General features: G+C 34.3%; 3 protein-coding genes and 2 long non-coding RNA genes across 30 annotated transcripts in view; 2 read left to right on the plus strand and 3 right to left on the minus strand.

Moving 5' to 3' along the window:
- The window catches only part of LOC132039278 (pyrophosphate--fructose 6-phosphate 1-phosphotransferase subunit beta), a 9091-nt gene extending 4402 nt beyond the window's left edge, over positions 1-4689 (minus strand). Inside the window, exons 1-6 of the mRNA XM_059429798.1 lie at positions 4408-4689; positions 1407-1568; positions 1187-1308; positions 1024-1077; positions 806-912; positions 584-689 (exon numbers count right to left, since the gene is read on the minus strand). Coding sequence (XP_059285781.1) covers positions 584-689; positions 806-912; positions 1024-1077; positions 1187-1308; positions 1407-1568; positions 4408-4606 — 750 coding nt within the window. The 5' untranslated portion in view covers positions 4607-4689. The remainder of the gene's footprint in view (positions 1-583; positions 690-805; positions 913-1023; positions 1078-1186; positions 1309-1406; positions 1569-4407) is intronic.
- A 6531-nt stretch (positions 4690-11220) lies between these two features.
- On the minus strand, positions 11221-14062 carry LOC132039291 (light-induced protein, chloroplastic). Its single transcript, XM_059429805.1, has 3 exons — positions 13490-14062; positions 11814-12009; positions 11221-11715 (listed from the first exon to the last, which is right to left on the minus strand). The coding sequence occupies exons 1-3, from the start codon at positions 13942-13944 to the stop codon at positions 11401-11403; spliced, it is 966 nt and encodes a 321-aa protein (XP_059285788.1). The 5' UTR covers positions 13945-14062; the 3' UTR covers positions 11221-11400.
- Positions 14063-16037: 1975 nt separating this feature from the next.
- Positions 16038-19118, plus strand: LOC132039381 (uncharacterized). Its single transcript, XR_009410376.1, has 3 exons — positions 16038-17669; positions 17790-18553; positions 18594-19118. It is a non-coding gene; the product is annotated as an uncharacterized LOC132039381 (long non-coding RNA).
- Positions 19119-19956: 838 nt separating this feature from the next.
- On the plus strand, positions 19957-46078 carry LOC132039308 (uncharacterized). Of its 26 annotated transcripts, XR_009410357.1 has the most exons (8): positions 19957-20716; positions 20907-20986; positions 21084-22031; positions 23098-23206; positions 23342-25019; positions 25086-25211; positions 44383-44487; positions 44782-44826. XR_009410357.1 is itself a non-coding variant. In XM_059429817.1 (4 exons), the coding sequence occupies exons 3-4, from the start codon at positions 44818-44820 to the stop codon at positions 45859-45861; spliced, it is 666 nt and encodes a 221-aa protein (XP_059285800.1). In that variant the 5' UTR covers positions 42490-44299; positions 44383-44487; positions 44782-44817; the 3' UTR covers positions 45862-46078. The 26 variants fall into 26 exon arrangements, 1 of the variants encoding a protein (XP_059285800.1); XR_009410351.1 differs by having other exon boundaries at positions 19958-20716; positions 23342-25211; XR_009410364.1 differs by lacking the exon at positions 25086-25211 and having other exon boundaries at positions 19988-20716; positions 23342-23436.
- Positions 29067-30531, minus strand: LOC132039301 (uncharacterized). Its single transcript, XR_009410350.1, has 2 exons — positions 29671-30531; positions 29067-29621 (listed from the first exon to the last, which is right to left on the minus strand). It is a non-coding gene; the product is annotated as an uncharacterized LOC132039301 (long non-coding RNA).
- Positions 46079-72089: the final 26011 nt, after the last annotated feature.

The raw sequence follows: 72089 nt of genomic DNA on the forward strand, positions 1-72089 counted from the left end.
TAAAATGGAAATTAGCATACATGAACTTTCACAGGATAATATGTGACTAACAAGATTACGCACTTCAAATTTAAAACTTCGATCAGAAAAATGAGGAAATCAAACTGTATGGAAATATTATCCTCAAACGAACCCAAGGAAGGCGGCATTTGGAAACAAAGGGCTGAAGTTTTTCAAAATTTCTAGCATTGAGCATGTTATGCAGTGAGAAAATTGTTCTTCGCGGACAAACTGATCTTCTGTTGGCCAAGCAAAATTAAACACATAACAAGTATGAGGAAAACATCACGCCAACCACCAGAAGAAAGTTAAGCATCAGGTACATGCCCAACAGCAAGGTTTCAGTTAGCAAGCATCTTCTGTGCAAGATTCTAACACTCATTCTTTTTAAGAGTCTCGTAAGTTAGTCTACGAGACAGGGTAGCTAAGACTAGCTGATGTAAAGCCTGAAATATTAACATCGTCCAGATCACTTTCATGCAGCTTCACTTTCTCTACTTTGTTAGACCTCTCTTTTGTACATCCACAGATCTCCAATCTTTATAGAGAAAGAAAAAAGTGCTACTCAGAAAGAGTTAGTTACCTTGCATGCCGTATCAAAGCCAAAACTTACGGGGACCTCTTTGGATTTCAAGTCACCATCTATGGTTTTCGGGCATCCAATAACCCGAGTTTTCATATTTTTACTTCTGAAAAACACAGCAACTTATTTAGCCCCAGCAATAGCACTGATTAAAACATCAAAAAAAATCAGTTCAACAGCTAATTTTTATTTCTCATTTTATTTTTTGGCACAGTATGTCACCTGAAGTTCTCAGCGAGAAGACAAGCATTTGTATTGGAGTCATCTCCACCAATTACAACAAGCCCATCTAAGTCAAGCTTCTTTACTGTTTCTTCAGCTTGCTTAAACTGAAATAATGAAATGATGGAATTGGTCATGACTAATCACTTTTTCATGTGTAATATGCATAGCTAGATAGATCATAGAAGGTTCAGAAAATTATAGAATCTGGTGAGTACCTGCTCTGGAGTCTCAATCTTGTCCCTGCCACTGCAGATCATATCAAATCCACCCTAGAAGAAAGAATATGAACTCGTAAGTAATGTTACGGGCATTGAATTGCAGGAAATATTGAAGTTCTAAAATATCTTGTTAGCAGAAATAAGTTGCTAGGCAACATACCTGATTTCTGTATGGGTAAATAAACTCCGGGGTCAACACCACATACTTGCCCTTCATGATCCCAGCTGGTCCTCCCCTGAATCCATACACTGTGCTTCCCTTGCAATGAGTCTGCAAGTAATCTACCATCCAAATATACAAAACTTGATTTAAAAACAAAAAGAGAAGAGAAAAATCCGCAATAATTGAACTGACATAAATTTCTCAACGATGATCTAACCAAAAATTCCGGAAATAACATTATGCCCTCCGGGAGCTTGGCCTCCAGATAACACCACTCCAATTTTCAAGCTCTGATTCATTGCGACATCCCCAGAATCATCGGGCACCAATGATGCAGACGGTTGTCCGTATAAGCAAGGAAAAAGCTTTGCAATCTCCTCTGCAATCACCAAATCATCCTCAAGTTTATCATACACATCACGTTCCAGTTTGACAAGAAAAAAAGCGTGCAGAGTCTTCAGATAGTTGCCAGTTATAGGAGCAACCACCGGAAGAAGGAAAAGTTAAGCCAAACAGGAGGCGAACTCAAAGCGAAAAACATTTACAAAAATATCAAATAGTTTGACTTCAAAAATCATTGTACGCCACGTAAATTGACCACAAAAAGTCATAACAACAGCATGCTCCCAAAAGGAATTTCACTCTTTATTCCACATTTCTTTACTTACAGATTGGATTCTAGAAAGAGGAATTTTCGAACAAAACCCTTAGTCCGATAGGGGGATAGTATACATTGAATCCGGACAAGACACCGAGATGAAAGACGAATCAAGCAAGAAAGGGGAAGGCTCTATAGAGTGTATTTAGTGGAGGTTGCAGAGAAAGACTTGCAACAGTAAACTCCAAGCATTGAAATTTATAAACTTCTTTTTTTATCAAGAAAATGTGAGAGTTTACTTGTGATCTCTTCATAGCTTCTTAATTCGTCGATATCAAATGGAAGGGTCTAATATATATATCTATATATAATAATACGTTCGGTTTTATTCTTCTTCTGCAATAAAGCTTTGATGATTGATAAACTTCTTAAATCCAACTTTTTCAAGATTTGCTCCTCCTTAGTTTGCGTTTGTAAAGTATTTGGTTGAAGTTGAAAAGGGAGTATTTGGAAGTTGAAGTAATGTTTGGACATGCAGTTGAAAATTCGTGAATGAATATCATTACAATTCACTTGGAATACTCCTCAAACCAATATTTCAGTAGTTCTGAAATTCAGTATGTGCATCACTGTTGGTCAAACTATTATTTGCCTTTTACTCAAGTTCAGAATTTGAAATACTGAAATGACACTCAGATGCCCACATGGGTCCTTAATAACCTTGAAACTATGTACTCAGCTCCCAAAAGCACAGCGCAGTGGTGGACCATGATGCTAAGTTCTTGATCTCTCAATAACAATGACCGAAAATTCGGCCTCAATCCCAATCTAGTTAGGGTCTTTGGGTCCATTCATCCTAATAATCCTAAATTATGCATTTTTCATCCCTAAAAAAACAAACAATCAAGTATATACTTTATACAGATGAAGGTGCAAACATTTAAGTTTAATAACTGATGAATAGAACATATAGTCAAGAGAACATGCAGAACAGTATAGTAACTTGATCTATGACACAAAAAACATTTTAACTCTAGAATTTACAGGGCCAAATGTGTAGATACTGTTCATTTAAGAAAACAACACAAACTTGCAGTTTGCTCACAGGATAAGTAAAGATGAAGACACAAACTTTCAGTACAATAACTGATGAACTGAACAAAAAGACTAAAGATCATGTAAAACACCATAGTAACTTCATCTATTATGGAAAAAGCATAGTTACCCTGGAATATGCAATTAAAAAGAATACAGAACAGTAGAGTAGCATGATCTATCGCAGTAAAAAACACCGTTATCCAATAATATACAGAAAATTTTAATGCAAATTGTATATAACTTGATCTATTGCTTTAAAAAATCAATACAACCCCAGAATACCAAGTTATAAAGATTGCAGAAGAATGACCACGGTGAAGATAAAGACACAAACTTTCAGTTGAATAACTGATGAATCGAACATAAAGTCGAGATCACGCAAAATATGATAGTGACTTAGTCCATTACGGAATAAACATTGTAACACATGAAATATACATACAGGAACTTGATCTATTTCAATTAAAGCATTGTTCTACAAGAAAAAATAACAGTTTAAAGAATGCAAACAGTACTACAGTAACTTGATCTGCTTCAGTAAAAACAACGCTATGCAAGATTATATAGTTGCAACTAACTTGATCTATTACAGTAAAAAATTGTAACCTTAAAACATACAGTTAAACAGGAATGCAGAACAATACAGTACTTGATTTATTAAGGTTAAAACAAGAAAATAACTTGATCTATTACGGAAAAACAATGAAAAAATAAAGTTTAAAGATTGCGAACAGTACGGTAACTTGATCTGCTTCAGTAAAATCAACTTTATGTAAGATTATATAATACAGAACTAACTTGATTTATTACCAGAAAAAGTTGTAACCTTAAAACATAAAGTTAAACAGGAATGCAGAACGGTGCAGTATTTAGATTTATTAAGGTTAAAAAGAAGAAATTGATCTATTACGAGAGAAAAAAATTGTAACCTTAGAAACTAGAGTTAAAAAGAATGCAGAACAGCATAGTAATTTGATCTAATACAGAAAACCCACTGTTACCCAAGTAACATACAGTTAAAATAACAAACCACAACACTGATTTATTAAGGTAAAAAAGAGGAACGTGATCTATTACGGAAAAAAAAAAATGAAAACAAAGAAAAACCAAGTATGGTAACAGTACAGTAACTTGATCTGCTTCAGAGATTATATAGTTGCAACTAACTTGATCTATTACAGTAAAAAACTGTAACCTTACAACAAACAGTTAAACAGGAATGCAGAACAATACAGTACTTTGATATATTACAATTAAAGCATTGTTGTAATAGAAAAAAAACAGTTTTAGGTATGCGAACAATACAGTAACTTGATCTGCTTCAGTAAAATCAACGTTATATCATTGCAATGAACGCAGAACTAACTTGATCTATTAGCGAAAAAAATAACTGTAACCTTAGAACATAGAGTTAAACAGGAATGCAGAATGGTACAATAATTGATTTATTAAGGTTAAAAAAAAAATAATAACGTGATCTATAACGGTGAAAACAATGAAAAATCAAGTTATTAAAGAAGACCTGGATGACCGGCAGCAGAAGAAGCAGGGCCATCAACGACTTTAAAAGGGTTACCGAGAACACAAGGAAGAGGAAGAGGGTGATCTAAACGGCTGTTTTGTACTTCACTGTATACTGAAGCATAACGCCCCGTGCCGTGAGACTTAACGGATGAAGTTAAATCTCCGTTAGACAGCATGGAAATACTGGCGGCGGCCATTCAAATCAGAGTTGTTGTTGGGGGTTAGTGAGGGAGTAGCAGTGAAGTTGAGAGGCAAATAGTTGTATCAGATCTTTCGGAGCTACCCATTTTATTGTTGCTCTGTCCCTTTTGAATTGCAAAGGGGCAAAGTTGTCCTTGGAGACTCCGCCCCGATGAGTAGGACAGGGGTATTTTAGTACTTCCACCCTTCTATTGTACGAATGATATAGATTGATTTTGGGCAGAGTTTACGATATGAAAGGAAGATTTTTGATTCATTAAGGGCAAAAAAGATATTAAGTTAAATTATTACTAAATGTATTTTTATTTTTTTTGAAATATACGAAAAATGAAAGCGTATCTTATAAATTAGGCGACGGAGTATATTTAGAGCCCATTTGGATTGGCTTATAAGTTCTTTGAAAATGGGCTTATAAGTTGTTTTTATTTTTTTTGTGTTTGTTTGTGTTCACTTAAAGTATTTGTCTTAAAATAAATTTCAAAAAAAATAATTGTCTTCAAAATTTTTTTAAATTTCTTTTTTAAAAATTTATCCAAATAGACTCTTACTAGTAAAAGGGTATTTTTGTATTTTCGGCATACAATACTCACGTGCCATTGCCAAGTATGCCATTTTGTTAGGGATTTCTTTAGTTATCAGTTTTCTTTTACAATCCTTTTTTAGGTGAGAGGTGGTTGGTGGAAAAGTGAAAAAGCATATTCCACTATTTTGTGATTTTATTCCATTTTTGGCTATTCCTTTTTAATTTACCTTTTTTTTTTTGTCGAATGGGGGTGAGGGGTTTGTTACCAGGGTGGGCATTTCATCTATTTGGGGAATTTTAATTTTCAACATAAGTGGAAAACGAAATTGAACTGAATTAAGTACAATTCGATTTATTTCGATGTGATTTTGCATTTTATATTTTGTCATTTTGAGTTTTTTCATTGTGTCATAATTTGATTTGTGTTGTTTATGACCTTATAATTATTCCGTGCATTGATTTCTTACTGTATAGCATCTCTCCAATAAGAATGATTGAAGGCTTCAAGCTACGACATTTGTGTTGTTTTTGACCTTATAATTATTCTGTGCATTGATTTCTTACTGTATAGCATCTCTCCAATAAGAATGATTGAAGGCTTCAAGCTACGACATTTGTGTTGTTTGTGACCTTATAATTATTCTGTGCATAAATTTCTTACTGTATAGCATCTCTCCAATAAGAATGATTGAAGGCTTCAAGCTACGACAAATGATTCATGTTCATGAAAAAATTTAATTGAGATTATAAATTTGATCTTGAACTTAGTTGTTAATTTACTGGATTGGACTTATAGTCTATTTGGCCAAACTTCTAAAATCTGTTTATTTTTAAAAGTGTTTTTTTTTTCGAAATTGCTTTTCAAAAAAGTACTTTTGATAAGAAGCAGTTTGTGTTAGAACAATCAATTTAAAAAAAAAAAATTGCAGCAATTAGTGTTTGGCCAAGCTTTTCGAAAAGTGCTTTTAAATATCAAATTACGAATAAGGACATGGATAAATTTACTTAATAATTAGTAGTAGTATTAAGCTGTAAAGACCCGTTTGGTCGTTATAGTCTTTCCGGCTCTTTTTCTCCTTTCCGAGCTTGGTTAGCTCACTTTTGACCCTAGGGGACCCGTTGACACGCTTTCCGAGGTATCTAGATTTGATTCGGGCGGCTTTTTGTGAAATTTGGGCTTAAAGCGAAAAAGAGTTGACTCAAAGTTGACTTTTGGGTAAATGGACCTTTTCGAAAATCCGTCGATTCCAAGAGGTCCGGATGGTCGTTTAGAACTTGTATGTATATCTGGTTTGGTTCCCAATGCACTCGGATGCATTTTGGGACTTGGGTTGGAAAGTTGGATTTGAGGTATCGGGGGTTGACTCAGTCAATGCGACCTCCGTTGGGAATTCCGAGGCCACGAGTGCGTTGGTAGCGTGTTTTTATGTGGGTCTTTGTATGTGGTTTGTGAGCAGATGGCCTCGGGAGTTAGTCGGGATTTCGGTTGAGACTTGAAAAATTTTGGGAAAATTTGGTACTGGTGCCCGCCATGGCTGCACCAGTGTCGCACCAGCGGCATCGGCGTAGCGGTTGCCATGCCGCTAGGGCGGCGATGTGTTTTTGGTGATGACCGTCGTGGCGGTATGATTGGCCGCCGAGGCGGGACAACCGCAGCGGTCTCGTAGCCGCGGTAACGGTATCATGCCTGGTTATTTCATTAAGTGAGTATTAAAAACCCTTAGTCTATCATTTATTACCATTCCGAAAATTGAGCTCTTGGGAGCTATTCTAGAGGATTCTTGGAAAAGATTCTTAGTGGTAAGTCCTCTAATCCCCTTGCTAATTCATTATTCCTAATCATCTTAGAATCCCTCTTTTCTTGTTAGTTCCTTAGTAATGGAAGATAAAAAGTGAATTTAATCGATATTCTACCTAGGATTTTTAATGATGAAATTGATTGGGTTTATGCTAGATTATGATGTATCTAAGGTTGTTAATCATATATTTCCATTATTGTGTTGGATTCTTGAATCTAAGAGTTAGGGTTTATACCCAAAATTGGGGATTTTGCTTGGATTTCAAAATTGGATGAATCCTTGAGTTATTTTAGCAATTAGTTGATGGGTTTTGATCACTTAGTGTTTAATTAGATATTTTACCCCCGAATTTCCCGTTTTGACCTTGTGTGCCACGTTTCTCCAAATTCTAGGGTTGGTTTTGACCTAATTTGGATGATAGCAATGTATGTATCGATCTTCATGATTTCTAATCTAGATTTCGAATATGCCTAGACTTTCTTGTTCTTGAGGAAAACGGAAGGGCAAGGCTAAGGAGTGATTGTTGGTGTATTGTTTTTCGACCATCTAGGTAGGTTATGGCTTACCCTTGATGAGACTTTGTGTAACGAAGCATATATTTAGATGATATTGTCGGAGAAAGCATGTAAACCTTCGGGTATGAAGTTGGGTTGGATATTGTCTTAGGTTGGGCCTTGTTGCGTGATTGGGGCTAGCTACCCTGTTGTGTTGTGACTTGATTGCTCTATTGTTATTGGCTTGATGCCGCGTGGTAATAATAGATATTAGACACTAATGATATATCTTGTTCATGATATTATGGTACCTCACTTGTTGATGTTGGTACGAGGATAGTATTCCATATGACTTGTGTAGTCTTTCATGATATGGTTGGCGTACCCATGTTTGGTACTTGTGCTATTAACCTGATTATTGATGTTGATTCATACATTGCACACACTCACATCTCTCATGATATACTATTGATACATTGTTGATACTTGATGGCTCTTTGTGATGAGTGTTGCTCGGTTGCGTGAGAGTGATATGAGAAGTCCGATATCTGATGGTTATCCCGGAATCGTGAATTGTGTGGAGTGATGCGAGAAGTCCGATATCCGATGGTTATCCAGGAATCGTGGATTGTGTGGAGTGATGTGAGAGTCCGATGTCCGATGGTTGTCCCGAAATTGTGGATTGAGTGAGTACATAGACTTCTTGGGTCCCCCAGGGGTTGTGCTACCGGGACGTTGATACTTCCGTCCAGAGTACATGTGTACACAACATTGCATTGCATTTGCATTCTTACATCATTGCATTGCACCGCATTATGGCTTATATTGTGATGATCTGGTGTTTTTACTTGTGATGTTGGTTTCGGATTTGATATATTGAGACTTGGCACACTTGGGTTTAGATGCTTCCACCTAGGTGATGAAGTGTACTTGGTTCTGATTATGGTTGACTTATACTTGTTGATTTATCTGCCTATCTTGCTTTATTGTCTGAATTATGTTAGTTATGCTTAGTCGGCCTATGATACCTACCAGTACTGTGGTTTGTATTGACCTGCACTTGCTACATTCTTTTATGAATGCGAGTTCGGAGTTGGATGCTTCCTCTCGTGGGCGATAGTCACTATCGATGCGACTTAGGTTTCCAGGGTAAGCACGAGACGTTCGCTGCCTTGAAGACTCCTTTTATTTATGTCTTACTTTCCATTCCAAGACATATACAGATATTGATGTATTATTATATTTCCAGAGTTGTATATTTCTAGTTAGATGCTCTTGTATGGCTTAGACCAGACTCTGGGTGTATTTCCTTATTTCCGCACTTTTTCTATATTATTACCGTACGACTTACGTGATTTATTCTTTTCCGCTTAATTGATCTATTTATTTATGCCTTTATTATCGTTGGGTTGAGGGTTCGCTTATCGAGATGGAAAAGGTAAATGCCCGCACGACTTAGCCAAATTGGGTCGTGACATAAGTAGATAAATACATAGTCTTTAAATATTTATTATGAAAGACTATGATTAAACTTTCATTTTATTTAAGTAAAATATTGAAATAAAATTGAAAATTACTCGATTCTTTTAGCTTAATTAAACTATATCAAACGTCAATCCACAAATATAAAAAAAATCACATATTGGAAATCTACTCTAAAATAAGAAGAAATACTTATACATGATGAGAAGAGCTCCTATGATATCATCTCTAATTTTATTACGTAACAACTCCATCGCATTGGTAGACATGCCTTGCATTTCTGAACGAATGGCCGAATGTCCATCTTCTTCTTCAAGCTCTGGCATAATGTCTTCATTTGCATAATGATCGAATTCAATATCAGTGGAAGAATTTCTTCGTATGAAATTATGTATAGCCATTGTAGTTGTAACAAGATGAACCTCAGTGTGAAACTTGAATGGTGGCATTGAACGTAAAATAGAAAGCATATGAAATCATACCTTGTGAAAAATGAGTTGTTGATCACGTTTAAGGCTTGGTTGAAGGGGATATTGCTGTTGAACTGTTGTGTAACGAATAAGCTGTAGAATATCGCATTTATTACTAAGTTTAATTAAGTAGGTTATGATAATATATAACTTCTTTTACTAAGGGTATTATTGCCAAGACAAGAATTTAAAAACTGCTTCTTCTTCTTCTTACTTTCATTGTTTTTTGGGGAAAATCTATTTTTTAGCTTTTGAAAAATTAGCTTAGCTATTTCTTTCTCAAGTATTTTTTTTTTTCTTTCAAAAACTTGGTCAAACAACTCATGTTTTTTCAAATAAGCACTTATTGGAAAAAAATAAGTACTTTTGGAAAAAATAAGCTTGGCTAAACAGGTTATTACTCAATACAAATTCTTATGTTTATTAATTTATTTTAACTTTCCCTTCTTCTTTTTTGTGGTTAATTTACTCTATTTTTTCCTTATCTTTTTTATGGGCTGTCCGCGATGGGACAATTTTTTCCTTCAACAATTTCTAAATTTGAACATTACGATTTGTTTCTCATAGTATTAATTTTTCTAAGCATAATATGATAAATTTTCAATTTTACTTTTTAGGTTAATAGGAAAAACGTTTACCGTGTCTTAAGTAGAAGTGTTCATGCCTTCATGGTACAGCTTGTTTCTCCCAATTAATTTTTCTAAGCATACATAATAATCTTAATTCTACTTTTAACGTTAAAAAGCTAATCGTGTATGAAAAATAGAGGTGTTCATGGTACGGTACAATAATATTGAGAATTTTGGTTCGTTAATTTCAGTTTTCAAATTTAAAAGTGTTCTGCCATTATCAATCAGCTCGGTATGATTCGATATTTTTAAGTTTCGACTCGATTTGTGTGGTACGGTAAGTCAGTAACGATTTGAATTTATATACAATGGAAATTTATGACTTCAACAAGGGTAAACTCTTTCATGCTTGAAATGAACAAAAATTATCAAAGTGCTAGTTGGAACGACACACATTTGAATAATTATTGCATATGACTATATTTAATGAAATATTTAGGCTATTTTTAGCAGTAAACGCAAGAAGATCGCAGTCTTTAGGAGCCGTTTGGACATAGTTTGAAACCATGGTTTGAAACCACGATTGGACATGTAATTTGGATATCTTAAGTTGTATTTCCTCTTATAGACATAAAAACCCACAAGTTGTGAAAATTATCAAAACATTCTCAATTCTTATACAATCTTACCAAATGAGCAAGTCATAGTTCATAACAAAATTAATATGCTACTAGAAGACCTTTCTAAAAAATACAACATCAATTAATTAAACTTTTGTTCAATAAAAACGAAAATTTAACATGAATAGTAATGTAACTACTCTTTATATGATCCTCTCACATGATAGACATAAATAAAGGTTAGTGGGAGTTAATGAGATTGATAAATGGCTCATGGGAGTAATTGTTAAAAATATTTATCAACTTATGAGTCTTTTTTCATAAAATATAAACTTAGGGGTCAAGTTTTATATTTAAAATTTTTGAAACCATGATTTGAAACCCCAAACCATGGTTTGAAACCACGAGATGAAATATATTTCCAAACACTGATTTCAAACCGCAGATCCAAACGCCTACTTACTAAAGCATGCACCCCATAATTGAAAAGACTGGAAATATCCTCTCCCGAACAAATTCTACTCACTGCAACTTCAACATTCATTCACACTCAGCCCACCGCATCTATTTCTTGGTTCACTATTTCTAAAGATCCAAACTTATCAATGTTAATCTGCACTTTTAGGCTTCTAAAATTGAGGACTCCTGCAAAGTGATTCATATGCTTCAAGCTATAATTTTTTCAATATTTGATATACCACAGGTACAAATCATGAGGAGACCAAACCATCTATAGAGTTTGATTTAAATTATTTTTAGTTTACATCATCTTTTGTTTTTTACCGTTCTATTGTTTGCTCTTCTATATTGGGATCATACAAGGGCATGTCTCTTTAAGACTTCAAGAGGGGACTGCCTTCCTTGATCAACACAAAAACACTGCCTGCATCTCCTCTGGAAATCCTAAGCTCATCATCCAAGTATGTTGTAAGCAGCCATGATTGTGCGCTGTCGGTGGAAATAGGAAACTTAATTGGTGGTTGATTTGAAATGGACTTTGCCACTGAGGAAGCTGTGTCCTGGACTGAAGTAATCAAGCCTTTGAAGGGGCTTAGATCAATCTTTTGCCCCAAGAATTCGACGTTCTCGGGCAACTCGATTGAATCTGTCAACTGGGGTGTTCTAATTATGCCTTCATCAAATTTAATCTGAACCAAAAAACACAGTAAAATATGAGACTAAAATGATGGTCAAGTACAAGGAATGATAATTAGACTAGAGAAATGTGGCAGAAGAAGATATCGACCTGGACACGTTTAGGACTTCTGACTTCGAATTTGGCGTTGGTACTAATTTCAGTTGTAGTCAAAGGTCCAGCAAAGACAACAGAGTTCTGAACAGCAAAATTCTCGGAATCGATGGTCTGTGAAATCTCCTCGACGCGAAGCAGAGGTAGATTGCCCCTGGACAACCAGGGGAACAGACCAGAAAAAGATGTGTACCTGCAGTGTTCCAGTACAGTATTCCAAGTGTTCATGCCAATAAGCGCGAGTATATTACATTTACACTGAAGCAAGAAGGCTTAACGTTCTTTGTGCACTAAACAATGTCCTTATTTTCATCAAAAGATCATGATTAGCTAAAACGCAACAAGGCAGCAGTGATGGTAATGAAAAGATGACACTTGAATTTTTTGATGTATGTTCATGGCAACAGATGTGGACGCAGTCATTGATTAAAATTCTTTAATATGTATATTTAGCCATAGGATGCAACAGTATTTAGCACCCATAAATTTAAGAATTTTAATCAACCTTTTATCAAACGCGTGTGAGAAGTATATCACTATCCTGCTATGACTTGGGATACTTCTAGTTTCCAAAGTACCAAAGCTTTTTTATCTATCGTTTTGTACTCCAGCTAGGCGAGAATATTATTATCTCAGAGTTAATTGTTGAATCAGTATACTTAGTTTTTATCTAATAAAAGAATCCGATTACTTAGAGCACAACAAATACAATTAGGTAAGATGTAGACATATTAAGTAACTCTTCCAAAAAAATCATCAGCCTTAAACTATCCCTTCAATTAAGAATTTTTAACCAAATCAACAGAGTCTTAAAAAAACAACATTTACTGTTTTCCAAAAGAAGAAACAAAGTCCAGCCTACCAAAGAACAAAAAGGACTAATCTTTGGTATATTTTTGGACACTATCCCTTTTTCTACTGAAATAAAATATTTTGATATCTTTCCTATTGGACAGTTAAAACCGGTTATTGTTGTGAAAAAAAAAAAAAGTTAAAACCGGTGCTAACAGTGGTGACAGCTTGTTTTACGTACGTTGGTTTATGAGTCAAATTAGCCGCCATTTCTAATTTATTTGTTTATCTACACGAAAACATCTCTTCTAAGATGTCATCTCCCCGTGTTTTTTTCTTTCTCTTCGACGAGATTGCTAAAAGGAGATTTCTAAGAGATCCTTTAAGCAAATTTTGGAGTTCACTGAACCATTAATTTGCTAATTCCATAGTCATCATAAATCATTTCAATCTTTTCTAACACTATGATCGCCTGTAAATTGAATTGGACGGCTACAATGAAGAGTCAGACTAAATAAAAGAATAGCTTATTCACATCAATTATATATATATATATATATATATATATATATATATATATATATATATATATATATATATATATATACCGTTTAACAAACATTTCTGTTACCCTCCCTAGACCCCACATTGGGGATTTCACTGGGAATGTTGTTATTGTTGTTATGTCCATTTCTAAGTAAGGAGGTTTCTGTACGTAACAGAAATGTTTGTTAAAGGGTATACATATATATATATATATACACACACCCAATCTAAAAAAGAAAATATGCAAATATTGCAGTTTGAGACACAAAAAAAAAAAAAAACAGGTTAATTTCCCACATAGCAATATGAACGTGCAGGTAAAAACAAGAACTTACGCAAGTATCCATCTGCCATTGAGAAGAGTCAACGCTTCAGTAGGCGCTGGAGTTGGGTTCTTGGACTCAAGTTGAGTAATAAGTTCAACTATCTCTGCTCTAGTCTCACTGCCAGCACTCAAACCCCTATTTGTTCCATAAAAAGCATCTGTCAATTCTTTCTTCAGCAAATCGATTTCACTAGGTTCCTTTGGCTTGGGTGGTTCTTCTTCTGCAACTGCTACTCCACTTGGCTTTATTTGTTCTAATTCTGGACCCCACTCGTCATCTTGGTCGTAGTTTGTTGCTTGTACTGTGAATCTTGGTTTTGGGTTTGTGGACTGTTTGATTGAAATTGGTTTGTGTAGTTCTGTTTTTGATGGGAAAGTTGAGATTTTTGAGGTTGGTTTTGAATATTGGGATGTGATTTGGAGGGTTTTGCAAGGGAGTTGATTGAGAGAAGAGATGGAAGCCATATTTTTAAGATCTTGTACAGAGAGAGTGAATAGAGAAGGAAAAAAATGCTATTTGTGAAAGTGAGTGACAAGAAATGAGTGAAGAAAACAGGGGAAGCTTGATAGATTGAGTAGTTGTTATGGTACCGTTGTGTGATGCATTTAATACAGGCAGGGGCCTTGTTGTGCTGTATTGAAAAGACATATCTACCCTCCTTAAATAAATCTCAATTTATTTCCACCATCCTTTTTATTTTGGAAAATTTTAATTTCCTAATTTTTTTTTCTCTGTTTACTGGAAATTATATACATAATTAGGGCTGGTAAAAAATAACCGAAACCCGAATTACCTTACCGAATCGAGAATTTCGATAATTGGGGATTTGGTTATTCGGGAGTAAAATTTCAAAATTACGTGATTTGGGTTCGGGCTTGGTACTAGATATTCTTACTGTTTGGAATTCGATACTTCCCGAATATCGAGTTATTTAGATCCCACACCTAATTCTAATTATAATCCATATATCTAACACTAACATGCCCATCAAATATCAATAAACAATACTTAATAGTCAGCGTAAACAGACTTAGTCTAGTTACTCCTTGATCTCTCCGCTAGAAATGGTTTAGACTTGAGAAGGTATATTGAAGAGTAGTCTGAGTTTTTGATGTGTACTGTTGGTCTGTTAGCAGGGGCGAACCCACGTATTGATTTCCGGTGCTCTAGCACCCATTGACCCGGACAGAAACTATATTTATTTATATAGAAACTTTTTGAAAAATGGATATATAAATTTGAGTAGCACCCATAAACCAAAAGTTGCAGTGGGTGCTTTGGTTGCGAGCTTGAATTGGAAAGGCATGACGGGTTTAAGAGTTTTTCATCTTTTCTTTTTTACTTGACTTTTCCAACTTTTTCTCCCATCCTGCTTGTCCTTTCTTTATTGATTTTTAGTTTGCTGAGTTTTTCTTTTACTCTGTTTTTTAACTTAGAAATCCTTAAGTTTCTTAGTTGTACCCCTGACTTCTCCTTTTTCTCCATAGATCCTTCTTCTTTTACCCTTTTTTTTCAACTTTCTTTGTTCACTTTTTCATCCATCCTTTTTTTTTTTGACGTTTTTCATTATTGTGTTCAAATAATTCTATGTTTGTACTTTACCATCGATAGCAATTTACACTTTACTTTAAAGGGAGAATTGACCCACGAATTTAAAATTCTGGATCCGCCACTGTCCGTTAGAAAACCAAAATGATCGTCTAGTAGTTGAAGTTTATGTTTTGGCAATCAAGGAGTTATAAATGAAGTTGAATTTGATCATAAAATCTGATGGCATATTTGTACTATTTCAAATTACAGAAAGCTGACTGCATACATTGACTGAAAGGTTGCTTTTTTTTCCTTTCTCTAATTTGTAGCAAGTTTAAATAATTTTCTTTGTCATAAATAGGATTAAAAAAACTCAGTCCAATCACAATTTTCTGGAGTGAACTTTCTTTAAATTGTTAAAAATCATTTTAATGAATAACATAGACAATTAAAGACAATACTTCCTTATATGTTATGATTTTGACATCCTGTTTTACATGTTATGATTTGACATTGATTTATTTTTCCACGTATCTTTTACTGATCATAAACTTTTAGTATGAATTTTAATATAGTTTATTCTAGAATTTTATATTTCCATTATATTTTTGTTTTACTCAACCATGATTAAGTTATAAAAATGTCTACATGTTATGTATCTACTGCCTTACTAGTCAAGTGCATAAATTGGTCATCGCTAAATTATTTCTTATTTTAATTTCACTACTAAAAAAAGCTTTCCTTATTTAACACTCCATCCGTTACATAATAAGTGGTATTTTAGGCTTTATAATTTATTTTAAAATAAGTGGTGTTTTAGGATTTCAAGAAGAAATTAATCTTATTCTTCCAAATTTACTCTTATTTACGATCAAGAATCATTAAGTAACTTTTTTTTTCTAGGCATTAATTAGGGGTATGTTAGTAAAAACACTCATAATTTTCTAGGATTGAATAATTTCTTAAGAGGTGTGCATAAGTTAAAAACACACTTATTTTGGAATAGAGGGAGTAATGTGAAGTTATCAGGCAGGGGTACTTTGGAGTTTTCGGATATTTGTCCTAGGAATGATAGGTAGACACGTAACTCTATGCTTCTAGACCAGATTTAAAGATCCTTTATGTGTGTCTGGTGTAGATGGGAATATGAACAAATGAGGAAAGTGAGGTGAAGCACAGAAAAAATGTTAGTAATTTTGTCAATTTGCACCAAACCAAGCATTCATGTCCAACAATATAAAAGCCCTAGAATTTTCTATTTTTTTTTAGTCCTTTCGTATTTCTTCAAAATTCGGCTATTCTTTTTCCCTTTTTGTTTTTTATACATTTTAAGTGGTGGAGAAGATGAATTTTGTTTGTACAGGATATTTTAGCTAGAATGATGTCCAAAATTCTAATTGGATGATAATGAGATTAGGATTTAAAGCTAGTTAATATTAGATTATATAACTGCAATCAAAGTCTTTTTCTTTGTGATAATGGATCAACATGATCTACAAATATATCTCTTAAATTGTCAATCTATCTATATATAATATAAAGCTAGGCATAGATAAGGTGATGTGACAACTCTCTATTGCTAGCATTGATATTTATCTTTTGTCTCAATTTTTTGCCTTTTAAACTTTATTTTTCATCTAAAAAAAAGAAGCAATTTAATGTTATAATAAGGTGTTATATGTCGATCCCACATCCTCTTATTATTAAACCCCATCAAATCGCATTATTTCATCAAATGTAACGCTGCTTGTATTCTCTGTTTATGCATCCACGTTCATTCCCCATTAATACTCATTACTTCACTCAAAGTTTGAGGTGAATCTTTATAAGTGATGTCAAAAGAATTCTAGAAGAGGATGTGGTCTGTTTGAGTCAAAAAATGTATTTTGCCCAAATAGTTAAATTTGTATTGAAAGTTAAATAAGGTTAACCACAGCTGGTAGTAATTTGATAAAAATGGTTGAATTAACACAAGCAAGTTATTCAAAAATTGATAAAGAATAAGTAAATAAAAAGAAAGAGTGAACTTATGCCAATTGTGATGAATAGTAGTAACGAATTTCTCCTTTGCCCAGAATGAATAAGAACTTGATGATAAAAGAATTGCTTGCAGTAATAATAAGTAGAAAGTAATCAAGAATAATCTATTTTTCAGTCAGTATTCGATGGCTAGATATACAAGCGAAAGTACTTTTTACAGGTATTTGGTCCTCTCTGGTGCCTTTCCCATTGTGTGTATGTAACGGCGATCATTAATTGCTTAATTAATGATTGTCATTTAATTCCTTGATTCTGGCTGTTAGAAACCGTTTCGCCGTTACTGCATTAACTCTATTTAATGTGTAATCAAGAGGGTCTCATATGTTGTTCCCGTTGATGTTCTCTTCGTTGACCATGTCATCAGTATCAGCTGCCTTTCCGTAAATGCTATGCTCGGCATTACCATTAGATCTTTCTACGCCATTATTTTTTATTGACACGTGTCAGTCACATATTGGTCCACGTGCTAGACGCGATTTTTACCCATACATGCTCACCAAGAGCAATGCTGCTTAGCCATTTCATTTGCTAATCCTAATTTGCTTGAAGTGAAAGATTCTTAGCTTTCAACCAAACTTGGATTCGTGGAAGCTTCTCAAATGAGGCAAGTTTTCTGGAGGTTAGTTTCTAATTTATTTATTATAAAAAATTGTTTGAACATGTAGGTTTAATTTATTATATATGTATAGACGTAACAAAATTTTTGTGAAGTGGGGATTTTTTGTTTTCTGTATTGCAGATAAGAAGGTATGCATATAATGATTATAACGAGTGATGATGCTGAGAAATTAATGGATTTCTTTTGTTCAAGTGAGTGCTACACATAATTACTCTTCTTCTATACGAATTAGTCTTTTGAATTACCCTATATATAAGGTTTAATCTCATATTCCTGAACCCTTAACTAAAAATTTCGGGTTAGAGCTCTGGGAATGAAGTCGTTTTTAATAAGAAATACATTATCTAAAGTGATATTACCATGCATGAATTCGATTAACCCATCCAAATTAGTACTGGATGGATAAAAAAGATAGTATAATCTCTAAACAATTTTAATTTGGTTGTAGTGTTACACCGCAACAATGCAAAAGTGATTTCTAAATCAGAGGCCGCAAACAAAGTTTTGCAGAGGCTCCAATAACACCCATATCTTTTTAGTTACCCCTACTGTAAGGTTAATTCTCCATCTCTTACTATATAAAAATATCCTCATTATGGGACTTCGATCTCACTTGTAAATAACGGTGGATTGAAGAGTTCAGATGAAGGTGCAACATTTTTTATGTGTCTGATTCTTTTTACATGGCCGCATTGTGTACTTAAATACTAGGAGAGGAGCCAAAGATTCAAAGAAAGGCGGTGAAGGGTAAATTATGAGAAGGCGACGAGTGATTTGGAGGAGAGATGAACGGAAAATATTAAAAAGGGGGAAACACATGGAATAAAGAAAATTTTGAAAAGAAGATAAGATAAGTTTTACAAAAAATCTTCTTTAATGAAGTGGTGCAACATTTCTAATATTGTCGAGAGGAAAAAAAAATAGTTTTCTTTTCATAAAAATTCTGAAGTAAAAGAAAATAGTTATGTGGTGATTGTAATGTCATGGCTACTTCTTTTTATTTTTCCTTAAGATTATGTTGGGTTTTATTTTTTAATTTCGGTTTTAAATATAAGTTTGTGAAATGTTTTTGAGTTGAAATTATATGCTTCACTTTTAGATGGTGTGATACCTTTCTATGGACAATATTGGTATTTTTTTTATTATAAAAATTATGATGTTTATATTATTTAGTAGCATATTTGTGTGATTTTTAATTTTTGCAGCTGCGCGAAGCGCGGATAACTACACTAGTTATATAAGTTACACTATTTATATAAGTAAGGAGCGCTTTAGAGGGATTTACTGTGAGTCATTTCACTCAGGAAAAATAAAGAAAGGATAATCAATTGTTTAAGTTGTCAATAATTTTTAAAATAAATAATTTGATTACAGAAAGGCCTAGTAAGATCCGCTCGAGGTTATCTTTCTCTTAATTCAATCAATAGCAGCTGTAAAATTGCTAATCAATAACCTTTCTCTTAATTCAATCAATAGCAGCTGTAAAATTGCTAATCAATAAACATTTTACGGTACAATTATGTTAAATTTTTCTCACCTCACCCTAAAAAGATAAAGGATAAAATAATTCAACAAAATTGTCTTGTTTAGTAGTTCGTCCATCTCAATTTACACTAGTATTATTCTATTTTTCTTTTATATTTTTCATGCATTGTCTATTAGCAAAGAAAATTATTAGTAGTAGTAGTATTTTTGAAGTCTACACTTGGGATTAATTTTCTAGCATCGTCTGTAAACATATACCTGGATGATTAATTCCGGTTAATTTATCAATAGATATCCAAGTTTCCGAGAAACTCATTTTGTCTTTTGGGAGATATATTTATCTTTTAATTCGTAGAGACTTGTTAAGTTGTTATAAAATTGTGTAAGGCATTAAGTTATATGCAATAAGACTTTATTAGAGTAAAATTTATTGTATGACTTGACCATAAGCGTAATTCCACATTTAATAAAAAATTAAAAAAAAATCATGCCAAAAACATAAGAAAACCAGTTGTCTCATTTATGTTTACGTAAATGTTGAAAGCGATATATGCGTATTAGCAGGCGTAATTATAGCTAGCCAATTTCATCTCTTGGGATTATTTTATACCATCTAAAAGATGGTATAAAATAATCTCGGGATAAGTGGGATAAGAAGGGATATCCTATCTTTTAAGTTGGGATGCATTTTACACCTTATTTAATATAAGATATAAATTTATCCAAATAAATTTATACCTTCTACCAAATATAATACAAAAAATTAGTGCTGGATATCTCAGTTTATACCCTGCACCAAACGACCCCTAAAAAGAGTACAATAAATAGGAGGGAGTAAGGTGCAAAAAAAAGATTAACCAAAAAATGTAGGGGCCCACGTCTAATGGAAATGAAGAAAAGGAATTGACTGTTAAAGTGGATAGTCAGGCAAAGAAATGGCAGTGGCAGGCTAGCAGCCACGTGTGTATCCTCAACCAATAAAAAATCTTGTATTGCAATGTGAGGACGACAAAATTTGGTGATGTTCCTTATATCTTTTTCTACTATTTTATTATAGAAGCACGGGTTGAAGCAGGATCATCGTCATTCCGAGGGCATTTCGGTCATTTCACGCATGCCTTTCAATCTGAACTCTGAGCCGCCACGTAATTCATATTCTCGACCCTTCTTCCTGGACAAGGCCAAGGTAGTCTGCTAAAGTACTTTTTACACATTCTCTCTTTTCATTGTTTCCAATACCCAATTGACCATCTTCTCTAGAGGCCCCAAACAATAAACACATGTATGTATATAATAAACATAGTCATTGCTTTGATGAATTGAAGGGGCTAAAAAAAGGTTTGAGCTGTGTTTGAATAGCGTACCAAGGTGGTTCTGGAAGCCATACTTTTGTGGGTGCTCTCAGTTTACTGTGTATTTTTCACTGCTAAGTAAGGAATACTTGGAGCTTTCACCTTTTTTTTTACAGTTTGGTGGAAATCTGATTTCAAGAATCGCAGTAGACTCAATTCCCATTTCGCTATAGTGCTTTTTCGGGTGTTTTATGTCACAGTTTTTACAAGGTATTGTTTTAGTTCTGTTTTTCCCACCTTCCATTCCTACGTTTAGCTGTTTCTAGTTCTAATATTGATGGGTTGTTACTTTAATTTACTTATAGCTTCATGTGTTTAGTTTTTCTTTCAACCCCTCCATAACTCCTAATTCCAGGAGAAGTAAAAATTAATTTTATTTTCCATTTAATTTGATATTCAGGAACAGATTACTCTTGCTTATGGCATCCGCAGCAAGCTCCAATTTGCGGGTGAAGAAATACTCATCTACGTTTGGGCAAGGTAACAATTGTTGATTCTTCTAAAGCATTCTTATTCTCATTTTTTTCGCGTAAATCTTTTGTTATTTTAGTTTTCTTGGTTTTGAAGTGGTACTTAGTTCATAGTTGTAGGTTGTCAGACAGTATTGGTGACTGCATCACTTACTTTTATGACTTCCGAGCCAAGTGAACTCTCAGACTAATTTGTTAGAAGCGTAAGCAGTCTTTGCATTTTCATACCGCTGATCAGAATTTTTTGATATGGTTATCCGCAAGGGCTAATATTGAGATGTAGTTTGGAATCAGCTTTGTCCTCTTAAATTTTCTGAATTTATGTAGTTAATGGATATGTGAAAAAGCCTATAAGTATGTTAATGCCGCCAAAACGGAGGTATGAGATGCATTTTACTTTGAATTATGTGAAGATAATATAGTGAGAAGATTGTGGTTGAATAAATTACCCATATTTGATTTAGCGAAGTAATACCTATCCTCCATTACAAACAAAGGGAACAGATAGAAGTGGTGAATACACAACTAAATATTAGTAGTAACCAATTTAAGCCGATGTGTGTTCTTACTCGCCAACTCTAACCCTTTTCTTTTCCTCTGCTGAATTAGTGGCCATGTTAGGCAACACCTTTCATAATAGCTTTATACCACTCTTTTGAAAAACAAAGTAGTAGTAAACCGTAAATGTCACTAATCTAATAGTGGTATTTCTACTGCTTCATTTCCAGAGTGCTTAAGAGATTTTAGCCAAACAAAACTAGGGAAAGAAAGAGAAGAAGAGAATCAATGGCGCTTCTACTGCTTCCCTACTAGAGTGCATAAGAGCTTTAGTCAAACATAACTAGGGAAACAATGAGAAGAAGAGAATGTTGTTCTGTGTTAGTATCTATTTTTGGCCTCTAAAATTTTAGAAGATCTAAAAGAGAAGTTTCTTATTTAGCATTTTGGAAATAACAGGGTAAAAGCAAATAGTGAAAGAATCTGAGTACTATGATGTTCGTGGTGTTCCTTCTGTAGCATCTCCAGAAGAGATATGCAGAGCCTATTATCTCAAGGTTTTTGAATTTCCTTCTTTATGTTTTACATTCTAAATTTAATTTTTTTCATTTTTCTTAGTGATTGTTTTTATTGTAGTTTGTTACACTCTAAGTTTCATTTGTTTGTACTTTTAAAATTTGCTAAATGGATGCAATTAAACATTTTTGGGATGTTTGAATTACGAAATTAAGGTGTATTTTTTTTCCATTTGATTATTTGTTAAACTAACATTCATTTGATATGAAGTATAAATGGTGTAGAAACGACCTTTTTGGTATGTTGAAGGAAATATTTGACAACAAACACATTCACTAAATTGAAATTTTACCGGATTATACATGGAGTGAAAATTATCTGAAGGGGTGTGTGTTTCTATTCTTAAATAATGCACAAGATTTTAACATCATAATTGTTGTTTGTAGAAATGACATTGACTGACATCTCTATTAGAGTTGATATGTGTTTCTTTGATTGTTAACAACTCTTTTAGTTAGCTACTAAATTTCTTCCTATTGAAACAAGATGTTAAAAGCTTCTGCATAGAGACAGATAATTGATTTTCCTGGTAGTAGGAGTGTCGCTAAGAGTAGTGAATCATATTGTGGAGAGAACTGCTAATAGAAGTTCTCATTCCTTATTGTGTCAGTGGCTTAGTGCGTACAAGTAGATTTGTTTGGAGGATGAGCTATAAGATAACCTTTGTATTCTGTTGTAGCTTATTCTGAATTTCTACTCACTTTACTGCATAATTATTTACTGATTGGTAGCTAAATGAGTATATTTGAAATGTATATTAACTATTGTCACAGTTACCTGGTATGTTACCCCAATGACCATATTTAATATTTGTCAGGTCTCTGTATTTAAATTCAGAAACAATGATTAAAGATTTTTGTTTGCATACTGATCTTTGGCTTCTATGTTTGTCTTATATACAAGCATAATTTGTGATTCTTGAACATGTCGAGAGGATTGGACTGTTGGAGTATACATGTAATATTTGAAGTCGAAGATGCATATATTGTTTACAATTATTCTTTCTAGTTAGCTTCTTTAGAGTGTAAAGCTTCGACTCATTTGCAGGTGAGAGGTGACATTCTGCAAGTACTTCCATTACGTGATTAGATGTTTGTAGTTGTGACATAGTTTTCATACCTGAGAAGAGTTTTCCTACTTTGGCAGCGACTAGATCGTAAGTTTTTTACTTTTAAGTTCGTCACACGCTTTATCAGTTAATAAAAAGAAGCTTTAGCGAAAATGAAATTTTACTCCTTCAATACCACAACTAAATGCTAAGATGCTCATAGCGTTCCTCCTGGAATTGTAGTCGTCCCACTTTTGCATTCATGGCCAAAACCAACCATTGGGACTCCGGCTTACATTGCTCCAGAGGTCTTGTCCGAAAGAGAATATGATGACAAGGTATCTGTGTAATTACTTATGTGATTTTGTACATTTGGAGCAGAGGCAATGAAATATTGAAGAAGATTAAGCTCCCTTAAATTAAAAAGATGGCACATTAAAAAGATGGCATTTAGAGTAAAGCCTATAAATATGGGTCAGACCAGAGATGTATTTATTTTGTTTAAATGTTCATAATTAAATAAAAAGGATGAATTCTTGTAAGTTGCTCAACGTGTTATGATAGTAGTAGTCTATTGAAACAAGCTGTCGGAGAAAGTATCTAGCCTGAGATTAGCTTGGCTAGGTATCTTTAATAGATGTCATCTTCAACATGTTAACTTTTTTCTATTACAATGTCTTCTGAAACGAAATCTGCATTAGTACTATTTAAAGCTTATAGGAGTTTATATTAAGATATATGTGAGATTATAAATGAATCTTTATGATATTGGTTATGGCCTAAAGTCCTAAAAAAGATTCCGCTGACCGAGGAATGATAAAGACCAAATGAACATGTCAAGGGAGCGATGGGCCATTTATGTATGTTGTGTTAGTATAGGCGATGCTCTTTTGGCTTTGCTGTGAGCATAAAAATTCAAACCAAACGTCAACAAAGCAGAAGACTTTGGTTTTAAGATGCATTTTAGAGGTTCCTTATGAGCAAAAAGAGGGAGGAAGAATGAATGAAACTTGAAAATATACCCAAAGAATAGATTCAAAAAGAGGAACGAAGAAAGAAACACGTAAAAACATACCAAAAATTGGGAGTACAGATACCTTAAATTGGAAGCACAGGTGGTTATGGGAAAGTTGAAAAAAATCACCAAAAAAAAAAATAAGAGAGAGAACTCAGGAGTTCTGAGACCCAATTTTGCTCTTGGGAGTTCTTAGTGTTAGTGATCTCCTCGCAATCTATTTAAAAAGAGACTGAGCTCATTTGAGAAAGGTAAAATGAGACGTCGAAATTAAAGGAATGATAAACTAGGTATAAGGTTGTGTATTGAGTTACAAATAGGTGGTCTGACAAATTAAGACACAGTTGCTACAATTAAAGGTTGTTCTAGCTTTGGGTGCTTCATTTTGGCAATTGATCAAAATGAGAACCTAGGACCAACACTTGACGTATAATTTATGGTAGTTAGTAACTGTAATTCTTTATAGATTCACAATATACACACATATACCATCGCACAAAACTGATAAGATTTTGTTTAATTGTTGTGCTTTTTAGTGCTAACTTTGCTATTCATAGCAAGTTAGAACTTTTTGTGTTTGTTGTAGCATCCTTGAGTTCCTTTCAACAGCTTTTGTAAATGTAGATATTAGAATTTTTTTTATACAACACAAGAGTATACTGATTCTGCTAGAAGTTGAGATCATTTAATCAATTGTACGAGTTCATTCTTCATTTATCACTGTCAATAACATTTCCATTTTCCGTTTTACTGATAATTTCAAATGTTGTTTAGTATCTACAGATCATTGCTAATAGACTTTTAATATTCCCTAGCTTTTCTGATTCCTTGAGATAGCTGCTTGCGTGGTATAGATATTTTGGAAACTGAAGAGTGGAGATGTGTGATTTTTCAGCCTCTATACAAGTGAGAGTTGTCTTTAGGTGGAATTCTTCCACCAACTACCAATGGCACTAATAAGCTCATATGTAGGGGTTGGACAAGATTACCAGTCTATGAAGCTTATTTTTGTTGGGGAACACCCTTTTATGTTAGCTCTGTTGGCAGGCAAATATGGTCATTCAATTGAAGCATGGGACTATTTGAATGAGAACACAAGTATGAACACAATATAGATATTTGCATCTTTCCTTTTTTGTGTTAAACCATATCAACATTATTAATTTGAAGGAGTGAAAATATAGAGCCTGCATTCAGTGTGTGATTTTAGTGTTGGGCCTGTGCGCAGCGCGAGCATAGCCATCTAGTACTATATAGAACCATGGGTTTATACCCATGCTTCGTCGTTAGTCCAACCTTTAAAAAAAAAAAAAAAAAAAAGGTGAGCCCCATATAAAAAACACCAAACAATAAAAAATAAAAAATAAAAATAAAAGTGGACCTCCTATTAAAAAAAAGCAATGTAAAAAAAAAAATCGTGCACCCCATAATAAAAAATTAAACAATATTCATGTAATTTTCAAAGTATCCCTATTAAATCAATAATGGTGGATTCATTACCATATGTATTGCTTCATTGTCAGTCCAACCTTAAAAAAAAAAAATTAAAAAAATAAGGTGGGACCCATATTAAAAACACCAAAAATATTTTTTTTAAAAAAAGAAAAAAAGTGGACCCCAGCTTCTCTAAATTCATGTAATAAAAAAAAAGTGGATCCCATATAAAAAAAAATCAAGCAATATAAAAAAAAAAAGTGGATCCCCTATTAAAAAAAAAGCAATGTTAAAAAAAAACATGCATCCCATATTAAAAAATCAAACCATATTCATATAATTCCCAAAGTATCCTCATTAAGTTAATAATGGTGGATTCATTGTCACATGCGTATCAACCCATTAGTGAGAGTAAATGAAATTATTGTACAGGAAAAAATATGGACTCTAATATTATTACTTTTCTTCAAAAGGTTAAGTAGCCAAATCATACAATTTAAGTATGGGTTTATACCCATGCTTCGTAGTCAGTCAACCTTAAAAAAAAAATAAGGTGGGCCCCATACTAAAAACATCAAGCAATATATGGGTCTTTGACATATATATACATCTTAAGGAGAAATATTTACGAAACGTGACGATAGTTTTATATTTACAAAACATAACATTACAAATCCTATACAAAACATGCTTTATATTTAAAAAAAAATTAAATTAAATTATTTTTTATTTTTTAAAAATCATTTTTTAAAAAAATATTTTTTTAAAAAATATATATTTTTTTAAAATTTATTTTTATTTTTTTAAAAATTAATATTTTTTTTTTTTTTGCTCAAAAACTTATGTATGAAATGTGTATATCTCGCTCAAGACTTAAAAAGTTTGCTCAAAATTTAGTGTATGAAAAATGTATGAAATGTGTATATCTCGTTCAAGGCTTAAAAAATCCGCTCAAAATTGTGTGTATGAAAACAATATGAAATTTGTATCTTGCTCATGTCTTAAAATTTCGCTCACATTTTCATGTATAAAGTTCATGTTAGATTTACGTAAAATTAATACAACTACAACAACATTGTATATAACTTTGATACAACATTCAAGACTTAAAATAATCGCTCAAATTTTTGTGTATGAAATGTGTATATCTTGCTCAAGGCTTAAAAAGTTCGCTCAAATTTTATGTATGAAGAACGTATGAAATGTGTATATCTTGATCAAGGCTTAAACATTATGCTTAAAATTTTATGCATGAGAATGGTATGAAATGTGTATATCTTCCTCAAGACTTAGAATTTCATTCACATTGTTTGTATATAAATTTCATATTAGGTTTAAGGAAAATTAATACAACTACAACAACATTGTAACAATTTTCATACAATATTCAAGGCTTAAAGTTTTCGCTCAAAATTTTGTATATGAAAATTATATTAAAAATTTTGCTCACACATACACATTTCATACAACTTTCATACATAGAAATATGAGGTAATTTTTTAAGCCATTGAGCAAAAAAAAAAAATTAATATTTAAAAAATATATATATAAATTATTTTTTTTATAAAAAATATATATATTTTCTGGAAAAAAAATAAAAAAACGAAAAATATAAGAAAATCCGTCATGTTTTGTAATATATCGTTATGTTTTGTAAATAAGGAAAACTATCGTTACGTTTCGTAAATATTTCTCCTTAACATGTATATATACGTAGTTTACCCTATTAAAAAAAGGAAAAAAAGTGGGCCCCAACCTTTAAAAAAATAAGGTGGGCCCATACTAAAAACACCAAGCAATGTTAAAAAAAATAAGGTGAGCCCCATACTAAAAACACCAAGCAATATTAAAAAAAAAAAAAAAAAAAAAAAAAAAAAAAGTAGACTCCATATTAAAAAAATCAAGCAATATATATAAAAAAAAAAAAAAAAAAGTGGACCCATATTAAAATAAAGCAATGTCAAAAAAAATCGTGCACCCCATTTTAAAAAATTAAATAATATTCATGTAATTCCTAAAGTAGCCCCATTAAGTCAATAATGGTGGATTCATTGCCACATGCGTATCAACCCATTAGTGGGACCAAATGAAATTATTGTACAGTAAAAAACACGAACTCCATATTGTCATGCCCTATTTTTAATGGGTTAAAACTAGTTCACAACTTATGACTATGTTTCCTCTGGTTTTGTAAAATTTTCAGAGTCGCCACCTAATTTTAGGAAAATATTAGGAAACCATTCGTAAAAAGGTAAACTCCATTTTTAGTCTTTGAAACCTGTGAGATTCTAGGTAAGGGTTTTATTTACCCCGAGGGGAAGGTGTTAAGCATCCCCCAGAGCCTATCCAAGGACAGTCTTTAAACTTAGTTTAATTAATACTAGAGGGGGATTATTTATTATTTATTATCACCTGTTTAAGGAATTGCGGAAAAAGAAAAACTACTCTTTCAAAACTATTTGTATAAAAAAAAAAGGATTTTTTAATGTAATCGTAATTATGTGAATAAATGCATATACATAAAGGAAGTAGTTAATGCTAATGTGTGCATGAGAAAAATACGTAAGACATTTTATTTTTATATAAGAATAACATGTATAATATAGAATAAGGAGATGTATATTTTTATACGAAAATAATCTACATATGTGATAGTATATCCTAGGTGAATGCTTAAAAAAATAGTTATGACGACACGGTAATACTATATGTGTACATATAATGAAAATGCGACTAAGGGAATTAATAAAAAATAAGATAGTATAGGTATGGTATGCGCGTATGAAAATAATATGTTGGTACACCCATAATAAAGGAAAGCAATTAAGACAAGATGTAAAATTATATGTATTATATATATATATAATATTATATATATATATATATATATATATATATATATATAATTTTCGAAAGAGTACGTACGTATATTTTAGAAGATAAGGTATAATATGATTATTGTATGTAATGTATACTAAAGATAAACATTTATAATATAACGTGCATACGTATGCATGTGATGAGAAAATGATTAAAGGTATTTAAAGTAAGAATAGTATACATTCCTGTAAAATAGGATCCTTGTATATAAAGTAGAGCATATACCTTGTAGTTCTTGAAAATACTTGGACCACTATACTTGGATCCTAATATGATTTCTTGTTTTCAACTTGAAAAATAAAACCTGCTCGACGTTAGTGCAAAAAGAACAAATTCTAAAAATATGTTTTGGGTCACTAAAGTTCTCATTTTTTTTTTTTTTACTCTCCAAAAACTGGTGTTTTTATCACTTCTAAAAAATCCATGTGTGGGCCTTTGCATAGAATATGCCTAGCTCTTGCTTGAAACACTTGAAAAAACGTTGTTAGCAAATTCGAAAGAAGTCTCCAGTTTCACATTTTAGAAAAATCCAATTTCTTACATCCTGAAAAAAAAAGTTGACATCATTTATGTGACTACTCTAATACTCCTAATCCGAATAAATGCACTGAGTTCAATATCTTAAAAAGAGCGTAGGGATAATGACCAAACTTACTAATATACTTAAGTCAAGTTACGCGTTCAAAACAAAACTACAAAAATCACAAATTCACAAGAGTGTTAGTCAAATAATATAAATAGCATGTATCAAATAATATGGAGGCTTGAAGTTTGGAATAAGGAAGAAGGACGGGGACTCGAGACGTGGAAGTAGGGGGACGGCTAGACACGAGCAAATAAATCTGCTGCTGACTGCTCCTATGACCTGGGCAGAATTAGAGTTGAGCCACAACTCCAACAAACTCCCATGTTGTTCATGTAAAAAAAAAAAAAAAAAAAAGGATTAGTAACCATTCTCAATCAAGAAGAAATAAAGTGAACAAGAAAATGGACCTATTAAATTATTTAAATGGTCTTCCCAGGAATCTATCTCTAGATTAGCTCAAACTCCAAATACATACATAGCTTATAGGAGGCATACTTTATATTCACAAGGCTCTATACATGAAAATATACAGTCAAACAAATATTACTCTATTATCATCTACCATCACTGCCTCTATTATTATCATGAATCAAGAAAGAGAAAAACAACTATTATTCTCATGAATCAAGATAGAGAAAAAAAAAACCACCAGCAAACACAAAGAAACAGAGACGGTAAAAAAAAAAAAAAACAGCATATGGAGTAGTTGTTGAGGAATATAGTAGTACGTTTTCCATGGTCATATGATTCATTAATTTGTAAGAAAATCAATGCGAATCCAAGGGTTTTTGATTTATGATCCCCCTTTTTTTTTTTTTTTGAACAAACATAGGGTAAACAGAGAGGAGCAACCACCCTTACAAAGAAAATCCCATAACTCTCTGTTTTGCCTCAATTGTTTTCTGGACTAACCTTACTTTGCTTGGGAAATGTTTTTCCCTCCTTTTTTTTTTAGTGCTTTCGAGTACACAAACAAATGAGACCTCCCTTTGAGTAAGCACAGCTCGTTCGGAATAACAAGATTACAAAATCGCAAATGAATTACGTCAAAGTTCAAAACGAACCCTACAATACCGACAGACAGACTATGCAAAAATCATGTTGAAACAAACTATCACTCTCTTTAATTCCTTTCAGATTTTTAGCGTCATTAGAACGCCTAGGAAACCTTGTTATCCGGGCATAAAGAGAAAACAAACTCAGGTAGTACATAATAATTTATCCGTCTTACACTTTGTTAATAATTTTTTTTATTTTTTATTTTTAGAAAGGTCACAGAAGAGAAATAAGAAACCATCAATAGATTCGCACATATTTTAACTTCATGAATGGATGAAGAGGACAAGCAGACACTCTCATAGAACTCGTTTACTAGTCAATCATTAGAACCACAAGCTAGAGAAAATATACTTAGCACACAACGGACTTCAAAACGATGAAACAACCCGCTGTTCTTTATTCAGTTTTCAACACCCTTAAATTTTGGAAGCCAAGCCAATTACGTCAAAGAAGGTAGCAGGTTCAAAAAAGCAGAATGCTACTGGCACGCCCAGTGGGAAATCAGACACAGTAAAAAACAGCAGCCCTTTTTTTTTTTTTTATCAAAACAGTAGCTTTTCTCAAGCAAAACCACAATTCATACTAGCTATTTATATACTAACTTCTGAATATAGTTAACTCATAAATCCCCCTTTTTTATCTTGAACCATTGCTAAGGTACACATATTCAAATAAGGTGGCAAACATAGAATCCTCCTACCACACTTGGCCCATTTTAGGTTTCATAACACATAAGGGAAAGAGAACACTTAAACAGATTTCATGAAAGCAGGGGCAACATCATATATGAAAACCGTGGCAAAAGTTTTTATTCAAGGAAGGGGAGTGCCAAATCACATTAAGGAGGAGCAATCTCAACAAGTTGGAACTTCGTTCTTAGATAAAAGGCACTAACAGTTTCAGCATGGCTAGCTCAAGTTTAACCTGTGGACACATTTATGTAACTAGGTGACTTGAACTACAAAAGGGGAAGTTATTATGACTTCCTACTCACATGAAGTTTTAAACCAAGTAGTTAGCTTATCTTTTTAAAGAAAAAGGATTCAATACAAAGGACAGGGACCAGTACATAAATACATTGATATTTAAACAATCATATATTTTCAGTAATCCTACAACACAACAAAACAAGGAACACCACAAGGCTTAATAGATACTGAAACAAAACAGTAATAACCTCTTATTATCTTTGAACAGAGATTTAGTTACAGATCAAGATTAAAAGATTTATTTATTACTTGATTTAACGCAATGTGAACTTAACAGGGCCTTAATAGACTAATCCAAAAAAAACCAACTCCAACTACAAACAAGATCAACCCGGAACAAGTGTGTCAAGTGTTCCCAGGAATAGTCCCGGCCAAACAGAAATATCAACATAGCAGTTTAGACTTAAACAACCAACAAAATGAAACTGAAACCAACAAAGTGAAAACTGAAACAGATGGGTTAACAACAGGCACTAACTCAGCTAATTTTGGAGACAACATTACTCAAAGAAATAATAATTCAAGATAAGAGTGCAGCCCCCATAAACATGATTTCTAGCGCAACAAATCTCACTCTTCAAATAAACCTATTGGAAAACAGCTTATTCCCACTTCATATTACCTTCATAGTATAACTTTTACCCGCTAGTAGAAAATACAAAAATCCTACAAATAAGATCATAATATCCTACACTTTGAACCATGGTTAAACATGCGCTTATAAAAATAATTACAGAGTCTAACGGACTTTAGCATTCTTTAGCCATCATCTTTAATGCCTTTCTAGTAAAACAAAAAAAAAATACCCCTTTTTTTTTTTTTTTTTTTTTTCCCAGACAAAAATCAGTAAGATGATAAATCCTGCTAACATTTAGATAAACAAAAGCACTTTCGTTCTGAAGGAAACAAATCATATTTCAAATCATGCTAAAGTATAAGCCACTAATCAAAATGAAAATACACTTCTCTATATATGCATAAACCTTCAGTTTGAATTCCAAATTATCCCGTAGTGAATCAGTACTTCTTGAACACATATTAGACTAGTAGATTTTATTAAAAGCACCAAAGAAGCACATATTTTAACTTGCACAAACTCATGATCTGAACTATTTCTAGATGAAGTGGACCACTTTCTAGGCATGATAACGATTATGCAGAGAGTATGAACAAGCAACCATTTTCTATTAATCTCTTAAAAAAGGAGTGCAACTGGAGATGTGCTTTTAGACTAAAGGAATCTGGGAATGGGATTCTAAATTAGCAAGACCATTTCTGAGGTTTCGACACACAGTGTGAGAGCATTAAACAAGACTGAGCATGAAATGCATCCATCAGGGAACTAAATTACTCATGTGGACATCTTAAGCCTACATAAACCTTGTTTTAGCTATAGGGTTCAACAGCTCATTCACTTAGCAAAACAGGAAGGCAAAATTGATCTAGAATGCTTCAACTCTAACCTCAGGCCAACTGTTAATTTTAAAACATCTTTATCACTCAGACTTTAAAGATAGACCGAGAAAGAAAAAACAAAAACTTTTGTTTAGAAATGTAATCAGGGAGGACAGAGGAGCTGCCTAGAACAGCCAAACAAAGTTCACATAACCAATCTCACCTCTTTATAGTAATGTAAAATAACCAAGTGTTGGCAAACAGGAATTCTAGGCAAACCATTATCACAATATCCCAAACAAACAATGCTATCACCCCGAACTTAAAGACAGTGATCTGAAACAAGGTCTATGCCGCTTGAACTTAATTACCTGGCCACAACAACTATACCTTGCTGCTCTCAAACATTTTTTAGAAAAAGAAAAAAAAAAGAAAGAAGGGAAGGCAAACACATACATGCCAAGTGTTATTTTTTGACTCACCTATCCCCACCATTTACCATATGCAAACTACTGCCAATCAAACTATCATGTGCAACAAATTCAAACCATCCCTTAAACAGTTTTAAGCATAGTCTTGAGCTTTCGAAAGAAAAGAAAGGAGTTGACTAATTCCAAAGTGCACGGGCACAAACAAAGTCAGGACAATCATGAAAGACAAGGTAGACTTCTCATCCAAAGAATGTGTTATCACAGCACATGGGAAGACCAATCTTAGTCTAAGAAAATATTTTTTTTTTTTTTTTTTTTTTTGTGCAAGACAAAACACATAGGCAAATCAAATCTGAGCTAGTGTACATGCAAACAGTGATTGAAGTACCCTATGGGTTTTGGAAGCATGTTCACGGCACTTAAGTCAAGTGTAGTCAAGCATCTGGTTATGCTAATGAGCCAACAAGCAGCCAACTCAAAAAGGAAGGAAAAAAAAAATCAAACCATGTTCAGATTTCAAATAAGCATGGATGCATACTGATAATATAAGGACCCTGATTCGGCACAAACTTAAACTGTTTTATCAATAATAAGACATGAACAGTATCTAAGCATTAACAGAAAATTTAGAATTCATTATGACTAATCTGCAGCGATACTTAATTAAAACAATTATCTATAGTAAACTATCATTAGCTAATAATGAGCATACTAGGTAAACACATATCCAACGATAAACAGATAATCAAACTAAGAACTACTATAAACTAGATGAACACATATACATAGATAATCCAAACTTCAAACTAAATATATACATAGACGCGGGAAAAAGCAATAAGTAAAGTAGTAAATAAAGCGGGGAAAGGGAAAAGGATTTATGTTGATATTGACAGAAATTGGAACTAAACTAATCCACACAAACTCGCAAACAAACTGAACTAAGAAAAAAGGGCTGAACTAAGGCAAAGAAGCAAATAACCTTTTTGTCGAGCAACGACGGCGTTAGACACATATTCGACGAAATTAGTCGTTCTACACTAATCTACAACAAAACAAGGAGAGAACACATTCTAGCCAACTAAACCAAATAAACGACGAGAAATCCTTGAATGACTACATTTCTACTTTTACAAAATTGAAGACGAGGAGAAGACGAGTACGATTACCTTCTTCGAGACAGCGAACTGAGGCTAATAGTGAAGTGAAGTGTGAGAAAAGAGAAAGCAGCGGATTTCGTAGGATGTTGCTGTGGTGGTAGTGAAGTGACGGGGAGTGGGGCGGTGGTGACGTGACGGTGGCAGCTGGTTGAAGGGAGAGAGAGGGGTGGTGGTGACGTTGGTTGGGTTAGAGATGAAGTGGGAGTTTAGGGATTAGTTTGGTGGAAGCTGATTTAGGGGATTTTAGTTTAGGGGGTTTTGGGCCGGGTCGGTGGGAATTGGGCTGGGGCGTTTTGGGCCACAGATTTTGTTTTAGGGGCTAGAAGAGAATTGGCCCAATATTATGGGTAGATGAATTAATTTCTAATCCCCTCTATTTCAATCAATCAATTAAAATATGCTTATTCGTCTTGATTAATTCCCACAAAATGTATACCTATATAAAGTATGACACAAGTAATTTAATATGCGCATTTAGTTTAAAAATAGAGTAAAAGATGATTAATACGGTAATAAGTAAGATTAAAGGAAAAACGCCAATGCCAATATTAATATACGAATATCAACATTATTATTATTATTATTATTATTATTTTTTTCGAATGATTTTAATTATAAAAAAAATGTTTAGTCCTTTTCAATTATAAAATAAGACGTTTGGTCATTTTTAAGAGACAATGAAAAATGTTCTTAATTTTAGCGAAATATATCTCGAAAAAATAGTGTAATAATTAACGAAAATATTCCAAACTCATTTTCGGGGAATTTTCACGACTGAGAAGCATAGTGAAGTTAATTAAATAAAAAGGAGGGCCAAAATTGGGTGTCAACACATATTATTGCTTTTCTTCAAAAGGTTAAGTAGTCAAACCATACAATTTCCTTTCTTTTCTTATATTAGCCTGTGATCTAATCTAGATATTTAATCATTGTATTTGTATTCCGCCATGTCATTTATTTTTTATGCTTACTAAATAAATATACTTAAAATATTTATATTTTAAAATAAGATAGAATTTAATTACTTTTTCATTTTTATTCTTACTCTAATAAATGTGAAAATATATTAATGTCATAAAAGAAAAAATAATATTAAATGGAGATCAAATAATTAATAAGATAAATTAGTCTAATTCTAATTCTAATTGACGTTTCCTTAAAAAACCCATGCAAAAGACAACATGACAAGTAAAATGAGCTAAACCAATAATACTTACCAAAAATAAAAAAAATAGTAGTTCTTCGTTTAAATAGAAAATTAAATTTCTAATTTGTTTCGTTTTAAACATGTAAAATTAATTTAATAATTTGAATTAGAATTATCCAAATCAAAATTTGATAAAAAATAATAAGTATCATTTAGGTCCAATCTACATACATTAACAATAGAATCTTTTACACCTTTAAATTAATCGAATTAAAAATCAAAGTATCAACTGATGCTTAAATATTGCTATTGTTTTATCTCAAAAAGAGGAAAATAGTTTCCTTTTAAACAAGTCTTCTCTTTTAAAAAGTATTAATAAATTTTTGTCAACTTTGTATTCGTAGCAAACACCAATATAATAAAATTTTGGATACGGAGCACAAACTACAATGTTATATTAATCGTGTTTTGAACATATATATGCATAAAAACAAAGGCAAACTTAGTATGTTTATTAGTAATATAAAATATATATATTATCACTACCCAAACACAACTACATACACATAAATACACTATAATCCAAAGTGTTGGGCCTGTGCGCAGCACGGGCATACGCCGTCTAGTATAGTAATAAAATATACTGTATATAACGTTGTTTGGTGCAAAATTTAAGAATTTCTTTTTTAATTTTAAAACTTGTGATTTAAAATAAATTAAGACATTTGTGTGGGCTATAGACTCCACTATGGTGTACACTTTGTACAACCTACATATAAGAAAAATTGACATAAATAGCCGCCTATCAAAATAATATTTAGCAAATGTATATTTTTTTCTATTAATATATAATAAACATAAAACATTTTTGATATATAATAATGTATATTTTTCATGTATTTGACTAAAAAATATATAATTATTTTTTACTGACTGACTAAATAGGTAACTTGCCCTACAGGCAATTGGAATGGGCTGAGAGCTGATGGACAGTTGTGGCAATGAGGCACTTAAAGGGCCATTGATGGGCCGATTTTTATCATCCCCTTTTTAATTGGGGCAATTCGCGAATCGCCTTCTTTTAGGGAGTTTTTAAATTTTTGCTCATATTTGAAATCTTTAAATTTTGCCGCCTTCGCATAAACCCCATGGGTTCCGGGTTCGAACCCCCACACATCGAAAATTTTAAAAAAAATTCGCAAGGCGTAGTTTAAATTTCGCTATGCCCCCATCGCAAGATACACTTATGAAGGAATTACCAAAGTTATGCGGACACGGCATACTTATGCCTCGTAAATGGCGATTTGGCATAAGTATGCCGGTTAAGATAACTTTGTAATTCCTTCACAAATTTAACGCCGGAACCAAGATACAAGTTTGCCCATTAAAGTATGCCCCCGCATAAATTTGTTAACGAATTATCAAACTTATGCCGATGGGGCATACTTATGCCTTATGGGCGGACTTTGCCTCAAGCATACATATGTATTTGTCATTCCAAACTAATTATGGGTTGCATTGTATAGCAGTATGTTAATTGTTAAACACCACAGAGGCACGAACCCATTGTCATTAACGTGAGATACTAACTCTATTCCTTAATTCGAACAATTTATTGTTATGTTTTGAAGTATATATACGAGGATCCACACGAATCGCGAATATTGATTTGTTAATTTCTTTGGGATATAACTTAATTACCATAAACTCATCGTCATGGACGCAAAGTTTTATGGTTACTTTAAATTTAATAGCTCGGATTCGAAAAAATCTAGTACTTATATTCCGTTAAGTTGGACATATCGCTTGGGTTGCTTGTCTCAAGTCGAATTCATACTTATGTTAATTGTTGTTAATTTGTAAACCGAGATTAAGCATGTGAGTTGGAACAATATCTGCATAAGAAGATTAAAATGCAAGCTCGATCCGAGGCATACTTTCTTAGAAATGCAAGTGAATATCTTTGGAGAAGCGTACTTTTAGTTATGTTTAGTTATGCGGATCCGGCAGACTTTTAGTTGTGTTTAACTAAAAGTCGCCGAGGGGGCGACTTTTAGTTATGTTTAGTTATGCCGATCCGCATAACTTTAACTTTTCCTTAAAGATTGTATGTTTGGATTCGGCATACACTCCCCCACCGCCTTGCGAAATTTTTTTTTTATTTTATGCCTGAGCGGGGATTCGAACCCAGAACTTCATATATTCTTCCACCTTTCCAAGCAAAGGGCAAAACTTAAAGACCACAAATATGAAGGGCAAAATTTAAAGACCACAAATTTGAGGGGTAAAATTTAAAGACCACCCCAAACGAAGGGCAATCCGCGCAAAAACTGTCCGGCCTATCAGGATCATTTGCGTCATATGGCCTTCTCTAAGAAGTTCCCATTATTTCAGGTAAAAATGTAAAACTTACACAAATAGTTATCTTTTAATAGCTTCTAACTAGTTATAGCTACAAGTTAAAGATTTACAATTCATAGTCGTTTTAATCGTATTTCAAAATTGTATCTCGCATTTTTAAAATACAGTGAAATATAGTGAAATACAGAGAAATACAAAACACGTTAGAGGAAATTTAGGCTCTATTTTTGGAACATATCTTTTTTTTTTTTTTTTTTTAAATCTGAGAGAAAAAATAGGTTATATTTTTGGAACATAATATTCTTTTCCTTTTTAAATAGTAAGTCAAATTAAATCAACCATATTTCACACAAATAAAATTAAATTTAGGCTCTATTTTTTGTGTAAATTTAGGCTCTATTTTTGGAACAGATTTTTTTTAAAATTCTGGGAAATCAAATTAAATTTTCCCATAAATCACGCATAACTTCCATAATAGGACACTAGTTATGAAATACAGAGAAATACAAAGAACACGTGTATTTCAATATTATGAAATACAGAGAAATACAAAGAACGCGAGACATGGTAGAGTAAATTTAGGCTCTATATTTGGAACATTCACTATATTTACAAAAAAAAAAAAAAGATGAATACATTGAAATACAACGAAATAAAAAATGAAACCCAACAAAGTAGAGTAAAAATGAGGCTCTATATTTGGAACATTCACTATATTTACACACAAAAAAAATAAAATGAATACATTAAAATACAACGAAATACAAAATGAAAATCATCTTCCTCACTTATGACCAATGTGAAGAACTCGCAAAAACGACAAACACCGTGATAGTCTCAAACCTAATTAAGGAAAATTGAGGCAATTCGATCCATGACCAGTGTTTTTCCGTGAGCAACAATCACTGGCCGCTCCTTCAGATGTTGAGCAACACTTTCTGCGACTTTCTTAAATTCAGCCAAAAATGTCTCTTGTGTAACAACTTGCTCATTAGATGCTTGAATGTAGGATTCAACTACTGGCTCCACCACATTACTTATTACCTACAGAACAAGATAATAACCAAGTAATATGCTCTACTAATTAGCAAAGCACTCATCACGAATATAAATGTGTAACAAAGAAGTTATCATGGGCTAGTAAGTAGCAAATTTATGAATCAGTGAGAAATCACTTATGGAGTTCAGATCTGAAAAACTAGAACATTAAGCTTTTTGAGTTCGGAGATGGAGATGGTAGTAGTGGTGCTGACGGCGGCGTTGGTGGTGGAGATGGAGAAGGGAGGCAGGGGTAAGTGAGGGGAAGGAGAGGAGAGGCCGGAGATAGAGAAAGGGAGAGAGAGAGAGAGGCGGCAGTGTGGGGAAGGAAAGATAATTTTTTTTTTTTAGGGTTTGGAGAAGATGATAAATCTTAAATGTGTAGTGAGGGAGAATATAGAGAGGTACATGTATTTTAAAACTAGTTATGAAATGTAATTTTGGAAAAATAAAGCTACAAAAATTAAAGAAAAATAAGATAGTTATTATTCATAAATAAGTCTTAGAGGTAGCTATGACAAGTAAATTTTTCAGTGAGCTAAATTTCGGCCTTAAAACTATTAAATAATATTACTAATTGGAGTCAAAATTTAAATAGTAAATGTAGCGGGATAAATTATCTCCTATTGATAAATTAAAGTGTACTCTATGTTTTGATAATTGTTAAACTGATGGAGAAATAAAGAGACACCTGATCTGCGACCTGCTCTCTCTGTACATTGTATAGTCAGCAACAACAACTGTAAAGCTGTGCCATACGCTGCACATCAGCACAGCAGTGCTGCTGCCCATGCTTTAGGTCAAACATTGGAAGAGTGGTCTCTATCAGTACGTCTCACTTGCTCCTCACTATATACACAACATGTTGCAACATATTTTTTTTTTATGACATGGGAACCTGCAGCCACTACCCTTTGGGTGCGCACAGGGTAAACCCAGCTCCTGTGCCATAGCTCGCAAACCACACAGGAGAGGTAACCCGCACTAGGCAAGCCCTGTGCGACGAGCTCGACCCAGAAGGCAAATCCCCTGCTGTCGTTAGCAGGGGGTTTTGAACCTGAGACCTCCATTATGAAAGCCCCATACTCAACCAACTGAGCCACCCATGTTGCAACATATTGAGTAGAGTTGAAAACCCAAATTCATCTTGTGCACATCCTGCCGACACAAGTTCTCAAGTTCTCTCAAGAACAAAGCCACTTACAACCTGAAGAATATGATCCAGACACCAGATTGAGTCTATGTTCTTTAGGATATTGTGAGTCTTTGTTTATTTGCTCTTAAACTATAAACCTACCCTTCTATTTAAAGAAGTTGTTTGTAGGTATCTCAAAGTCTCAAAGGTCCGCTTGTTAAAAGTGTGTTTTCACAAGCTTTTGAGCGGTACACTAAGCTAGAGTTAGTCTAGGAGTATTAGAGTCATGGGTGGCTAGATTTAGTCACGTTGTGAAGATTACAATAGATCTGTTGTACGGGTGAGAGATTATGGGAGTTAATTCCTAGTTTACAGTAAGTTGTAATATGAGTTTGCTCGGTTTAGTGGAGTGAAAAACCTACTGGGGTAGGTCATGATTTTTAATCTCTCGAGCAAGGAGTTTTCCACAGTAAAATCTTGTCTTCTTTACTTCTGCACTACATAAGGAAACTGGTAGATAACTAGGTCGCTTCTTACATTGTTTGGTGGACGTTAGCACAATAACAGCTATGGATCGAAAAGTCAAGCCCACAATGATGAAAGTAAATTAAAGAATAACGGTAAAAAGAAGAAACGGTGAGTAAAGACATAACAAGAGTATTAATATTATTCGAGAGATGAAACCTTGTGATACAAAGCTTCCTGGTGAAGTACAAGTTTTGGCAAGGCCAATTACAATATCAAAGTAAAAGGGTCTAGTCTATGAGCTTAGAAGGAAACTAAATGGAAGTTACAGTGTGTAAGTGGACGTATAGAAACGTCCTTGGTGAAATTTGAGGTCTGCACTTAAAGATGTAAATTGAAATTATAACACTTCTCTGTTTAGGACAATTACCACTTGATATAGTTTTTCAATTTTATTTTTATTAAATTTCCTTTGATTTCCAACAGTGTTATCTTAAGTACATTTTAGGGTTCACTAAGCACTAGGCCAGAGAAGCTACCACTTTCTCCTGTTGGTCAACAATAACAACACTAATTCCAGCTATACTACCAAAGCTAGACCTAAAACATAAAACTATTTTGATTACGAGGTAATCCCGTAGACTATTGAAGGATTGTCATATAATTGTTATAAGTTCATTCTTGATTATATTGGCATGCCTCTAATTATGCAGGCTTCTTATTACTTTCCTCTTCAAAAACAGATTAAGTCATAAGGAGTATGATTTTTATCAAGTGGGGTTGAATCTTATTGCTCTGGAAAAAGAAATTACGACTTGGATATTATTATGTTGGGTTTTTAAGTGTTGGTGAATGGGAAATGGAGGGAAAATGAAAATTTTGAATTGTTCCTTTATTGTTTTTTGGAAGAAGCATTTCTACCACATTGGTAGTGGAAAGGAAAGTTCTTGTGCTTATATAGAGAAACACATTTTCTAGCTCATAAAGAGTTGAGAAGAGGACATCCCCTCGCGCTATCGTTCCTTTTAATTTTCGCGAAATTATTTAAATATTTAATTTTTCGCGGAATTAATTAATCCTCCATTTCTGAAAGGTTGCAACTTTTGGGATGCACCTTTTCACTAAACCTAATCAATGGCTAGCTATATAAATCTGGCCAGTCCTCAGTTTTTTCCTTACGAAAATTCTGATCTTCTCTCTTCTTTCTTGCACTAAAATTTCTCATGTGACATACTGCCTTCGAGTGGTTCGCTATTCACCGGCGTTTTAGGTACCGATACTCCGGTGAGTAAAATCGTTCTATCATGAGAAGATATATTCCACAACCTCTGGTACTTGAGGGGAATAATTATCTTAAGGACAGACTATACATTTAGTGGGCTCGATTTCATTCCTATAGTGTTTTCTGATTTTTTCAGTTTTCAGTTTAGTTTCTGTTTTCTTTTTTTTCCTGGTTTGCGTTTCAGGAAATTTTTCCAACTTACTGTTTCAAAGTAATTTTGCAATACAGATTGATAACATATTATTTATTAACCGTCACAAAGAAAAAGATGTAGGAAAACAAAGAGAAATGGAAAAACTTTTCTTTGTATTTGCTTTGTGCAAGATACGAGTATAAATACAATTCAATGGAAGAAAAGAATGCTCTACTCAACTATAATCCGCAGCTCTCCTATACATCATTGGCTGGGATAGTAACAAACTTATTCTCTGTACAAGAGAAGGACAATACTAGAACGTATGTACGTGTACAAATTGTTACCAAAATGGTATATTCTCTTTAGGAAATTTGTATTCCTTTAAGTGGGCTGTCTAAGTCGATATAGACGAGGAACCTGTTGAACTTGTTTATTTCTTCTTCTTCACATACGAACAATATCCATGTCCAACAAAAAATTATGATACCATTATAATTTATTATTGTCACGCCAAATAAAATTGATACAATAGTGCAAATATCACAACTAGGTGAAATTAACTATAGATTGATCGAACCAAAAAAAAAAAAAAAAACTATAGATTGACCGCCAAAGAGCAATTAACTAATAGTATCAATGTGATTTTGCCATAGAATATTTGTTTGATAAGTGTTACGGTCTTACTTTTATAAATACAATAACTATGATTTGAAAGTACCTGTTAGCACAAAAGTGACAGAGAACATGTATACTTACATGATCATGATTAGAGTGTTAATGATTTTTTAAAAATCGACTTAACTGATCGAATCGAATTGTACCAAATGGATCATTATTTTTTCTTAAATAATATTGTAGGTTTTATATAAATTTATAACTATATTGAATAATTAGGTAGGTTTTTAATTTTATAAAAATAAACCGAAAAAATAACGAATCGTGCCGAATAAATTTATGTGTAAAATATAGTTTATATATTAAGTTTAAAAATCAAGCCAACGTGTAATTAACACCCAAAGTCCTAACTCTGAAATCTATACTCCTATTGAAACTAGATTAATTCAGTAGTAAACTCAAGTTATTCTAACGATCTTGAGTAGCAAGCTGCGTACAAGGTATTAGATATCTTTCCTATCATGTGATATTTAAATTTATAAATTTAATCTTAGTAGACTTAGTTCTTGAGTCACATCTTGATTAATTTCTTTCCCCTCGTGTGATCTAGATATTTGTCTTTGCTTAACTTTATTTTACACTACTGTAAAATAATGGGATGAATCTCTATTTTTGCCGTCTTTCATGTTTCCTTGATTAATCACCTTTTAAACAGTAAAACTATCTAGAGAATTTTTACCAAAGTCTTACGGAGATATGCATTGTAACATGTTGTAACTTCTACTTGTGACTCTTACATGATATTTTTTTAAAAAATATAAAAAATTAACCGAATCGTATCAAAGAAAAATTGAAATGTTGAGACGGTTTCAAAAAGTCTAATTTTTGGTCATACAAAATAAAATAATCAAAAAATTAATATGGTATAAATTTATGAAAGTAACCAGCCGAGCAGATCAGTTAACATTCCTAAATCCTAATCATGTTGCAAAGGAAAAAACGAGGTCTTTGTAACATGTCTGACATAACGTAGGAAAAACTAGTACTTAATTAGCTTTAACTTATTTATTAGGAATTCCTCTAATTCCAGTTCGGGTTAGGTTTATAGTGTCTGGTCGTATCGACGACTAAGAACTTCAATTATTCTCACAGATAGTTTAATTAATGCTCTAAAGTTGTTACCTAATCCGTATTAGGTATGTCAGATTGACCAATAAAATGTTACGTAACAATTCAAACTACTAGTACTCGTTACAAATTAAGCAGAGAGCTGACATTAAGTATAGGATTTTATGGATAAATTTACTATGAACTATTACAACAACATTCTAGGATTCTCCTATATCCACTTCGTTGGTGCAACTTCTGCTATCTGTCATTCGTGTGTTAAACAACCCTAAAACTAGAGATTATATCATTGCACAAAACACTACAGAATAGGCCAACAAATTAAAAATATTTTTTTATATAATATAAATTTTAAACAGTATACCGGTCTATCATCACATTGATTATACAGAAATTATAATTATACACTTTATATGCATAATTACAAACTATTATGGTTACACTTTGAAAGTTCTTTATCAGGTGACTGAAGATGTTAAAATCTAACAAAGATATAAACCAAAGGCAAATGCCACGTGGAATTTTGTACTAAGAAAAATGCCACGTGGAAGACCTATTCAATAGCTCTAGACTTAGTTCTGGCCGGCGACCACACCAAAACTATACAAAAACACGCAAATGTTTAATATAATAAGATAATTTAATTTAATCTAAACCACCAAGAAAGTACATCTACATTAAGCCCCACCACTCCCAATGATTCCCTTTTTCTTCGTCTTCTTCTCCTTCCAAATTGTCCATTCGATCATTTGTTTGTTTCTGCAAAGCTTCATTGCAGAAGAAGAATAAAACCAAATATATTAATTTATACTAGCTATATACAATATATTAGTCGCTTCCAATTTCTCCACGAATATTAAGAAGCTGTGAATGAGATCACACATTTCATTGACTTACTTAATTCCCACAAGGGGACTGCTTTCTTCTTTAATAGGAGCCAAGCTAGTCAGTACTGTGTTTATTGATTCTTGTTAAGTCATTTTCATCCCTTGTGAAGTACTGAATCACAAAGGTGCATGGTGCTGCAGGTTCATGTGGTGGTGCCCTGATTGCTTTCAGAATACTTGATGCTACTCACGTGATTTCATTTTGTTTCTCACCTCTCATTTATTCTACCACCTTTGATCTAATTGGTACGTTACGCTGTTCTTTTCAACCCTTTACTTTTATTATAAACTTATATTAACGGTATTCCAAAAACAATAAATTTGGTTGGACTCATAAAACCTCCCCCAAAGAACACCTCTGCTTATATATACATGCATTATATATAAATATATATTTATGTTCATGCACACTTCTTTTTCATCATCCCTAGCTAGCTAGTGAAAGTTTTGCACAAGTTTACGTATTTTATTTCACTTCAGGGTGTTTTTACTTTCTAAAAAATGAGTGAAATAGGTGAAATCTTGGGTTTTGGGATGCAGGAAAGTAGGAGAAAGAGAGGGATAGAAGCAAGAACAATGGCGGAATTGCTTAGGGAGAGAATGGACGGCAGTGATCGTGTTGTGAGGCGACGAAAGAGTCTAACTGAACGGCTAGGATTCACTGGATCCATTGCATGTTGTGGGACCACCTTGTGTCTCAGACCAGCTTCATTAAGTGTGGTGGATGACGACAATGACGACGGCGAAGAATCGCTACAAGCACCACCGGAGACGGCGGAAGTGGGCCGTGAAACACCGCCGGAAATAGAGTCCGCTTTGTTATGTTTGGCTAATATTCCGACAGGTAGGTAAGGTATCAAATGGGCGGGATGGGCAGGACTAAGTTAATAAATTAGCGGATTATTGATCCGTCCAGAAGTTAGTGAGTCATAACACAACCCGTCAAAGTTTTAATTTCTTTTTTTCTTTTATAATTTTTTTGTATGTAATAAAACTATTTTCTTTCTTTATTATGACTATATATAATCTAATCAAATAAAAAAATTGTCTTTTTAAAAATATTTTGACAAGATTTCTATTGATTCAATTTGGACAGCATATCAGATTTTTATCGGCTGGAATGGGCTGAGCTAATAATTGGTCGGGTCATTGATCAGCCCAAACTTGAACAGATTGGGCAGGTCATGCTTTCATGTGCTGATTTTGCCACCCCTATCGACAGGTTCAGGGATGAATTTGGCGGCAGCCTTAGCGGCGGAGCGTAACTTCAGATCGGCCCAAGATTCGGATGGTGCAACGAATTCAAGCCCAACTCAAGGCCCAAATACAAGCCCGTTGAGACCCAATGACAATGGGCCGGGTAGTGGACAAGGAACACCGTTTAGGGTGTCATTGATGAGATTGTTAGAGGAAACGAACGGTTGGGATGAAAAGGAAGAGATAAAAGATGGGGTGGGCAATGATACGATATGCTGCGTGTGCATGGGAAGGAAAAAAGGAGCAGCATTCATACCATGTGGACACACATATTGTAGGGTGTGTTCAAGAGAGCTTTGGTTAAATCGAGGTTATTGTCCCCTCTGCAATAGATCCATTCTTGAAATTCTCGACATTTACTGAGTAAACTCCAAGGATTGGTCATGAATTTCTGTGTGTTAATAAGATTTCTCATCAAAGAGAGCAAATGGATTTTATTTTTATTTTTCAAAGAATGAAGAAGAGTAAGCAATACACATAAAATTGTTGTACCTAGAAGAGTTAAGATTTTGTGGTTTGTTTTGTGAATTTCTATGGTCAAGGACGAGCAGTATACAAAATAAACCTTCCATTCCAGCTTCGTTGTCTACACATATATTCTGCTTAATACTGAGTCCGGAACTAAAATGACCCAATAAAAATTCAAGTGAACCAAAATATCCCCAAAAAATTTTTGGTACAAAAGTACCTTTACCACAGTAAAATACTGCGCTGAAGCATTTAACTGTGATGGAGCCGTTAAGTGCTAAATACTGCGCTAAACAATATTTCTCTGTCCCCTATAGCGCAGTAAAATGCTGCGCTATATCACCCAACATACAACCCGACCAGGTTCCATCACTGGTCCCTCCAAAGGGCAGAAAAAAATAATTCAAAAACGCCATTGAAGTCGATTTCAAGGTGGTTCCCACATCAAAATACGTCATTTTCTATTAATTTTCGTCGGGAAAGTTTAGATTATCGTATATTCGAAAGTCGAGGAGAAGCGATTAAAATTACAAGCTCAAATTTTGAAAAAAAAGAGGTGTACAACTTGATTAACATAACCCTACAAAAATCTTCGATTAAGGTTTTCTACTATGAATTTTTGTTATTATTTTGTTATATACATTATATTCTAAGCATAGTTAACATTTAATCATCGTTAATTTCCAAAAAAAAAAAAAATCAAATTTCATTTTTTTTGTTGATCGGTCAGGGCAGTGGTCTTTGCCACTGTTCCGATTTTTTTTTTGGCTAATTCATTATTTGTTAAATGTTTATGAATTTTTAATTTGTTAAATATTTATGAATTGTTAATTTGTCATATGTTTATGAGTTGTTAATTTGTTAATTGTTTAATATAGTAATGTACTATTATTTGAAAAATATGCAATTATTAATTAATTAGTTGTTAAATATTGATTATGAATTGATATTTTGTTAATTGTTAATGAATTATTATTTTGTTAATTGATTATGAATTGTTAAATCTATATTATTTTAAAAGCATGAATATATATGTTAAGTAAAAAAAGATTATCTAAAAAAGAATAATTAACGTTCTTCTTTTAATGTTTATGTTCACGGAAATAAAAATTATTATGAATTTCATAAATACATACGTTAACGATAAAATGCAAAGTCTGTAGGAAAATATGTGGTTGACGAATATACTCTTTTAGTCTAATTTTATCATATTTGTGTTGGCTATTTGGTCAACTAAAAATATATTACATATTAAAAATAGAGTTCTAAACAAATATTACTGCTGAATTTCGATTCCCAAACTAATTAACTTAAAAGTCTTTGTCATCACATAATTCAAAATCCCGTGTCCTTACTATCACATATTAAATTTACTGCACATTTAATATGACGAAAGTTATGTTGAAAATAATTATTTTCTTCCAATATTTGGTTGGAGAGTGAAAATAATTTTTGGAAAAGACTATCTAATTAAGATTGATAATAAAATTACCAAATCAAATATTCAGAATCGTGCGAGGAAGTAAATATTGGATTTTTATACATTCAAAATAAATATTGTATTCAAGATAATAAGTAGATATTATTTTTTCAAGTTGCTTATCAATAAAATATAAATAATATTATAAAAATCGACAAGAAATATTCGTGCAACGCACGTACATAGAGACTACATACCCCCAAAATATAGTAATCTCCTATTATGTTAATTATGCTATTGTTACTTTATTTATTTGTGAAGTTGTTTATCCCATGTTAATATTCACAAGATATAATACAACATAATTCACATATTCCCTACAAATTATTAATTAGTTAATATAATTTCAAGAATAATGACTAATTTAGTTTGTACAGACCAGACTCTTTCATGGATCCGAATGTTCCCTCGGGGCCCGATGATCACCCGAGGCCCGCTGTTCACTCGGGGCCCGATGATAGATCAGTATTGTCTGTGCAAGGCAATCATAGGTCAGAGTTATTATGGGCTGGTCCTATAGGGATATCGACTAAGCTCCGTCCCCGTAGGCTGCAGAGAGCGTGGACTCTTTTACGCGAGCGTCCCTCACACCCCCGCATCTTAGAGATATTGTTTCGGGGCAACATCTATCGTTGCGTATCCGTTGGTCGGGTACAACATGATAGGGCGCTCATTACGGCCATGGTTGAGCTGTGGAGGCTGGAGACACATACCTTCCATCTTCGCACCGGTGAGGCCACGATTACACTTCAGGATGTGGAGGTCCTCTTTGGATTGCGGGTAGATGGAGAGCCATTATACACTCGGTACGAGCCTCTTCCTGGTAGTACATGGGTGATGGAGTTGACTAGGATCACCCACTTTGTGCCTGGTATCGAGGGCCAGATGTCGAAACAGACTCGGGTTCAGATTAGTGCACTCTGCACTTATTTGGAGGGTCTGGATCCTGTTGAGGACGACACGCAGCAGGACGTTATTGATCGTCATGCCTGTTTGTACCTACTTATTATATTCGGGGGCATCTTGTTCCCGAACTCATCGGGTGCCTTTGTTAGTTTACGATATTTGGTCTTCTTGGAGCATCTGGACCGCTTGGGAGACTACAGCTGGGGCGGTGCTGTCAGCAATGTGTGTGGATTTTTTGCTCTTCTCCAGGTAATATTTTAAGTGTGTGTTCCTTTAATGTAAACAAACCTCTTGAAACGCCGACTAAAAAATCGTATTTTCTAATATCGCTTACAGTTATGGGCGTAGGAAAGGTGTCACGCCCCAAAACCCACCCTAGACGTGACCGGCATCCGACGTCATGAACAACATCGGAAGAACCTAAGCAACACCATAATAATACTTGAACCCGCCAGGTTCAACATTCGCCTCCAACAATTAATAAAATAAAGGTAAACGAATCACGCGTATAAGAATTAAATCGGCGGAAGTCTTTAGTTATCTATGCTTGTCAAACATAACAACGTGCCCAAGAGTTAATCAATAACTCAATAACTACCCACAAATGTATACTAGGGAGCTTCTAAGATAAAGGATTAATAGTCGACTCATCGGGACGCGGCCCGGACAACTAATGTAACAAGTAAGTAAATCAACGGGGTGTCCCACGAACGAATGTGTGGGCTCACCAAATTATCCGCAATAGACAGTCCTTCCTAAGCACACAGGAGTATCACGAACACCTTTCTCTCGTTACCTAACATACCATCAAAAACAACAATGGTATGCCTGAGTACTTCGTACTCAGTGAGTGCCTCGGGGACAATGAATAATACGAAAATAGAGTGACATAATACATGAAGAAATCAGTCTTGAAAATCATATGAAATCAACATAGGGTAGTTATTCGGTTTATGTATCCCGATAATAAGTATCAAAACCCATTTATAAAGCCTCTTGTTAGTTCAACTTCAAATATGCCCTTTTTAATCAATTAAGATAGTCATCAATAATTCCGTAAGAGAATAAGAATGTCACATGCCAATACGGGCTCGAATCAATCATATCGCGCATAGCGCACCACGGGACTATGTAGTACACGGTGGCTATCCTTATCCCGAATAGCTAGGCATAAATCACGCATGCTGATACGAGGTGCCCAAGAATCAATCATATCGCGCGCCAGCGCGCACCACACCGGACTATGTAGTACACGGTGGCTATCCTTCCTCCCGAATAGCTAAGCATAAATCACACCCGGGTAGCGAACCAGGCGGTGGCCACTCTTCCTCAGAATGGCTAGGCAATGACACACTGGGATCCATAGTGGCTGCCGCTTCCTCAGTAGCTAGGCCAAACACGATAACAAAATTCATAGCATAGAAGCCGATTCACAATTTGTCTCAAAATAGTCACACCATCAAATAGCATTAAAGTTCATTATGCCGTTACGAAAATCCATAATATCATAGATAATTACTTTATCATAGTTCCTTTGTAAAATCATCAATACCAAAAATTAACCGTAAATCGCATCATCTCTTATAGAAGAAAATGATTCATAATATCACATACATATATAGGGTTTGTTACAATCTAGATTTAATGTGGGCTTGTCCCTTGCAACATTAACCATTAATCAAGACATGTAATAAATTTCGAGAGTGTAAAACCAATTCAACATATCATTCAAACATGCTTTTATAAAGAATCAATCTTTCGAGAGAGTTTGCAAAGAGACACGTAAATTACCTTTATATTCAAAAAGGATTTTATTTTTAAAGACATAGAAATCACCATAAGATTTTTAAAAGGGAGACATACCTTAATTTGTTAAACAGAGTTTAACAAATAACTTTTCTAATGAAGAACACCCAAACCCTAGCTTGAATCACTTTGGAAAGAATTATGTTGCAACCCTAGGTTTTGATCACAAAATCATGTTAAGAATCGTGGGTTTAATGTTAGAAAGGGAATCGAGACTTGAATTCAACCTAGAATCATGATAACACTTACCTTTTAGGGTTCTTGAGGCTTGGGACTTGTTCTTATTGACTTTAGGGTAAATTTTCGTGAATGAGGGTCTTCAGGGAAATAAACCCCGACCTTTAATATAAGCGAAAACGCGTAAACCGAATTTTTGACCTAAATCCGACCCGTTACGCGATGGGTCCCGCGATGCGGGACCATCGCGTGATGTTCTAACGACTCAATACTCGGACTTGCGCGATTGGCCCCGATGCGGGGCCATCGCACCCGCCCCGCGCGCTGAAAAGTCGGCGTGTGTCGGTTACTTTGTACAGTGTTCGGTAAAATGGACATAACTTATTGTACGTAACTCCGTTTGGGCTGGGCGACCTACGTGGGAAAGCTATTTCAAATATCTACAACTTTCATTGAGGAAGTGTTTCCAAATTCATAACACATTTTCATGAAAATCGCCCAAAGACAGACTTGCAAAACTTAGGCGAATTTAAGAGGCCTTAAGAACTTCACTAATTGGTTTGACTTCAAAAACGACCATCCTCCGCCCCGAATTCACCAAGAATGGATTCATATAGATAAAATATCATCTTAATACTAGATTTTTATATATTCACACCTAGTTCAAGTTTACGGGGTGTTACAAAAGGATGTTGCCTTTTCGACCAGCACTGAGCATCGCCTCGATATTGACATGCCTTATGCGAGGAGGTGGACTGTGAGTTTTGACCGGAATGCGGATATGCACCACGGTATTTTTCCATTCGGGACCGGCAGTCACATGACGGACGATGCGGTAAAACTATTTAACTTTACATTATTAATTTAATTAAACGTCTTTTCTACTTAGTGATCACTGATTTGTATTTATATGTTATGAAACTATTTATATGGACGCCATACGTTGCCATATTAGATGGGTTGCCGGCTTTTTGCAGGGCAGGTCAGGGGGTTTGAAGGTCGCGGTATCCATTGATACTGTTATATCCCGTATTTTATACTTTGGGATAATCCGAGTTAATCATGATAAGTTAAGGGCAAGGTTGTAATTTCTTCTGATTTTGTTAAAAGTGCATAAGTTGCATATTCATCTTTTTATTGGTATGGAGTGTTAAGGGTAAACTTGAAATAAGGAAGATTTGGGGTTAAAAGTGAATTAAGGAAAGTTAAGCATTTCATGAAAATTAAGGGCTAGAAGTGAAATTGTGGAAACTTAATATTTCATGAAAATGGCCATATGTGGCCATGTGTGTGGATGTGGGCCATAGCCCACATGTGTTAATTATATAAGTGGCAAAAGATGACTAATTAAGTCGTCTTCATCATTTAGCACCTTAGAAAATTCAAGAAGCATGGAGAAAGAACAAGAGGCCATTCGGCCATGGGAGAAAAAAAGAAGACCAAAATTCTTCTTCAAAAAATTATTTTCTTCTAGGTTTTCAACTAATTGGAAGGTCCTACTGCAATATGGAGTAGTTGTTGGAACAAGCAAAGTGCTCGTTTTTGCAAACCACAAACCTAGCTAGAGTGAAGAAGTTGGGTGAAGAAGGTAAGGTTTAATCTTCGTTTTATATGTTATGCATGGTTTGTACAAGTTGTGGTAAGTGGAAATAGATGAAAATCATGAAATTTGTACATGTTGATGTTGGCCGTATGGGTAAATTTGTTTTGGTAGGTTATGGCGAATTGATTTTACTTAGTATTTTGGTTGTTGTCATGGATTATGTAATGAGAATGAAGGTATTGAATGGTTCAGTTGAAGTTGTAATTGTTGTGTGTGTAGGCCGTGTATGTGTGGTATAGTGTAGAAGTGAAGGACTAATTCTATTTAATATGTTTTGGTTGTTGTTGTTGTGAATTTCGTGATGTAAAATGAAGGTTTCATGATCCAAGTTGAGGTTGTAATCGTCATGGGCTGTTTTTAGAAGCTTATGGAATTTTAATGTAGTTTCTATGCTTATGGAATTTTAATGTAGTTTCTATAATTGCGAGAATTATGTTGTTAATCGTGTGGAATGTTGGTGTAGTTGATGAATTTGGAAGGAAGAAATGTATTGTTGATTGTTTTCTTGAACTTGGAGGGTTTCGGATTGTTTGGTGTATTGGATGGGCTAATTTGAATATTTTGTGGTTTTGTCAAATGTTCTTGAATCTTGTTTAAATGGTTTGGATTAGTACTTGAACGTATGAATATTGATGTTGGTTTGATCGTATGCGGTTGATTTGAATGAAAATGGAACATCGTCGAATTGTATAGAAAGGAGTTACTAATATTAGAATGCGTTTTGAATTCATTATTGATGTTGTTGGAATGGTTGTTGGTATTGTTGTTGGTAATATTGGCCGAGTTGAATTCTCAGGGTTGTTGAACTTATAGGGGAAATGCTGCCCAAATTTCTGTAGAATAAAGTGTTAGTTGGGAATTGAATGTCTAAATGCCTTTAGTTAATGTTGGTATGTAATGGCGTGTTGTAGATTTTGAGAAGCCGAGACGTAAGTTTGGATTAGCTTGAGAAGCGGACGAGGTATGTAAAGCTTGTCCTTCTTTTCTTTTGGCATATCTAGATGCGAGTAAGTTATGATATGTTATGAGCTTTGGGGGTAATTCTATTCGTAAAATGCGAGCATGTTTATGATTCATATTTGCTTCTTGATGTTGGCATCCTTATATGGTCAAGCTATGGTTTAAATGTCTTTGTACGATTGGTTTCAAATGTTGCGCCAAAAAGTTTTGTGTTGAAAAGAGTTTGCTTGGACGTCGTAACTTCCATAAGACGGAGAACCGAATGGCTTTGATATGCTCGTAAATGATTATGTAACGTATAATGGCTTTAACTTCCATAGGCGGGCCGGATTAGGTTGACCCTGGTCGAGTGGGTCCCGACTTTCCTTTGTATAGTTCGACGACTTTTTGAAAGAACGTAATATGACTATTTTCCGACCCCAAGTATGATTATATGCTTATACGGTGAGTCTTTGAAATAATGATTCTTATACTTATGATTCCGATACATAACTATGGTTTTCGAAGTTTATGGTTTGATATGTTCCGAGTGATATTCGGAAGAAAACTTTGACTATTGTTTCGGTTTTGAAATAACGGTTAACTTTGATTATTCCATTGAGTACGTAATAATGATTTATGTGCATATGGTTTCTCATACTACTGCTCGTGCGTACCTCGATGATTCTATCCATGAGTCCCGGGGGGTATGTATTCGTGCACGGACTATTGCATTGTTCACGAGTCCCTTAGAGGGTAGGGTACGGATATATATGTGTATATGTGATGATATGATGGTATGGGGATGGTGGCCGGGATGGCGTATGATGATTCTATCCCCGAAGGTCCGAAAAGAGAGTAGGTACGTTGTTCCTTTGGGTCCCTCACTAGAGGGGGAGTACGGTATATATATATATATATATATGCGTATGATGACATGATGATATAATGATATGATGGCATGATGATTTTACACTTAGTCCCTCACTAGAGGGGCGGGTACGTATATATATACGATTATATGATGGCTATGCATGATGATTATATGATCTCGTTCACCGAGTCCCTCACAGGAGGGCGGGTACGGTATGTATAGATGATGATATGATGATACGATATTGACATGCATGATATATGATTCAAAGGCAAGTCTTACGGATTTTCGGATCTTATACTTGTTTAAATAATCCCTACTCCGGTTATGATTGTTTAATGTATTTCATGCTTTACATGCTCGGTACATATTCCGTCTTGACCACCTTTCTTCGAAGTGCGTTTCATGCCGCGCGGTACGTACGGATGAGTAGATGATGTTAGCGAGAAGATGTTCCCGGTGGATTGGCGAGCCCGTTTCTTTCAGTGTGTTACCGAGTCGGGGAGTACTTTTGTTATGGTATACGGAGCTATGTTAGAGACTTTGCGAGATAGTGTCGCGTGTATGATATGTTAGTTTTGTAGTCGGCTGCGGCGCGACGTATTATTATGCGTTGTGTTACAAGTTTCATATGTATCTGATTTTCCTTGATTTGAAAAAGATGAAAAGCATGTTTGTTGTCCGAAAAACTTTCATTACGTATCTATGTTATGATTTAAGGGCCCAGTATGATTATGAGTATAACGAAGGTCAGCGGGTTCGCTCGGCCCTAAGGGTCGGGTGCCCATCACGCCCTATCGGAAATTAGGGTGTGACAGATACACCTGAACATCGTTGAGGAGCCGCGCTGACCGAGCGCGTCTTACTACAATTTGGGCATGCGCAAAGTATACCCCACGACATTAACTTACCATGAGTTCGAGACACTACCGGCGGGACGATCGGGCCACCGTTGATGATGAATTTCGGCTTTCGTGGGCTTGTCCAGCTCCACCATTGGGAGAACAGGTTGGGCACTTTAGCGGTGGTTGGCCATTTGACTCCCATTCAGGATTACATGCGTTGGTATCATCAGATCACACGCCGATTAATCGGCAACCCAGCTTTGCGTCCCGCAAGGGGTGTAGGATACTCAGCACTCGCGGGCCAGTACGAGGCATTGGTAAGTTTATCGTATTTAAATTTAATTAATTGTATTAATTGTTACGTTTTAAAAAAATAACTTTTTGTTATTGTTGAACACAAATGCAATTGGTGGCCGTACAGCGATTACGCATATTGGGGTTAGAACATATGCCTTACCCGACTTGCGCGAGAGATGGTACGGATATCAGAGGATGGTATCCGACGGTGCCCGAGAGTTTAGGCGCATGTGGAGCACTTCCCAAAGGCTGAGTATCAGCCAGCGCCAGGAGGAGGACACAGTGCCGGAGAAAGAAGCCGTCTTTGCCCGAGGATCTTTGTCTTGCCGTAGAAAGCAGCGTCTTGCCGCAGGACGCAGTGCTATTGTTAGAGGACCTGGTGGTGGAGGACACCATCTGGTAGATGAGGCACATGAGGCCGCTCCCATTCCAGAGGACGTTCCCGTTCTAGTCCATCGCGGCCATTCCGGGCCGGTGGCGGCTCGCTGGGCCGTCACTTTATGTTTATGCCGGCGCTCCTACTTGCTGAGATACTTGGGTCTTCATCACAACCAAACCAGAATAAATACATGGAAGAGCGTGATAACGTCGATTGGGCGGCCTTACACGCTTCATTACCTGATGAGCAGCCTGTGAGGAATTTAGAGGGACCTAGGATTCTTGACTTCGATGAGTTTTTAATCCCCGTTAGTATTTAAAATACTTATTTGTTCATTTAAATTACTTATGTTAAATATATATGTTACTTATTATTTAGTAATATTTTATATTTTAGGATTCAGCGCACGGTCCACCAGAGCGACCCACTCAGGCATTTTCTCATGGGCTACAGGAGCTGGCGGTGTCTTCATATATGATTTGTCGGGCACGGGTAAGCTTTTTATTAAAATTAATTTTGTTCAATATAAGGTCAATATTTAAAATACATAGTTGATTATTCAAAGTACTTATTTTACATATATATGTTACTTCTTATTTCGTTTTTTTCATATTTTAGGATTCGGCGCCAGTGGGTCCACAAGAGCGACCCATTCAGGAGCCTACTCATGAGTCTGCCGAGCCAGAGGTGTTTTCTCATGAGACTATCGAGCCACATGTAAGCTTTTTACTTAAAATCAATTTTATTCAATATAAGGTGAATATTTATTTAATTTTATAACCTTTATTTGGACTTCGAACAACATCTCGTCCAGGAGACTACCTCGTATGCACCGGACCCCGTCTCGGGAGCCTCGGACCCATCTCGGGAGCTACTCGGGCACCGTTGATACACGGGTTTGATTATTCAACAAGCGTTAATGTATTCAATATAAATAAGAAATGGTACTAATTATTATATGTTTTTCAGGTTCATCCTTCGGCGACCGCGATGGCAACTCCTGATGAGGAAGAGGTCGAGTTTCCAGACCCAGCTCAGCCTGAGGTTTTGAGCGTGCCAGTGGGACTAGATCCCAAGAAGAAGCATGTTCTAGTCAAGGGCGGAAGGGCTAGGGGAAGAGGAGACGATCATGACTTGAAGAGCCCGGTTATTAAGAGGAAAAAGGGCGATGGAGACGATAGCGAGGGCAGTGGGGATGATATGAGCCTTAGGCCTAAGGATAGTCTCAGGCATATCACATGTGGGACCCATCCACGATAGTGTATGTACATTAGCGTTGTACAGTTTATCGTAAATATTATATATTTTTTGCATATCTATCTATATTTATAAATATTATCTTAGTCTTTATTATTGTTTATAGTGTCACATCTTAAATTGATAATAAAAAAAAACATGACACATTCGAAATAAAGTTAAGCATTAATTTAAAAATAACATGAAACCCTAAAACATAAATAACGTAAAGCTAATGACTGCAAGTCTTCAAACAAAAATGGACTTCGAGCACTTTTCAACCACTAAGACGACAATCCGAACTTTTGCGTATCCTTGATGTATTGAGCCTACTTTATTAATCGTACAAAAATAAGTAGGGTTCTATATAAAATATTAAAGTTCCGGAGTCTCAAAGCATGATTAATATGCGGCTAAAGTACGTAAAAAAGTGTGAAAATGTAATAAGAGGCTGTTTTGGGAAAATAGGAAGTCCTATAGCGCAGCATTTTACTGCGCTATATGGGAGAGAGAAATGATGTTTAGCACAGTAAAATAATGCGCTAAAGCAGTTAACAACTCCGTCACAGTTAAGTGCTTTAGGGCAGTATTTTACTGCGCTAAAGGTACTTTTGTACCAAATTTTTTTTCGGAGGTATTTTGGTTCACTTGAATTTTTATTGGGTCATTTTGGTTCCGGACTCCTTTTTACTTGTACTTTGTACCAAAATTTTTTTTTTTTTTACTTGTGCATTTTAATAATTCAAGGGATATTTTTTTCTCCAATACTTTCGTTATTATTAAATAATTACATAAAATACTAGAAGTCAAATTTAGATTTTCAAAATATAATTAATAAGGTTAACATAGTAAAATAAACCTTTAATAAATATTTTCTTAAGAAGAAAGTCAAATCAACATGGGCCAAGTAAAAAAGAACGAAGAATATATGACAACTTGGAAGTTAGATCCACCGTTTTGAATATCAATTTTTTCTCATTCATCAAATTATAAGTCCATTTGATCCCAAAAAATAGTCGTTTTGACAAATTTGTACTTATTGCTCCAAATTAATGAAGTTTTAGTTATATGAGATGTTTAATGGAAAGAAAAGTGCAGCTAAATAAATCTTCTCATGATTAAGGATGTAATTTTTTTTTGGAATGTACAAGAATATTAAAAACACCGAGATGTGAAGCGAGAGATAATAGTGAAATGCAAATCATTAGAGAAACAAGCGATCATACTTTTAAATTTGGTGTTTTACCCTACTTTGTTCAGTATCTGCAAAGGCGCCCGATTAAATTTGGGTTCTCATCGAAAAGTGAACCGTTGCCTAACAATGATCTATATCCAAAGCTCGAACTCGAAAAATTTAATTAAGATTAAAAGAATACTTACAACTCCACAACAACTTTAATTGGTGATCGTGCTTGATACAATAATGTGGTAACATTATTGCCACATCAACATTTGAACAAAATATACATTTATGTTAAATTAGAACCTATAGTCAAAAAGTACCAATGGGAAAAATGGTACCTATATTTTTTGATTAAGTGTAACTATCCTAAATAGCCGTAGTTAGAATTTAAAAATAGTTCATCCGTGTAAAAATTCTCAAATGTAAATGCTAGTTTTGTTTGTTGCTTGTGTACAAGTGAATTAGGTTAAACGGAAAAGGACCAAAATTACCCTTGAACTTTGAAAAATAGTTCATTCATACCCTTCGTTATACTTTAGGGCCAATTATACCCTTACAGTTATACTATGGGGTCAATTATACCCTTCTGTCTAACTGTTTGCCACGTGGCATCATCTAGCCCTTCAAAATTATTTTACCCTCAAATAATTTTTTACTCGCCTAAAATAACTCAATCCGAGCCCGAATTTTTTTTTCGGCAAAAATAATACGGATAATTTTTTTTCAAAAAAAATATAAAAATAATTCCTTATTATTTTTTCTTTGAAAAAAAAAAATTCGGGTCGGATTGAGTTATTTTAGTGAGTAAAAAATTATTTGAGGGTAAAATAATTTTGAAGAACTAGGATGATGCCACGGGCAACAAGATTAGACAGAGGGTATAATTGACCCCATAGTATAACTGTAAGGGTATAATTGGCCCTAAAGTATAACGAAGGGTATGGATGAACTATTTTTCAAAGTTCAGGGGTAATTTTGGCCCTTTTCCGTAAGTTAAAATTAGAAGAATTGTTAGGCCAGCCCAAACATAAAAGCTAGGTTTTTCTTTATGTTTGGACCGAAAATCCAAAGTTTTATATGTCATCTTGTTAGGCCTAGATCGTGGATCTTTTTTTGCGCGGATTGCCGTTCATTTGGGGTAGCCTTTAATTTTTATTCTTCACCTAATATTCTGAAATTTTAGGTTCGAACCCCAGCTCAATAAAAAAAAAAAAAAATTCGCAAGACAGAGTTTTGACTTGCGAATCCAAACTTTACCTTACGAATTTTTTTAAAATTTTTGACTGAGCGGGGTTCAAACCCGAAACCAAGAAATTTTTAGTGAAGGGCAAAAATTAAAGACCACCAACTTGAGGGACAAAAATTAAAGACCACCAACTTGAGGGACAAAAATTAGGACAATCCTGCAAAAATGAGGTTGTCTTTGACATAAATGTTTTGGAAAGGGAAATGTTATGTTGTTGGGAAAATGGTCAAAAATATCCCTCTACTTTGGGAAAAGAACTAAAAATATCCTCCATTATAAATTGGGGTAAAAAATATTCCTCCCGTCATTAAAGTTTTCAAATATACCCATGTCTTAACGGAAATCCCTAACATAACCCGATTCATTTTTAAAACCGCTCCATTTAAACCCGACCCAACTAAATAAAAAACACATACGAGTTACCCGCTCTTGTGCTTACTGACTCCAGATGTAGGACTCAGGAACAAGTTGGTCACATATGGAGTTTTTATTTAGTTGAGTCATGTTTAAATGGAGTGGGTTGTAACACATCGTACCTTTAAACTAAGCTATGTTCATGATTCAGGACTTAGAAACCAAGACAGAAGTGTTGGATTAAAATTGTCCTTAGATCTGTAAAACGAGCTTACATCAAATTGTACGGGCCGTACTTTTGAGATGTACCTCATATGGGAAAAGTTAAAGTCACTGGAATTTGACATTCCAAGTACGGGCAAGTCTTTACGGGCCTACTTCTAAGTACGGACCGTACTTTTAAGACGTACATTTTATACGGACCGTACTTCAAAGTACGGGTCGTACTTTTCAAGTCATTCCTCACTAAGGAAAAATCTTAGTTTCTATGGCACATGAGGTACGACCATAATGTACGGGACGTACTTTATTGTATGAGTCGTACCTCTAGCCCGTACTTCTCCCCGTTTCAGCAAAAGTATAAATACGAGACTTGAGTTCTTTTTCTTATTTTTCATTCTCTCCAAGCCCTAGAATGAAGTCTTCTTCTCCCACCATTAAGATATACCAAGCTAAGTCCATCCTAAGCATCCCAAGTGAATTCTAACATATATCTATGATTACTAAATGACAGAATATCTAGGAAGCCCCCTAAACTTGTCAATTTGTATTCGGTGTATACCTAAACTTTACATTGGCCTAATTACCCCCCTCAACTTGACAATATGATAGGTACGACCCCCCTGGACGCTGACAACCCATGGACGTGTGACACACGTGCTGCCACATGGATTTTTTTGTCCATGTGGCATTTTTAAGGATAAAATATATATTTTTTACCTTTTTAAGTTCACCAATTATTTCGATCATCTTTTTCGGACCAAATTAATAATAAAAAAAAAAAAAAAAAAGAACTTGAAACAACAATATATTGACCACACTTTTTATTTTTATTTGGCTAAAGATAATGATATTCTAATCAAGTTATTTTTATATATTTGGCCAGAAAAAGAAGAAATACACAGTTAAAGCAAATAATCATTGTATCTAAAAAGAAAGAAATAAAATATCAACCAAATATTTTAGGAATTTGACCCCAAAAAAATAATGCAGAATTGAAATAAATAGTAATTGCAGAAAAGAAAAATATGCAATTTTTTTTTTTTTGTAGAAAATACACCGTCTAAACTTCATTACTTTTGCTAAACTTTCTTTTTATTTGGCTAAAATAAATAGAGTTTCAACTAAGTTATTTAGATTTGGATCCAAAAAAAAGAAAAAAATACATAGTTGAAATAAATAATCATTATATCTAAAAACAAAAAAAAACACAATTGGGATAAAATATGCAATGAATATTAAGAAAAACCAAAAAAGAAACACAATTGCAAAAAATAAATCATTATATTGATTATATGGCGATTAATAGTTGAAAAATACTCTAGTTGGAAGCTGATTTTTCGATTTTTGACCCTTCCACTCGCCTAAGAGAGTGTGTTCATGCTCTTTGCCACATCAGAGTCTAGTGGGGTCGAGACTATCATATTACCAAGTTTAGGTGGGGGGGGGGGGGGTAATTAAGCCAACGCATAGTTTAGGTGTGCACTAAATAAAAGATGACAAGTTCAGGGGGGTCCCAAGCTATTCTGCCTTCCTAAATAGGAGTTCATTGTTCCTAACCTAGGGTTTTCAAGAAAACCCATCACAAGGATTTAAGATTTAGGCTTTTGAGATTCTTCTCAAGTTCAGGCCATTAGTTAAAGTTTTGGAGCATTAACAGGTATGTAGGGTTTCTATCTACGTGTGGGAACATCATTCTTCTTCCCCACGCTATGTTCTTCCATGATTATACGAAATTTCACTAAAACTACGGTTTCCAGCCATGTTCATGATAACCATAAGTGCATGTACCATGATATATCATGTTGTATTATAACTTAGTTATTGTGTTCTTAATAGTCCACTTTGGTTATTGAGAATCTGTCCGTAATCCATGAAAACCCATACTTTGCATTCCATGGGTTCTTAAATGTAAGATATGAACTTTTATGTTTATTTTCATGAACTTCTACATGCTTCCATGTTTTCATACAATTTATACTATATATCCATCTTCATGTTATAATACTATCACGAATCATGTTTACAATCATGTTATTTAATTCATGGGTTACTAAGCCAACTATATCCATGTTCAAATTTTGGGAGTTGCACAAATTATCGAGAAGGCTTAGACAACCTGAAACTACATATGCCACTTAGGATAAGGATCACTCCACCCAGTTAGGACGATTCCTTCATGTTTACCCATTGCGGGTTACTGGATCCATTCATGCCATGCTCATGACTTATACCCCGGCAAGGTACAGGATGGCTTAGCTGATTGGGCAGAGATCAGACGCCACGTGCTTAGGTGGTGGTTACATGTCGGTTATACGAATGCTCTCCCACATATATCTTTACAGACTTAAAATATTTTATTCATGTTATACATATTCATGTCAGATGATATTCATGTTCATGTTCAGCTTACAGATACAGTTTCAGTTTCAGTTATGTTATTTCATGTGTCATGCTTATTTCATTCAGTTGCTTTACATACCAATACAATTCGAATGTACTAACGTCCCATTTTATTTGCCTGGGGGCCTGCATTTCACTATGGAGATTTACAGGACGACGGATCAGCTCATTAAGACTTTGCTCGTCCCCATCTCTTCGGGGTTTTATCTCCATTTATATTTATTTCAGTTATGCAGTTAAGGTATGCCGGGGTCTTTCTCCGGGTAAACAGTTTAATAGTCAGACTCATATCAGAGGTTTCATAGACTAGACTAGTTCAGTTATGTCATGTTAGATGTTCAGAGTCGTATTGCCAGTATTTTGGCTCAGTACTTATTATATTTTCAGATTATTTCCGCATCACATTAAAACAATATTTTCATTTGCATTATGATGCCCATGTTGATTCAGCAAGCTACGTGGTTCGCTCGGTCACATGCAGCAAGGCACCGAATGCCGTGTTATGCCCAGGCCATAGTTCGGGGCGTGACATGGGTATAAAAATGAAATCGGGTTATGTTGGAATTTCCGTTAAGACAGGAGTTTATTTGAAAAAATTAATGACAGGAGGGGTATTTTTAACCCAAATTTATAACGGATGATATTTTTTAGCCTTTTTTCTAAAATAGAGGGGCATTTTTGACCCTTTTCCTATGTTATTTGCACTCCACAGAGATCCAACCTTTTTTTTTGAATTTTTTTGCATGGATTTCCCTTCAAATGCACTGGTCTTTAATTTTTACCCTTCGTTTAAAAAGGTGGCTGAAAATATCCCAAGATTCTGCGTTGGAACCCCCGCTCAGTCAAAAAAATAATTAGCAAGGCAAGACTTTGCAAAAAGTCTGCCTTATGCGGCAGACATTGTCTTAAGGAATAATTAAAAGTCTGCCTTATAAGGCAAAGTCTTCCGTATCCGGCAGACTTTTAGTTATGCCTTAAGGCAAAGTCTGTCGCATAAGGCAGACTTTTCGCGAAGCCTTGCCTTGAATTTTTTATTTTATTTTTATGACTAAGCCTGGGTTCGAACCCAGAACCTCGGGGTATTTTAGGCAAAGGGCAAAAATTAAAGATCAGTAATTTTATGACTAAGCCTGGGTTCGAACCCAGAACTTTGGGGTATTTTAGGAGAAGACCAAAAATTAAAGACCAGCAATTTGAGGGCCAAAAATTAAAGACCACCCCCAAAGAAGGTTAATCGTGCAAATTAACCCCTTTTTTATGCATATTTAGTTATGAGTATACAACGAGCCCATAAACAGTGAGTAAAAGAGAAGTGCTAAACTGAAACTAGTGAGTAAAAGAGAAGTGCTTAACTGAAACTATCTTGAGAAAATTACATTTTAGGTCAAGCTTTTAAAGTTATATATACACAAATAGCACAACTTTTAAAGTTCTTCAAAAATAACACCAACAATTAAGGAATTAATTTTGTCCTTAATATAAAATATATTATGCTTTCTCTCTCATTACTATAACTCCCAATTCCAGTCGTGTCTAGTCTTCGAATTGACTTTTCCTTTCACCCTCAAATTCACTCTTTTTTTTTTCTCTGCCCCTCAAACCCACTGCCTCTATATGCTTTAGGATAAAAATTAGTGGTGATTTTGGTGGAGTTTTTTTATGGGTCAGGAGAGAAAAATTTATGAACAACGATAATTTTCAGGACTTAATCCCTCCTCAACCCCACCCTAAACCCTTTTCCCTCGCTAAAGTAAGTATCCCATAAGCCATATGTTTTTCTATGCTTTTACTATTAACATGGAGAAAATGAGATTTTTGTGGAAAATGGAAGAAGGCAAGGGGAATTTAAAAAGATCGTAGTTTGCATGTTTGAATCTTAAGTTGCTGCATTTGATTTCTCCTAATTCTTCATTTTTTTCAATTGATTTATATATCTTGGTACTTGTTTTTCTATTCTTTTTGAACTCATGTATATATCCAAATGAATATTATTAAGGCTTTGTAGATAGTGTCCTGTAAGGAGATTGGTGGAGCAGTATAGGGAGAGGAAGAGGGACTTACACATGGTATTCAAGAAAAGACTTACGACAAATTTCCAAGGGAGATCCTATGGAGATGCTTGGAGGCTAAAGGTGTACCTGTGACGTACATTAGGGTGATCAAGGACATGTATGAGGGAGCCAAGACTAGGGTAAGGACAGTAGAAGGAGACTCAGAGCACTTCCCAGTTGTGATGGGGTTGCATCAAGGATCAACTGTTAGTCCGTTTTTATTTGCCTTGGTGACGGATGAATTGACGCGGCAAATTCAAGTTGAGGTGCCATAGTGTATGCTTTTCGCGAATGACATAGTCCTGATCGACGAGACTCGTAGCGGAGTTAACGCTAAGCTGGAGGGTTGGAGACAGACTCTGGAGTCTAAAGGGTTCAAGCTGAGTAGGACCAAGACAGAGTACTTGGAATGCAAGTTCAGTGAAGCACCTCAAGAGGCTGGTGTGGAAATGAGGCTTAGTACCCAGGTCACCCAGGTCATCCAGAAGAAAAGTAGTTTTAAGTATCTTGGGTCTATTATACAAGGTAGTGGGGAGATTGACGATGATGTCACACATCGTATTGGGGCAGCGTTGATGAAATGGAGGCTCGCTTCCGGAGTGCTATGTGATAAGAAGGTGCCACCACAACTTAAGGGCAAGTTCTACAAAGTGGTGGTTAGACCGACTATATTGTATGGGGCGGAGAGTTGGCCAGTTAAGATCTCTCACGTTCAAAAGATGAAAGTTTCCGAGATGAGAATGTTGAGATGGATGTGTGGGAACCAGGAGTGACAGGATTAGGAATGAGGCTATCCGAGACAAAGTGGGAGTGGCCTCGGTGGAAGACAAGATGCGGGAAGCGAGACCGAGATGGTTTGGACATGTGAAGAGGAGAGACACAGATGCCCCAGTGCGAAGGTTGGCCATGGATGGTTTCAGAAGAGGTAGGGGTAAGCCGAAGAAGTATTAGGGAGAGGTGATTAGACAGGACATGGTGCAGTTACAGCTTACCGAGGACATGACCTTAGATAGGAGGGTATGGAGGACTCAAATTAGGGTAGAAGGCTAGTAGATAGTATCATTTATCCTTTCATATTAGTACTCGCACTATCGTGATATAAGTTCTTGTGCTTTGATTTCTGCTACTATCTATTATTATCATTTATTTTACGTACTTTGATTATCTTATTTTATACGTGATAGCTACGCCCCTTTGCAAACTGCTTCATCATGGCTTAATCGCTTTCGTTATTTTCATTTCCATATCGCTTTAAATTTCTTGGCCTTATCTGACCTCTTTTTATGCTTTCTATTGAGCCGAGAGTCTTTCGGAAACAGCCGTCCTACCTTGGTAGGAGTAAGGTCTGCGTACACTCTACCCTCCCCAAACCCCACGTTGTGGGATTTCACTGGGTTGTTGTTGTTGCAGATAGTGTCATGTGTATAGTACGCATATGATGTCGTTGGTCTATCATGGCGGCCTTTTTGGCCCGTATATATATATAAATTTTTTCTAGTTAATCCTTTTAATCCTATTACTATTAATCCCATATGCATTAGCGTCCTTCTCGTATTTTTTATTTGTCTTAAAGCTTCTGGATTTATTAAATTTATAGTAGTAACTTTAGTTCCTATGGCTGACAATTGCTCTTCTCTATAATGTCTATACAACTGTGTTGTTCTTGAAAACTGTCCTATATTGTATAAAGTCTTTGGATTTAATAGTTTTAATTGATTTTGTTGAAAAATCTGTATGTCTCGGTCCACATCTATTACCTCACTTAACTGTCGGTTGTTTTCCTCTGGTGTTCTTCTACTTAAAATTCTTGATAAAAAATTATTACCTATTCTATTTTCTGAAAAACTTACTCTTGGTCTTGCTTGCCTTTCTCTCGTTTCTCCTTCGTTTCTTGATCTAATTGGAAGAAGGTCCATTTTTGTGCTTTTCTAGTTATTTTGACTTTTTCTTTTTTGAGGTGTTATTTCTACCTTTTTTAATTGGTCTATTAATTCTTCAACTTCTTTAGCGGGCTCTTTATTTTTCTCTTTTTGTTCACTTAACAATAGAACGCGCTCACTTATTACTTCTAACTTTGGTACTATTATTTCGATTTTCTTTATTATTTCTAAGATTAATGAAATTATAGTAATATTTTGTTTTAGTGTTATTTGATCTGATTTAGCGTTAGGTATATAATCTTTATAGTCTGCTGGTAAAGGTATAGACTTTTTTATTAATTTTGAGGGTTCGTGTTGAGCTAAGGTCGGTCTACTCATGAAAGAGTGATTTCTTTTAGTTCTTTTACTGTCTTTTTTAATTCTTTAATATCACTAGTTAAAACTTCTATCTGTTGTGTTATTTTAGAGATTATTTGGATTGTCTTTAGTTCTATCTCTTTTGGTTTTTCTGTAATAACTTTAACCAACTTTTCTATTTCCGTCTTTGTAGGTAATTTTTCTAAATTAAATTTGTTAACTAGAGTCTGGACTTTCCTTTCTAATTCTAATTCTTGTGTTTTTAAGTAATCAAGATTTTGTTCTACTTTCTCGAAAGTTTTCTTTTGCTTAGTCTGGGGTACTTCTACCACCTCTAATATTCTAATAATGTTTTTATTATTTTCTTGTATTTTTTCACTAAAATTTATGACTAAATCTACTAATGTATTCAACTGTTTGTCTTACCTATGTAATATATGGTCTCCGTTACTGAAATTACACTTTATAATACTATTATCTTTTAATGCTCTATATTTCTTTTCTGGGTATATTCTTAAGTCTAAGTATTCTAGATTTTTTAATGTATCTATTTTTCTAGCTTTATTTATTATCCTAACGGAATCTTTATTTTACAAATTTTCTTCAGTACTCTATACTAGTTGTAAATCTTTCTATATCTTCTCTTATACCCGTAATTCCCACGTTATAGCGAGAGATTGTTTCTTCGTTAATCCGACTTTGTAAGAGTCTATTGTTTATTAGTGATGATAATGTTTCGAATTTATTATTTCTAAATATGCACTTAACGCCTTTTCTACTTGTCTATATTCTCGTCTTTTCTCTATATCTCTATATAAATACCAATGATCGATAGCTATTTGTCTAGCAAAGGGTAGTGTTCTCATATAATTAATATGGTCTAAATCGCTTGTGGTTTTTTGAGGTCTTTCTAGATTTTATATATCCTAGTAACTTATATTCTAATCCTGATATTATATCTATTAATTCTTGTAGTCTTCACTAGTTTTCTTTGGTACTACTTAATTTAATATATTCTGGGTATAGGTTATTTAATTCTTGTTTGACCTTTAAATAATGATCTTGCATCTATTAACCTAAAGGCATAAAGTTTACTTGTTGTTCTAGCTGTCTAAGATAGTCTTCAGTTCTAAATATAGCATCGTTGGTAAAATGAACTTCCCAAAGGAGATTATTTCGAAAACTTAATACTGTTGTATTATGATTTAATTCTTCTCTATAAGCTATGTCTAAATAGTTAATGTGTTCGGTAAGGAACTTTCTTGAGCTTCTAGGGTTTTCTAGTCTTTTTCTAGTAATATAGATCATGCGATGGTGAAAACTTATATGTTTAGCAAAACGGTGTTGTCTCATTAACTCTTGTCTAATAGTAGATACGAGTGCTTGCTTTCTTCTTCTAGCGGAAAAAGGTCTTCTCATATAATTTTAGATAAGTCTAAGGTTCCAAAAATCTTCTCGCTCTGATACCAATATTAAAGGGGGGTAGTAAATTTTTCAATAAGAAAAGTTCAAAGGACAATGCAGGAAATTAAAGTTGTTTTTAAATAATTTTTTAACAATCCTACTCGGTACTTCCTCTCTCCCAAATTTCTTCTTATCATGTAGTTATAACTAATTTTCTGTCTATCTCCCAAATTTTTAATTTTTTTTTGAACAGTAAAAAATGAACAGTAAAAATGAACAGTAACTTTTTTTTTTTTTTTTTGTCCAGTCACGAATTTTGTTATACCGTTCATCTCTTTCTCTTAACCTTTGTTCTTAATAGCAGTCTTCGTTAACCACACCCCGATAACTACGGCCAACATCGTCCTTTATCATTTGGACATTAAAACGGCCTCCTTAAAACCTAGGAATTTACAGGTTAATCCATCGAGGTTATTAAGAAGTTAAGAGAATAACCATATACTAAGAATAACAAATTCATGATGATAAAGAAGTAATTACTTAAACATAATAATCACAAAATAATTTACATAATAGGGAGATTAGTACGTAAAATATAGTACATAAACTTACATGGTTTGAAGAAGGAGAGAGGTTTCCTTTCGGGAACTCCAAAAACTACTTCACGCTGAGGGGGTAGTTATTAAAAAACTTAACACTATTTTACAATAGGAGTTTATATTTCACGGGGTTTTGGTCAGTTGATCGGAGCATTTGATGAAAGAGAAGGGGAATATGGGAGTTTTCTAGAGAGAGGTGATTGGTACTCTTGTTGGTGGTGGTGTCTTCGCTTCTCCACAAATGCTGCTATTTATAGGTGTCTTGGCGGACTTCAACTCCGAATTTCAAAATGTTGAAGAATCTTTTGAGTTCAAATTTGCTCTTTGGGCCTCATCGTCACGTGAACTTTTCAAAAGAAAACTTTATCTTCTTGTCCGATACCTTCCGTCCATTTATCGTAAATGCTTTATTAAAGTTACTTTTAATAAAGCTCTCTTTTTCTGTAGATGTCTTCTAGCCGTTGCTTTTGTTCAACGAATTTTTCAGTCTTTTGTCTCATCATGACTATTTTTTCCACTACCTTTGTCTGATTATTTTGCTTTTCACCCATACACACACACACACACACACACACACACATATATATATATATTTTTTTTTTACGTGTCTAAATTATGTAGTGCAATAGAATCAAAACTCATTCCCGAATCGTAGTCGTTTGGGTCTTGTGAATCTTGAAATGCACTATTCCGAAAATTTACCATATCTCCTTCTTCCAACTATGGACTCGGTGACATCCTTGGACTTGGAGATAATTCTGGATTAGGGTTCTTGATTATATGCTTGTCTTGTTCTGCTTTTATTTGAAAAAATCTTTCCAAAGTCTCTTTAACTACACTTTCTATGTTGTCATTTTTTTCTTTTTTGTAATATGCTTTTCTTGGTATATATCCTTGCGTTAGTGTCTTTGGTAGTCTTCATCTTATCTCGGAGAGATGAACATCCCTCTTCTTCACTTTTTGGCAAAGTGACAGCCCATCAACGATTTGATGAGTCTTTACAACTCACCGTTTGAACCGACTAGCCGTATCTTTATCCGATACAAGGGATTTATTTACATTCATTGGGGAATACACACCCGTCTCATCCATTTTTGTCGAGATGGAGAACTCGGGATTGTACTAATTCAAACTTAATCGAGAGTAGTCTTTGTTCTAACAGTCTTGCTTGTTCCAAGAGTTTCATTTTTTCTTGGATGAGTGTCTCTTTCTGCTGGTTATGTCTTCTGACGGTCTCAGTCATAGTAGAGCAGTGATCGCAAAAAATCACCTTGTCTGTGTCTTTTTGTATTTTGCACTCAGGGGTTCTATTTGGATTTTTGTCGAGAAATTAATTATAGAAATATAATAGTTTGGTCCCAATACTCCTCTAGCATAGTCTAATGCCTTAGTGAAATCATTAAAGCCTTTAAAAAGAGGTCTTCTTATATCTTTGATAGAATCTAAAACTTCTATCCAGGTTTGAAAAATACCATTAGTTCTACCATGGACTACAACATAAAATTTAAATTTCTTATCTAAATTTTTGTCTGTAAAATACTGACAAAGTGCATTTAGAGTGGCTACAAAATGACCAGCGTCTTTTTTGTTATGCGATATCCATAAATTGTCTACTAAACATGTCTCGTTGTTTGTCTATTACATATTCGGTAATACCTTAAAAGTTAAATTAGATGGCGGGAAAAATACTAAATTATTGGTTCCAAAATGTATTCTTTCTAGGGCATTTTATAACATAATGCGGATGTAGGTCTAAAATGAAGATTACCTAGTACTGTTGGAGTAAGTGTCTTGGGTTGAGGCTATGCCTTTCCCTTGTCTCGATTCTGTCGAGAACTTGATGGTCTCATGTCGTTCAAATAGAAAATCGCAAGATGTGATTTTTAGTCTACTTAATTGGTCTGCTAAATTATTATCTTTTCCTTTTATATGTTCGAATGTTAAATTATAAATTGAAATAGTATCCATAAAGTTTAACCATCTTCGTCTACTGCTACTTTTATCATTAATTTTTTGATAGAATTTGACTATAGTTTCACAGATCCTGTTCTTATCAATATTTCGTTTATTTAATATATACGAGTCTAAAACTATTTAAGCCATATATTACGCTAAAATTTCGGCGTCTATACTACTCATATTTCCTTTTTCTACATCACCTCTTACCGCTTTGATAAGCACATATCTTTTCTTCACTTTTATTGCTATATTTATTTGATTTTGCCTTTAATACGGCTCCCCATCCTTCAAGCTTCCATCGTTTCTATAATTAAATAGTCCATTGTAGTATTAAGTCCGGAATATTTTTGGAATATTCAAACATTTTTCTTTAATTTTTTGTGCTAATTTAATGTCTTCTATATTTAACAGTGTGATACAAGAACGGATACGCGAAACGAGAAATTAAGATGATAAACAAAAGGAAAAGAAAAAGATAGATAATTTGACACAACTTAAGATTCACTTAGCAACCAAAGTTATATAAAACTAAGACCTTTAAATTATCATCAAAAGAAACACCAAATTCTTATTTGACCTCAAGGGTTATTTTTGAATCCCAAGCAACCTACCTCTCAACAACACAAGAATCAATAAGAGTTATTGGTAGGCCTGGGGTGAAAGTTTCTCTAAGGATGGTGTAATTAATTTAAAGTTATCTAAAAATATTCATAATTCATCAAAGCTTCCTAAATCAAATAAAGACAAGCTATATAAGAGCCTTGATGAGTAAGATAATAGGCATTATAATGCTACCCTTAATGAAGTAAGGGCCTTGCTTTACTAGTCTATTATTTATTCTGAAACTTCAAGATTCATTTGTGACGCTAATAGGCCAAACACGCCCCTCCTAGAGAAATTGTTATGGATGGTCTAATCAACCTTGCAAAGTTAACCTCTCTATCACATAACGGCACAATGTAGCCAACTCCATCATTGTTGGTTTGAATTTTAGCCAATTTACAAAAATGTCCCCTTTTAACAAAGTTTGGCCACTTTGCGCATTTGTGCCCTTTCTAGTAGCTTCTTAAACTTCAATCAATGGGTTAATTGTAATTTATACACATCATAAGAATCGATATTACCATATTATTTGTGTAGAGCCTCCAAAGGCTTAATGCCATACTTGTCATCCACGCCGCCTTTTCTTTTTTAAGTAGGATCGTATCATTCTTGCGGTGTTCATTAGAAGATAGCTCATTAATCCGAACCCTAGCAAAACCGTACATTGAAGACATACGAATAACATATTAAAAGTTATGGTTAGAACAACGCAATAATCATATTCATGCAAAATATAAACATTAATGTATTGATTAATTCTTGACAATCATGACTTTATATTTGCACACGAGGTACTATTCATTCTCCAAGGTTCATGACATAAGGATAGAGTCATAAAACCAATGGATTCAAAATTACGAAGTACGCAACTCGACATTGGTTCTATTTGACATGTAGCATAATGTCCAAACAAGAACACTCTCATTTTTCAAACAAGGATTCAAGATAGTGCCTTCTCAAATCACACAAGGTGTCACCCGATGGCAAAGGGGACGAACATCTATCTAGCATGGTCAAGAACACAATTGGCTAGATCATAAGGCCTACTTTTCGGTTAGATGCACTCCTATATGCTCAAGAATGTCATCATATGAAAATAAGTAATAAAGAAAGGTATGTGAAATAACTTCCTACATCAATATCACTCCCTGAATGTAACCTCACCATACGGTTCAAGGACAAGATTATCCAAGGGCTACTATTAAGTTGAACATGAAATGGAAGAATTCCCAATTTCAGACAAGAATCACCTTCCTTTGTAACATACCTTCCCAACAAATGGATCATAATGTCCTTAATGTGCATCTCCGTGGAAATGAGTAG

This window comes from Lycium ferocissimum, chromosome 2 (assembly GCF_029784015.1).
Source record: "Lycium ferocissimum isolate CSIRO_LF1 chromosome 2, AGI_CSIRO_Lferr_CH_V1, whole genome shotgun sequence".
Lineage (NCBI taxonomy): Eukaryota > Viridiplantae > Streptophyta > Magnoliopsida > Solanales > Solanaceae > Lycium > Lycium ferocissimum.

Bases quoted from the DNA above. Each gene is read 5' to 3' on its own strand.
- LOC132039308 (XM_059429817.1), top strand. From the start codon at position 44,818: ATGGCGGAATTGCTTAGGGAGAGAATGGACGGCAGTGATCGTGTTGTG. The intron at 45,086-45,463 runs GTAGGTAAGGTA...CCCTATCGACAG, and splicing joins TTTGGCTAATATTCCGACAG to GTTCAGGGATGAATTTGGCG.
- LOC132039291 (XM_059429805.1), bottom strand. From the start codon at position 13,944: ATGGCTTCCATCTCTTCTCTCAATCAACTCCCTTGCAAAACCCTCCAA. The intron at 12,010-13,489 runs GTAAGTTCTTGT...GGAACACTGCAG, and splicing joins AATGGCAGATGGATACTTGC to GTACACATCTTTTTCTGGTC. The intron at 11,716-11,813 runs GTCGATATCTTC...TTTTTGGTTCAG, and splicing joins GAAGTCCTAAACGTGTCCAG to ATTAAATTTGATGAAGGCAT.